Genomic DNA, 72,089 nt, shown 5'->3' with positions numbered 1-72,089 from the left:
AACTCAAACTCACTCCCAGTAAAATCCATATGCGAACCACGACTAATAACGCAGTCTCTCACAAGACTCCAGTAGTCATTGGAGTCACCACAAACACACCCACCCACACCCTATCTCACCACTCAGATACAATAATTGTATCTATTTCATCTCATCTTGGAGACACACCCCCAGTCGCCCTAAGGTTTCTAGGGCATCACACTAGCACCTTTTTGATCCTGAGCAGTTGAACTCAATATTACTTTGTGTCACACAAACACTACAAACACCTATTGCACCGCATGGCACTTCTTCATCCTAGCCAGAACTGAGCCGAGGCCAAACTTGACTTGAGGTCAAGGAGACAGAGGAAGCTCAGGAAATCCTATTCCGCCAACATTACTTACATGTGGTCTAGGCAAGGGGAGCATAATTGTGTAAGGAACCACGAACCCGAGGGACACCTTGGCGCGACAAGGATTTGACGGATACAATACTAATGATTCTTGGTCTCGATATCGTCCATGTACCAAGTCCGAACTCAAGAAATTTGACGTGTTTAAAAGAGAAGTACAAGCAAGGAAAGCTCAAGAAATCCAACAACAACAACAAAAGAGAAGGATATTCATACTGTAGAAAAATGCTCAATTCAACAATGCCAAAACAGTCCATGATATCCTTTCAATTCAACAATTGGTATCAACCATGGAGGCAACATTTAAAAATGCTCAACGAATGGAGAATACTGTTGACACTTCCAAACCTCCCCTAATTGCATAAATTCATGACTCCAACGACGACGGCACCACAATCGAGATAAGCTCAGCCCCAATGTTCAGATTTGATGACATTGATCTAGAAGATGTTCAACAGCCTCCCCACTTAGAAGAATTTATGATGGTCTTTGAAGATGAAGATTCAAGTGGATCTCAACACTCCACTTCCAAACCAAAGCGAAGAAAAAGAAGAAGATTGCCCTATCAAGAAAGGAATTTCTCTGACTCCAGGCCAAAGTCGATCAGATCCTGGCCACAGTCACGACTAAAGAACCACATAATATCAAAGTTCCTACACCGCAATCTCTAATGGAAAGTGTGGAAACCCTCGAGATTGGGGAAAGGATGCTTACTCAAAGAGTTAGTCTCAAGATTGAAATGGGAATCCGAGATGTGGATAATCGTCGAACTGCTAATCACAAGGAGTTCTTCTCAACTGTGGAAAAGCTCATCAAGGAAATAATTGCACTGAAGGATGAGTTCAAATTATGTCTTCAAGAACAAGCCATTCACTCCAACAAGTTGGTCTAAGAAACTCATAATGCCTATGAATCCAGTATTACGGTCCTACAGACCACCATCAACGACTTACGGAGATCCTTAACTAAAAACTCAAGTATTGATCAGATCCTAAGGCTTACCATGAGAATCTATCAATTACTCTTCAACAAAGAAATTCCCAACATCAGCTTTGTGAATTGTTAGAACACTGAAAGTGACCCTCTTGAACTTTCCACAACCGCAGTCAACTTGCAACCGCAATGAAAGCATCTACCGCAGTCATCCGAAGTCAGAAGACAGCAAGCTTTTTGAACTTAGTCTTTTTTTTTCTTTTTTTATGCTTTCTATTTTCTAGTATGTCTTGCATGGCTACTTCTAGAAGTTATCTTTTGTAATACTTGAGTCTCTATAAATAGAGCTCACTTGTTCTGAATAATATACGCATCCTCAAGTATCTTTTCTACTTATCTCAGAAATCTTCTTCTCACCATCATATCTGATCATAATCTCTCTTCGGAGCAAGTCCTTGTGACTTCTTCACTAAGTTTGATCTCTCTTACTAACTTTGGTTTGAATGCATTCCAAGTTATGAATCAACTTACGTGTATTCTTGATATAACAATTGCTGTCATTTACATTACTTTACTTTCCGCATCTAACTCACTAACTTCTAACTATTAATATTATTGTTGAGCTAACAGATCCTTCGAGATTAACTATTTCGCTATATACTTGTTCTAACCATTTTTGTTCAAGTGTATCTCAAAGTTCTTCTCTCAACAATTGGTATCAGAGCCAGAGTGGTTGCTTTTTGAATATCGGAACTCTGATTTTTCAAAGAGCCCTCTATACCACTAAAGCTCATTTCTAAACAAAATTTCAAATGGCGCAATTGTTATCGCTGAATGTTTCCAACGGTGTTGGTGGTTCCAATCGAGCCCCTATACTGGTTGCAAACGAGTATCACCACTGGTCTCAAAGGATGGAGAGATATCTCAGACGACTTGGTAGAGACGTCTGGAGATCTATAGAAGAAGGATCCCATGTTCCAGACCTTACCCCTGTTTAAACTGATGGAGCCACAACAAGACTTGGAGGAGGTCAACCAGCCTTGAATCGTCCCACAAAAGATAATCTAGACAAAATGGAAAGTGATGTTATTGCCTTTTATGAAATCTCTTGTGGAGTTGCTCCTGATAACTTCGACATCATCATAAATTGAAAATCAACAAAGGAGATTTGGGAGGTTCTCAAAATTTTGTATGAAGGTTCAAAGCAGGCTCAAGACAAGAAGCTCACTACAACACTCAACGAATTCAATAATTTCAAAGCCTACTCCGGTGAAAGTTTGGAAGATTCATTTAAAAGGTTCAACTTGATTGTCACAAAATTCTCGAATGCGGGTACCATCCGCAGCAATCATGAAAAAAATCTGCAGTTTCTTAATGGCATAGGAAGACACTAGACAACAGCCAAAATGATTGTACAAGGTGACAGGAAGATTCATTCCTTATCTATCTATAAACTTTATGGAGAATTGCAAGCTCAAGAGTCCACTGTACTCAAGGACTGCTCAGACTTCGGAGGACCACTTGCATTAGTAGCCCAATCACCTCACACTCAAACCTATCCCACCTCATATGACTCTTCACTGCAGTCATATGAAGCTGACTCAGAATATGACGACGAAGAAGAGTTTCAGAATGCCATTGCTGTTATTAGTCAGAAATTCAATCGCTTACCACCTTCTGTAACAACAGCAAAATTCAGGTCAAAATTTGAACTTTTATAAAACCGTAATCGATTATACTAGGTGGTAAATATTGTAACAAGGTTTTCATACATATAAAGAACACAAAAATCCGAGTTATAACGAGGAAGTTATAACCATTCTAAAAATCCCGACAAAACCGACAACACCGATTAAACGAAAAACGCGAAGTTTCAATACAATAGTTTTTAGCCTTAAGTATCTAAATATAAGTTATAGATAACATCAAACCGTAAGCGTACACAAAAAGAACGTCCAAATCTGACTTCGTATGAGGAAGTTATGATTTCTCCAAAACCCGAATATAGCAGTAGACAGCTAAAAACTCGAATCGGAGATCGAGCGACTTTTGGCCGGAATGACCTAAACGAGAATCGAAGGTCTCGACAATGGTATTTCAGCGGTAAAAAGTCTGGCAAAAACCGACATCAGATAAAGAAGTTATGAATTTTCAAAGAAATTCCTTAAACACGATGAGTTATAAAATAAATAATAAAAATAATTTTGGAATTTGCCAGCGGAGTCTAAACGAAAGTTGTAGACCGTAGTCTCACCTACGCGGGGATATAAAGACCATCGAAAACGGAGTTCGTATGAAGAAGATATGAATTTTTGAAGTTTATTAAATAAATTATATATTTATTTAAATCAAAATTTCGGACCTTATCCGAAGAGGAGACAGCGTCCTCATCCGGGTACGCGCTGCGTACCCCTATACGCCCCGCGTACCCGAGAGACTTGGCCTCTGATCGTCCACGTCGCCCTATCCGAGCCATCCGACCCGTCCGAAGTATCCGACCCGTCCGACCCGCTGTCCCGTCCGACCCGCCGTCCTATCCGACCCGCGTACCCAGCAACCCGTCCCATCCGAAGCCGAGGCAGTCGAGGCTTCGGTCATGCATGACGTACGCGTACGCGCTGCGTACGGGCGTACGCCCCGCGTTCGGAGGCGGTTCAGCCTTCCTATAAATAGGATGCGAGGGCTTCCGAGAAAAATGCTCATTTCTCTCCTCTCTCTCACAATCTTGCCTCGTTTTCCGTGCTCGTTCCAACCCGAAGCTCTGGTCTTTTTGCTCAAGTCCCGAGGGTCGATTTTACTCCCGAGATTCCCGAGAATCCCGAGGAAAATCCGTTTCCCGAGACGAAACTTTGTCCGGTTTTCCATCTCGCTATCTTCAAACTATCAGGTGAGTTCATACCCCTGCAAGCACACTTTAAATGCGTTTTTAAATGCTTTTTATACTCTTTTAGGGGGGGGGAATACAAGTAAACACAAGACTAAAATCGTATGAAACATCGATCTTTTTATATACTTTTCATACGGTTGTTTTAACTGTCTTATGAAGTCATTATCATGCAAAACGCCTCACAACACAACTTTACCCTCTTGGGATACAATATGTTTATAAATAAAAATATGTTTTATTTATAAGTTTGCATACAAATACATCATATCAAGGGTAACAATCTTTACTAAATCATTTTATGCATTCAAAGAACTTATGATTTATGCTTTGTCAAACATTGTGAAAAAGGATAAACTTTGCATACAAACTACTACTTTAATACATACTTAGTTGAGAATCCATGAGACGTGTACATCTTCAAACACTGCCTTTTTGATAAAAAGGTATCGCTACAAGTCCTGTCTATAACCAGAGTCTCCCGTTCGGAGAACGTGTTAAATGTGTATAGATCTATACGGGAAGTCATGATCCCGCGCCCTGCCTGTTAGCTACAGTCCGTCTTTTGGGGTGACAGTTGTCATAACGCTACGACGCCTGAAAAACGTCGCTACAGGCATATTATGTTTAGTATGGTTATAAAACTCATCGGATATACAATTATTATGGTATTATGCTTTTATGAACGAGTAGCTATTAAAACTATTCTTCATCTATTAAGTGCGAATCTTTGTATAGCTTTACTATGTAAAACTATGACACAACATACGAGCACGCTGGTTGCTTGCGATTTTCGGTCTTAGAGACTGCCAGTTATGTCAGGAAAATAAGGGTTTTTCCTGTATACAAACCAAACAACTAATAGGAAAATAAGGGATTTTCTCGGTACAATTAGTTGCAACTTATATCACGAACATTCATATGCATTTCATACTTTTATAAGAAAATAAGGGTTTTTCTTGGAAAACACAACAAATCTTATCTCAACTATTAGGGAAAATATGGGATTTTCTGGATCTAATACATTCATTTTCAACACACGAATCATAACTCATTACAATTGAAATACTACATTTTCTGGAAAACATACAAACACTTTCGAATGGCATATATTTTCTCAAAACACCACTTATGAACTCACCAACTTAAATGTTGACACTTTTTCTTTGAAAAAACTTGTATTCTTAGGAAACCGCTAGACCAGGTAGCAACTACTTCTGAAGACTAACGCGCTGGCGTTAGTAACATATTTTGGATCACCATTTTGTATTTGATTTCTTTTGCAAACATGTAACATATACAATCATGTAAACTTTTCAAATATATTTATATTATGGTGGTGTGTACTTTCCTTTTTATGAACTGTTATGATACTGAATATGACGTCCTCCGCCCCTGAACGTTTCCGCCGTTCTAGTTTGGGGGTGTGACACCTTCTTTTCACAAAAACCAACAATTTAATAAACCACCTTTCAACAATCACTTTCGTTCCACCAGAAAACCTCTTCCTACACCGCAGTCTCAGCAGACACAGTCAAATGAAGTACCACCGCAGTCCTAATCAACTGACTCTGGTACCTCTATAGAAGACAAGAGTGATGTCGTTATATGTCACAAATGCAACAAGGAAAACCATTTTGCCAAAGACTGCAAGGAAAATGTAGTAAAAGATAGAGCCTTCTATCTTCGAATGGCTCAAGAACTGGAAGATAAAGAAAAGGGAAAGGCCTACGTTGCTCGAGTGAAAAGGAATCATCAAGTGTGGTCATCAGGAGATGAAGATGAAGAAATTCTTAGCAAAGGAAAAGGCAAGATCTGTATGGTAGCAACTTTTGATGAAGATGGCTCATCCAATCCAAAGAAGAACCATTGCTATATGGATAAAAATGGAACTCTCAGCATTGTGGAACAGGTAAAACTCATGATTCAAACTTTAAATTACAACATGCATGATTGTCAACCTTTCATAGACACACTCAATGACACTTGTGCTGCCGTCCTTACAGACTACAATAAAGCCCTAGATGAGAAGAACATCGCTTCGCAGGATATGTTCCATGTTAGAGGACTTTTGGACAGTAAGAGACTCAAAATGGAAATGTTAGAGAAGGATTTAATGTTAGAAAAGGATGTTAGAATGCTTAGTGAAACTCAATTAGAAATAGCTTTAAATCAAAGAGATCTAGCACAAAATGAAATTGTACGTTTAAATCTTTTAATTGAAATTTGTTTAATGAAACAGAGGCCATTGAGAATCCTGTCAATAATGGGAATGTTGATAACACTTTTAACTGGGGTTGGTCCAATGGTTACCCAACCGCAACGGACTCATCACCTCGATTCACACTGGAACGTCCCTATGTCCCACCAGACCGCAATTTCTTATTCCCAGTCAATAACAAAACATTTCCTGAGGATATCCAAGCCCACTTTGGAAAACTTCATGATTTGAGTAATAATTGTGTTATAGAAGAAATTCTCCCTGAATCTTCTACTCATGTCAACAACACAGATTCTCAGACATCATCCGTAGTTGATGAGGAAATTGTTATTGAAAGTCCTGAAGTCTCTTTAGACTTTCCAACCTTACAGTCCGACCGCAGTATCTCTGACTGCAGTCACATATCGTAATCTGTCCAATTACCTAATATCAATTGTCCCAAAGAAGTTTTCGCCAAGACTTACTCTGCGGTAGTCCAAAACACTACTCCACTGATTGAAGTCAAGACTTCTGTGATCATTAAACCAATTAATCATGAATTACCAATTGAAAATTTTGAGTTTGGTCAATGTTCTCAAAGTCCTAATTTCTCAAGTTTGGATGAATCGAGTTACTATTTTTCAAAAACCTCTAAATATTGTAGGAAACCGCAATTAAATATCACTGACTGCAGTTTTCCTAAGACCGAAGCAAAAAGAGTTTTTAAAGAAGAATTTCACTCTTGTGGCAAGCAACGAGAAATTTGCTCAAAATTTAAGAAATCAGTGAAACGTCCTGAATCAAAAGGTCCTGAGAAGTCTGTTTTATCAAATTATCATTTCAAGAAAACTATTTCCAAGAAAACAAAAAGAAAGGAGTTCACTGTTTCTGACAATACTCAAAAACAATCCAAACATGAGGATAAGTCTTTTCGTTCAAATGGATTTCAAATCTATTCTGTTAATGACCCAAAACGGAAGGGTATCTTACCTATTCCAACCATTTCAGTATCACAGTCCCAAAAATGGAAAGGAATTTTGCCAACTCCGGTAGCCAAAAAATCATTTCAAACGTCTAAGAAAACACATCACAAAAGGTCAGCACGTGTCTTCACACCTATTAGACCTGCACAAAACACCTTTTCAAAACACACAAACAAAAAGGTCAAATCTGATACTCCTCGGAATGGACAAAAACATACTTTATCTTCAAAACCTCCGACAAGATCAAAGGTCAGGAAAAATGACAAAAAGTTCTCTTGTCAGTGTCAATGTAAAAGAATTTAAAAAAATTTCAACACCCAGGATTTCAGGGTCAATTCTAATAATTACTTGCAATCTCACAAAACTCCAAAGATTTTCAAACACCCAGAACTAGGTTTGAAAGTCGACTTAAAACCTGTCCCTACAACCTCACATCATGCATCAATTAAAACATCGTATGTGACCTCGGGCTCCAAACTCACTTGGTTACCCAAATTAACCACTTAACTTTGTAGGCATTGTGCAAGGAGGATCAAGAAGAAGAATGGTTGATCGACAGTGCCTGCTCCTTGCACATGACCGGAAGGTTAGAATACCTTCGAGATTTCAGGCCTATATGCAATGGTGGAAATGTCACTTTTGGAAACAATGCAAATGGCATCATACGAGGCTACGGTGCTCTCACCACGGGGACCTTTTCCATTCAGAAGGTTGCTTATGTAGAAACTCTTAAACACAATCTCATCAGTGTTGGCCAACTATGTAAAGCAGGCCATCGAGTGGAATTTGATGATCAATTCTATTACATAATGACAGGTGACCGAAGCACTTGCTTAATCAAGTCTCGCTCCGAAGGCACAATGTACCCTCTAGATATTTCTCTCATCATTGGTAAACCGCAGCTGTGTTTCTTTCTAAAGCTATATCCGAAGTCAGCTGGTTATGGCACCGTAAGCTAGCTCATCTCAACTTCAGATACATCAACAATCTAGTCACTGGTGAACTAGTCCGCAGTCTTCCTATTCTCAAATTCAACAACGATACTCTCTGTCCAACTTGTGAATGTGGAAAACAAGTCAAAGCAAGTCACCCTCTGATAATGGATTCATCTATTTCAGAGCCTCTGGAACTTTTACACATTGATCTCTACGTTCCTTCAACTGTAGCCAGTCTTCACCACAAAAAATACATATTGGTTATTGTTGATGATTTCACTCGCTTTACATGGGTCTTCTTCCTCAGACTCAAATCAGAGACACCGTAGATCTTTATCAACTTCATCAAAGAAATAGAACTTCAGATCAAGCTTCCAGTCAGACGCATTCGCAGTGATAATGGAACTGAGTTCACTAATCATCTTCTCAATAGTTTCTTGGTGTCCAAGGGTATTTCTCACAACTTCTCAGCACCCTACACTCCGCAACAAAATGGTGTCGTCGAACGAAGAAACCGCACATTAGTAGAAGCAGCCAGATCCATGCTTAACTTCGCCCATCTTCCTCTCTACTTCTGGGCTGAAGCTGTAGCAACTGCATGCTTTGTCCAGAACCGAAGCATTGTGTGCAAACGTCTCAACAAAACACCATACGAAGGTCTTAACAACCGCAAGCCGAATGTTCGTTTCTTTCATATCTTTGGGTGTAGATGTTTCGTGGTCAACAACAGAGATCAGCTTAATAGATTTGCACTGAGGTTTGATGAGGGCATCTTCCTTGGTTATTCAACTAACAAGGTTGCTTATCGAGTGCTTTTCAGACGTACAAGGATGATCATTGAAAGCTTTGATGTGAAATTCAATGATTCTCACATCCGCAATGCCCCTTCATCCACTGAAACCACCGCAATCATGGAATGTGACATTCCTGCATCTTCTGGTCCCTTAAACCTAGTCGAAGTCAATTATGATGATCTCTTTGAACCGGTTGAAACGGAAAAACTATCAGAAGTTCTTACATCTCCCACCGCTCAACAACAACATGCTGACATCTCTGGACCATCTACCGTGGAAGAAGTTTCTCTCAATACTTCCACCTCTCCGGTTGAGGGGGAAAGCTCTACTCCAGATCGAGCCGCAACCATCGAAGTTCCAGTACGTGATGTTGTTCAAATTCCTGCCCACAGAGAAACATTACCATCAAATTTATCTTTCAGATTCGGATGATGAACTCATAGAGAATAATGATACTAGAACTGATCCAAGAATTGTCACTCTCCCATCCGCAGTCTAGGGGGAACCCTCTCAGGTTCCAGATAGACTCCCTTCATCAATCCAGGGGGAACATATCAAAGAAAATGTCACTCTCACTCCAACAAGTCAGGATGACTCAACAGGTTGTTCTTAAATCCAGGGGGAACTTCCTTCCTCACTTGAAGCAACCTCTGATATTGAAAACATTCCCTCTACCGCAGCTGCTGATCATCTGATGCCTCATCTACATGTATGGATGAAGGATCACCCACCAGGTCAAATTATTAGGAATCCATCCGCAGGTATACAAACTCGATCTACCAAAGATCTATCTGATCATTGTCACTATGCAGCATTTATGTTTGCAGTCGAGCATCGGTCTATCAAAGAAGCCTTATTGGAACCAGATTGGATTTCTACAATGCAAGAAGAACTGGAAGAATTTGAAAGAAAGAACGTATGGCAACTTGTTCACATCCCACAAGGTCATACTATTATTGGTACCAGATGGGTTTTCAAGAACAAGCTAGATGAATCTGGTACAGTCATAAGGAATAAGGCAAGGCTAGTTGCTAAAGGTTATAGCCAACTGGAAGGTGTTGACTATGATGAGACATACGCTCCGGTAGCTCGAATGGAAGCAATCAGAATATTCTTAGCCTATGCCTCTCACAAAAACATCAAAATGCACCAAATGGACATTAAGAGTGCTTTTACCAATGGGGAATTAAAAGAAGAGGTTTATCTTCAACAACCTCCCGTATTTGAAAGTATCGAGTTCCCTGATCATTGCTACAAGCTTCAGAAAGCTGTCTATGGTCTGAAAGAAGCCCCTAGAGCTTGGTATGAAACCCTTTCCGAATTCTTAGTCTCTTCAGGATACAAAAGAGGAGTGACTGATCCCACATTATTTAGAAAAGCAAACGGAACTCACCATATTCTTGTACAAATATATGTGGATGATATCATCTTCGGATCATCTGATCAAGGAATGGTGGATGAATTTGCTAAGCTCATGACAAACAAATATCAAATGAGCATGAATAGAGAGATTAACGTCTTTCTAGGTCTCCAAGTCAAACAAATTCAGCAAGGAATATTCATTCATCAAGAGAAATATACTACTGAACTTCTGAAGAAATATTCAATGGACAACTGTTCTTCTGCTAAGATCCCTATGGCCTTTGGTTATAAGATCTCTGCGGATCCCTCTGGTGAATCTGTGGATCACAAGACTTATAGAGGTATCATTGGTTCGCTGATGTACCTCACCGCAAGCAGACCTGACATTGTCTTCGCAACCGGTGTGTGTGCAAGATACCAGGTTGATCCAAAAGTGTCACACATGACCGCAGCCAAACAAATTCTTCGGTATCTAAAAGGAAGCAAATCTATGGGTCTTTGGTACCCCACAAGAAATGACTTCAGTCTTCAGGCATTTACTGATGCAAATCATGCCGGATGCAAACTTGATCGAAAAAGTACATCTGGTGGTTGCCAATTTTTAGGAGGAAGACTTGTCAGCTGGTCCTCGAGAAAACAAAGTTGTGTATCTTTATCTACCACAGAAGCAGAATACATGGCCGCAGCCAGCTGCTGTTCCCATGTCCTTTGGATGAAGGCACAATTACTAGACTACGGGTACAGAATGCTGCGGATACCAATCTACTGTGACTCAGAAAGTGTCATAGCAATCTCTCATAATCCCATTCAGCACTCCAAGACAAAACATATTGAGTTACGGTATCATTTCATCAAAGATCATATTCTGAAAGGTAATATTGAACTCATTTTTGTTCCTACTCATGAAGAGATTGTTGATGTCTTTACAAAAGCACTTGACTCTGCAAAACTGAATGTACTCCTACAAATGTTGGGAATGATGAACCCAGACCCACAATTCTTTTTGAATTGTTAGCTACCGCAGACCATCCTTGGTCTCTGTTGCGGTTCTAACTGAGAATTACATATGATGTATGGTTTTGGTACCGCAGTCTAGGTACCGCAACCATATGTCATACGTATCGCTCAGGGGTCCTAATGGTCTGTTATTACTAACTTTTGTTCAAAGTGTTTTTCCTCTCAGCTTCTCACTGCAGTCTTTCCTTTGTTCATCCGCGATGACATCTCCAACCAGTGAAGTCTTTTGTTCAAAATGTTTTTTTTCTCACAAATGCTGTTTTTCAACCTAAATAAATAAAAAAAAAACTTTGCATGCTATTTAATGATCATTCATTAAATAACATAAAATATAAAAAAAACATTCTCATTAAAATTTTCATTTTTAATAAAAAAAGAAAACTTTATCATACCTATTTTAGGGATGATGACAAAAAGAGCATATTTCCATCCAGCTCATTCTTAATTTGTCCTTTCCTCTCCCAAACACGTCCCATCTCCCAAACACATCACATCCGTTACCACTTTCTCTCCCATCACCCCCACGATTACCTGACATATAAACATGCGTCCGTCTTTACATTAAATGCAACTCTTTTTGGAAATCTCCCAAAATCTTTTTCAACCCGTTTTTGTGGCTGAGATTCAATCCATATTTCATCTTTTCCCCCTAATAAAACCCAATCGTCGTTTTATCCTCTTCTTACCCGTTACCTAGGGTAAAACATTTTTCACCCCTCTTTATAAACACATCTTCTTCTTCATCAACTCTTTACGCTTTCTGAATATCGATTGTCTCTCAACTCTCAAAAATCTCCATAACTCTCAAAGAACTTTGTTTCTTTTTCTCACAATGGTGAAATCCGGTGCATCCAAGAAGCAATCCAAGGCTTCAGGTTCTGCAAATCCAACAGGTTCAGACTCTCCATCAATCGCCTCCAACAATTTCAGAGCTGTATTTGAAGATCATCCTTCATACAATGCTCCCATCAAACTCATGATCAAGTTCCTCAAGAATCACCCTCTGTTTGGACCCTTTGATGCATTTACGGAAATCGTACCAATTTCCACGTTGTTCAAGTGTGCTTTTTCCGCATATTGACCACTCCAAAACCCTCAAGAAGTGCATCTCCATCTTGTGAATGACGCGCTGGTCATTCTGACCAAGGAGAAGTTCCTAAGATCCATCAATCTACTGGTTCATCCATCGATCAAGTTCTTCTCCCCATTAATGGCAGATATTACTGCTGCACTATACCAAATGGGATACCAGAAAAGAATCAAGGGTATCGGCGAATTCAAGAAAAATCAACTGCCCGCAGTGTGGCAATATGTGTGCCACTTCATCATCCGAAGCCTATCCGGCAGAATCGGAGGAACTGACAATATGGGTCTTAAGCTTCTTGAATTTGTTTGGAGCATATTCACAGGGCATGATGTGAATTATGGGAAAATTCTAAGGGATGACTTCCTTCAATATATCCCTAAGGAACACCGCAAGGAAAACCCAACAAAACTTACCTTTGCTAGGTTCTGGTCATTGTGCATCCTGGATCTTCATGCCGATGCAGCCATTCCCATGGGCAACGACATCAATCTTTTTGCTACAAAAGATCTCAAAAGGTACAATCCCTCATCCGATCAATCTCTTTTTGGACCAATCTGCAGGCTTCCCAATCATATTCTATCTACTCTTGGTCCTGAGACTGCTGATGTCTTAGACCATATTGAGGCTACGGAGGGTATTGCCCCATACCCTTCTACCCCGCCTCTACCATCCGCAACCATTATCCCTGAGGGTACTGCAGTCCCCTCTACCACTACTCTATCTAATCTTTCTCAAAGAAGAAAGACGTTGGCATCCAAAAGAAACAAAAAAACACCACAGAAAGATGCTCCCAAACCAACCACACCCACCAAGAAACGCAAAACCAAACCAATCACTGTATCACTAAGTGATTCAGAAGAGGATAGGAAACCAATTTCAATCCTCAAGAAAAGAATAACCATCAATACCACTAGCCAAATGCGTGACCGGACTGATACCTTAGCCTCTCCATAGGATAAGGTAGTCATTGGGATTGCCGCAGCTCCATTCAATACCACCATCGAATACCACTCAAGTTCATCATGTGGGCTTGTTTCATCATCATCATCATCTGAACGTGGAGACAGCCCCCCAGTTCTATCTCAAGTAGATAAATCCGGACATCCCCCTAAGGTCTCCATGGCTTCCCAGCTGCATGTTTTTTCTACCGAGGAGTTAGACTCCATCCTCTTGAACACATCCCAAACACTTCAAATACCAATCCATCCGCAAGGCATCTCTTTCGCTCATGCCAGAATGGAGCCGAGGCCAAACGTGACCACGGGTCACGGAGAACAAGGAAGCTCCGGAAATCCTACTCTGCTTCCATCATTTACAGGTGGTTTAGGCACGTTGATCACTCATGTGCAAGGATCCGTGAACCCAAGGGACACCTTGGTGCACAACCAAAGAATTGACGGAGATGATTCAAGTGATTCTTGGAGTCGGTATCAACCAACTACTGATTCCGAAATCAAGAAATATGCTGCCTTTCGAAGAGAATTCCAAGCCCGAAAGGATCAATAAGTCAAACATCAACAACAAAAGGAACAAGAACTTCAAGTGGTTGCTAAGTATTGGGCTGATGCAATCAACAACGCCTATAATGTAGTAGGAATCCTTCATATTCAAGACTGGATGTCTCAGAAGGCCGATTTACTTCTCAAAGCTCAAGCAGCATCCGCAGTCCAACATACCACCCAAATTCCTCCCACTACGGTTCTTGAAACGTCACAAGATGAAGGTCTTGACATAGCAATCAGCTCAGCTCCTACCTTCGGTCTTGATGATGATGACGTACAAGAAGTAAACAAACCTTCTCTTTCTTACGACAACCTCATGATATTCGATGAAGGTGAAGAATCTAGTGGTTCTCACCACTCCACCTCAAAGCCCAAAAAGAAGAAGAAAAACACAGTCACCAGAAAAGAGTTTCTATCTCTCCAGGAAAAACTCGATCAAATCCTGACTACAGTCAAGCCAACTCAACTGCAACCCGAGGATCTTCCTGGACCTCAGTCGCTGATTGAAAGGATAGAAAGACTAGAAGCAAGGGAACGACTGGCTGCTGAGCGCATCTCTTTAAAGGTCGAAATGGGAATCTAATCTCTTGACAACAATCGTAAAGCAGACCACAAAGACTTCATGGAAGCCACTGAACGCCTTATCTCCGAGGTCAATGCAATCAAAAATGATCTTCAAACTGCTATCAAAGATCAAGCTTCTCAATCTTAAAAAATAATAGATGAAACTCATACCGCTTATGAGTCTACCATTTCGGTTCTTCACTCCACCATCAACCGCCTTCAATGATCATTAACAACCAACTTCCATGACCTAGAAATCCTTCAACTCACTAAGGAGATTCATCGCCTGCTGCTCAAATCATCCTCTCCAACCAATCAACAACTCACAGATGCTATCAAAGCTCAATTTCAGGAGGCCTTCTCCAAAATTGATGGCCTTCGGACATGGCTTGAGGAAGCTTCGGCTTGGACTTCCTCAAGAGGGGGAAGTGAAAAAGAAGATCAAGCCCATCAATCAGATCATGATAATCAATCTCAGCAATCAACTTCACTACATCAATCTCCACCTATCATCACTGGCAGAATTCCATCACCGCAATCATCATCTCACAATGAACCTCACGTTCTGGAGAAACCTCAAACCCCCCCGCCCCACACACACTTCAAACATCTTGAGGAGTATATGTCATCGCCAAGCTCAATAGATTCTCCCACCACCGCCCAAAGGAAGAAAGACTGGAGGACAGCCAAACTTGGTGAAGAAATCTGGAGGCTATGCGGATTTGATACAGTCATGGATGAAACTCTGGTCAACTCTTGGGTTAATCCACACTGAAGACTGTTGGATGAAGACTACGTTCCTCATCTTACATATGCTGAGCCACCTACTGATGGTTACTGGGATATCCCCATCTCACCCAATGCCAAGTACTTCACTGTGTTTGAGCCATTTGATCAAAGCCTTCCAGATGCCAAACGATTGCCTATGGAATTTGAGAGACTTTCTCAATTATATGCAAAGCATGCTTCTCCTTTTGAGCACATTTGGTTAAATGATCGACCATCCGCAGTGGTAAACTACAGAGCCAGAAAGTTTATGAAGGCAAAGTTTTTCCAATACACTCAGACCCGAAGGGAACAAGATTATGTAAGGAATCAAGCTGATTTTCCTTGCATGAATCCGGAGGAGATTTTCCTCATTGCAAAAGTGTTCCAAGGCAAGGCAGAGAAATATCCGAAGATGCAAGTTGCACTTGATCGAGTCAACAGCTTTCTGATGGATACTGTATGCGATTTTGCTAAAATCGATGCAGATATCTATCCTATCATTGCGAAGAAACATGAGTTACCTCCACTTGATCTAGCACCTATGCCCTCTGAAGGCTTTGAAGAAAGACCCTTAGGTGCATCCAACTTCCCTAAACTCGGTGTCATCTTCAAAAGAAAAACCGATAATGTCAAATATTTCATCCTTACCTCTGCTATTCATCATCTAACAAAGAAGCAGCTTGACATCTATCGGACCGCAGTTGAAAAGTCTAAATACACCACTCCAGAAGTAATGTTTGAAATTCTAAGGAGTATCACTTGGTTAGAAAGTGTAAGGAAGTTTTGGAGGATTCTAATCAAGCATCTTCATCTTGATAAGTCATAGAAGTTAAAGAGGTCACTTAGGGGGAAATTGTTAGAACACTGAAAGTGACCCTCTTGAACTTTCCAGAACCGCAGTCAACTTGCTACCGCAATGAAAGCATCTACCGCAGTCATCCGAAGTCAGAAGAAAGCAAGCTTTTTGAACTTAGTCTTTTTTTGTCTTTTCTTTATGCTTTCTATTTTCCAGTATGCCTTGCATGGCTACTTCTAGAAGTTATCTTTTGTAATACTTGAGTCTCTATAAATAGAGCTCACTTGTTCTGAATAATATACGCATCCTCAAGTATCTTTTCTACTTATCTCAGAAATCTTCTTCTCACCATCATATCTGATCATAATCTCTCTTCGGAGCAAGTCCTTGTGACTTCTTCACTAAGTTTGATCTCTCTTACTAACTTTGGTTTGAATGCATTCGAAGTTATGAATCAACTTACGTGTATTCTTGATATAACAATTGTTGTCATTTACATTACTTTACTTTCTGCATCTAACTCACTAACTTCTAACTATTAATATTATTGTTGAGCTAACAGATCCTTCGAGATTAACTATTCCTCTATATACTTGTTCTAACCATTTTTGTTCAAGAGTATCTCAAAGTTCTTCTCTCAACATGAATAAATGAAGTCTCAATTTAATGAAACTTTTTCAAAAATTGATCTTCTTAAACAGTGGTTTAAGTAGCAATAGATTGTTACTTCCTCATAAGGGGGAAATTAGACTCATCCGCATTTCCATCATGAACAAGGCCCTTCACGTTCAAAGACTCCTTCAATTCATCAAACTCCTCCAAGAATCCAACCTTCTCCTTTCAAAGAACAAGACAAACCACCAACTTCACAACAAACTCCACCACAACAAGATCCTCATCAATCTCCACAACAGACTCCTCCGCAATTCAAAAATTTGGAGCCCACAATTTCTTCGGATCATTACTGGAGGGCCGCGAAGTTTGTTGAACAAATATGGAGGGCACATGGATTTGATACAACCATGGATGAGTGTTTAATCAATTCTTGGGTAAACCCTACCTGCAGGCTTCTGGATGAAGATTATAGGCTAATCCTAACTTACGTTGAAGTGAACCTGCATCTGACGGATATTGGGACATACCAATCTCTCCAAACTCCAAGTCTTTCCCAGTTTTTGAGCCATTTGATCTCAGTCTTCCGGATGATTAAAGACTCCCCCTTGAATACAAACACTTAAATGTGTTTCATGCCAAACATGGTACTGACTTTGAAAAAATATGTTCCAATGACAGACCAGAATGGGTTAAGAATTATAAAGTGAGGAAGTTCATGAAAACTAATTTTGTTCTGTATACCCTCACCATGAGAGAAGATGACTACATCAGAACGCAGGCTGATTTCCCCTGCATGAACTCGGAAGAGGTTTTTGTAATTGCAAGGGTTTTTCAAATCAAAGCTAAAAAACATCTAAAGATGAAGATTGCGTGTGAAAAAGCTTGTGAAATTCTCAAGGAATTTGTCACACCCCCAAACCGGAACGGCAGAAACGTTCGGGGGGCGGAGGACGTCATGTACAGTATCACAACAATGCTTAATAGTAATCAAAGTACAACAACCATAGTATTTAAAAATTTATATGTTTTACATCTGTGTTCAAAACATAGTATATATGACACTAAAAGTACAAGTTTAAAAGACATGAGACTATTGAGCTCTGTCTTCTCAAAAATTCGAGTGTACGTGTCTACTGATTTGTGACAACCTGATACTTTCTAGTCAACAAAAGTCAATTCCGTTAAATAAAATTTTGAATTTTGTTTATTTCGTTAAGCTCATGAGGGTTAGTCAATGATTTAAGTTATATAAATAAAAATTGTATAAGTATTCAGAACCACAAACACTCGAAAAACTAAGTTTTTCATCGAAAATCAGCAAAACTCGTTCAGCTAGGAGTTTTCGGCCAAAAACCCTCTGGCCGAAAACCCAAGCGTATATATTTGTTTCATCCGAAAACTGAGTCATTTTCCCACTTTTTCACCGGAAAACTCTGTCAAAAAGCTCCCAAGAACACTCATACATTCAAGTAGGAACCTTCAAATCTTCATATTTTCACCAAGAACAGCAAGAACAGCCTTCATATCTTCAAGGGACCGAAAACCCACCAGAGCCAAACACTTGATTCCGGCCGAAAACTAGTTCTTGGCCGAAAACAGTTTCCAACCAAAAACTACATTGAACCGATAACCTTGTTCTCCGGTTAAGCTTGACCAACAACCTTTCCTTTCACTTCAACCACTATCGATAACTATTCCTAATACAAAACAAGTGTTTTCTAACACTTTAAATTAATGGCATCGCTAATATTAAATACAATTATGTGTTTAATTATCATTAGGATTTCTTTAATCCCACGTACAGCAACTCGAGGGTCTTGTTTTCAGTTTGATAGCTAGCTACAAGCACACACTAACTATGAGTTTATACCCCTACATTTTCACTATTTTTAATGTTTTTTTGGGGGTGGGGGGAATACAAGTAAAACACAAGGACTTTTGTGTTTTCATACTAACGATTTCAAACAGATTAAAAACTTTTGCAATTGATACAAACTGAGAATTTACTACATTTTATAAAAATGTTCACATATTTTTATCCCTTATGTAACATGCTAAGCATAAGGGTAGTTTTCAACAAACAACCATAATTGCAAATTTTTCAGTACAATACATATCGTACATTCAAACTATGGTTGATTTAGTTTAGGAACACTACAGAACCTTTACATAATTCAATTCATGCAACGAGAACATACATACAAAACTACAATAGGTATAGTTTAGGATTCAATACACAGTTTTACTAACTCAAGAACCTTATACATTAACGAACATATAAGCTATGTTAGATATACTTTATGGTATACAACACTATTTTCCGAATACAAGAGTATCATACTAAATAATTATTTAAGTATAACTATTTTTACTCGACAAGTCGTACATACGATTTCAAGTACAAGAGAACAATACAACACTACACGTAAACTTTTAAATACATGGTTGTGAGGCACTACTTCAATTGTACCCTCCCGGGGTACGGAACTAAATCCTACTACAGTATAACCAGATTCTCCTAGAGGGAGAGCGTGAGATTTGTGTAAAGATCTATACAAGACTGGCAATCCCACACTTGAACTGCTAGCCACAGTTAGGCAGGCATGCCTGGGGTGACAAATGTCATAACTAACGACGCTTGAATAACATCGTAGAGGTCACTAGGTCACATCAAGCATGGTTATACCAAACACACAACAATATAACTAACCATTTGTTTACGGGATTTTAATTCTTTAATTAGTTTTATTTTAATTAATGGAACTATTATACACGACACTGGAGGATTCCAGGGATACAAACACATGGTTTTATTTTAAGTAATAAAACTATTATACATACTGGTGGTAGCCATGATTTTCATACAAGAACATACTATACATACTGGTGGTAGCCAGGGGTTTCATACGAGATCATACTATACATACTGGTGGTAACCAGTATTTTCATACACAACACACTATACATATTGGTGTTAGCCAACATTTTCATATAATACATTACTTTACATTACTAGTGGTATCCAGGGCTTTCATACAAAACAATACAATACAATACGACTGGTGGTAACCTGGCATACAAACTAACACTTTCATATATAACTACAGAATACAGTAATGAACATACACTTTGGTCTTAGGGTTTAAGACTGCTTTACATTAATAACAAATATATTGGATTTTCTTGAGAAACATACAAACATTTTCATAGATTCAAAGACATGTTTTCATTACAAAAATATACTTATGAACTCACCAACTTAAATGTTGATACACTTTCAAAACCACTTGTATTCTCAGGGAACCGGCAGACAGGTACACCCGCAGGTTTTGAGAAGACGGAGCTGTTAGGGTCGCGTCTTTTATACTTTTGTTATACATTTTTGTTGTTATAAAAATTATGTATTGAATAGAGGTAAATGCTTTACTTATTCAATATAATGGTTGTGTTTACTTTGATTACTATGATGCAATTATTGTGATACTGTACATGATGTCATCCGCCCCCGAACGTTTATGCGGTCTCGGTTTGGGGGTGTGACATGATTCCTTAAGAATACAAGTAGTTTTGAAAAGGTGTCATCAATTTAGTTGGTGAGTTCATAAGTATGTTTGTAACTGGAATCTATTTTCTTGTTCCTTGATAATGTAAACATGTTTTACCCATAAAATCCTATGTTTTCTGTTATGGTATATTGTAAGCAAAACGTATGAAAGTTACTGTACTCTGAAGTAGTAAAATGTAGTTTAGTTCACACAAAACCATGAAAAGTATGTTTTCTTTATACTGAAATAGTATTCTCTATTTATACTTGTAAAATATTGTATTATACTTTTATTATTAATAAAACTATGTAAAGTTGTTTACTTATTCACACACTAATCATTTTGTTTAATACCAAATTGTGAGTTATTAAAACCATGCTTGATGACCTAAGATGGCCTGAACATGATGTTCTTCAGGAGTCGCAATTGTTAGGACATTTGTCACCACAGGTCTACCAACCTAGCTGTTGCAAGCAGCTCTGGTGTGGGCTTGTCAGTCTCGTATAGATCTATACACAAATGTCGTGCTCTCCCTCCAGGAGACTCTGGTTATAATTTCAGGAGTTGGTGGGTACTTAGAAAAGTACGTGCAGGTTGTCTCACAAATGTTATATTGATGATTACGCGTAGAATAATGAAAAGTTACTTTGTAATAAATACACTGTAGGTATATTTCATAAACTATATTTAATATAGTTTATATGTTTCTTTTTCAGTAAGGGATTCTATTTGTTTTCTATAATGTACTCTGTTTTTATGTTGTTTTGTAATCTGAACCTTGTAACCAATGAATAAGTTCCCTAAACTATACTTATTATAGTTTATATGTTTGTTATACTATAATGAAAACCTTTGTTAATTTCTGTAAAAGTCTGTAATAGTGTTGTTTCTTGAAATCCACTATTTATATTCAAATAATACTAAAACAGTTTGAAAACCATTTTATATTTATATAAATATAATATTTATATAATTGTGATTAATTAGAAATTCGAATAAATAACTTTACCCCAAGCCCACAACCAAACAAGGAACATGAAATGGGTCAAATTACATATTCTAAATCTATTGAATCCTAATTATATAATTTATACATATATAAATATACGATTTTTGATAATGATAACAATTTAAAAACATTAAAAAAATTTAGATATTTACACAATCTTTATTGTGTTTCACTTGTATCCCCCCTAAAACAGTTAAAAATCAAGCAAATGTAGGGGTATGAACTCACCTCGTGTGTGAGTTCCTGATTGGTTTTGATGTGGTTGCGATGAATCCTGGAATAGAATACGTGTGATTAATCGTTTCCTAATTATATTTTACACATAATTACATGTATAATTAGATAACTAGTATTTTAACAAGGTAAATGATATTAGTTCATATGGATTACTTACAAATAGTGAATAGATTATGAATGCAGATACGAAGTATTCTTCAGAGTTTGAAGTTTAACTCGGTAGATACTTTGATACTGTGACAACCCGAAATTTATTCCGTTATTGTAACCCACTTCTGTTAATAAAATTTAATTTTTATTAAATTTCCCATCAAATTCTTGGGTTAAGTAAATCAACTAGGGTTATTGTCATAATTACATACGTGTCGGAAAATGAAAAATCGCGCGAAAAAACTCTCGATTTCCTCGAAAAACGAGGAGTTCACGGCCAAAGCGAGTTTACGGCCATAAACTCTGTTTGTGGTCAGTGCCTGGTGGACCCCCACACCTGGCCGTAAACTCACACTATATAAGGGATGAGTGGCCTCCATTTAATCCTTTTCACACTCTAAGAAGCTTTCTCTCTCTACTCTCTCTCTCTCTCTACAATTTCGAGTTTGATCAAGAACCCTCAAGAATGTAAGTGATTCTTCACCTTTCTTGTGTTTTAATCCCTTCTAAGTGATGAATCCATGTTTCATTCCATATAATTTCTTCTTTGCTAGATATTCTCTCTCACCAAGAACACCAAGAACACACACTAGTGTTTGGTGGCTAAAAATCTCATTCCAAGCCTCATTCAGTAAGTAACTACCCTATATGCTTGATATCCACTAGAAACCATTGATTATTAACCTGGAAATCGACTCAAATCAATAACTTGAAATGGTTTACCGGCCGTACTCCCTTCAATGGCCGTAAACTCCATTTTAGGTCGAATATTGGCCTTTAAACCCTACTTGGAGTTTTGCACAAGGCATAGAATAATTACAAGAGGCTAGAAAGGACCCTAAAACATCAAAAATCACACTTGTCGTCGAAGTGTTTACGGCCGCAAACCCATGGGCTGTAAACCTATGGACCGCAAACCCATGGGTTGTAAACCCATGGACCGCAAACCCAGTTCACGGCCGTAAACTCCCTTTATGGCCGTAAACAACTCTTTTGTGGGAAAAAGCCTGTTTCATCGATCCAACCAATTCCCGATAACATTCTTTAACCGAAACCAAGTGTTTATCTAACGAAATCACTAATTTAAATACACATATGTATTCATTTGATATTAGGATTTCGTTAAGTGCAACATACATCAACTCAAGGATCGTCCAGTTCAATTCTCTGCATCGAACCACCTGTGAGTTCATACCACTACACTTTTCCGAGTTTTTCATGTTTTCAAGGGGGGGAATACAAGCTAAACATAAAAGTTTTCATAACTTAAAAACCGATGCAATTACAACGGTTTTCCATCAAACATTTAGATACAATTATCCCTTTTGTAATATGCGGAGCATAAGGGACGTTTTCTAATCATAATTGCATAGTTTTCAAAACAGTACTTGAATGCAACAAACCATTCAAACTATAATGGGTATAGTTTGGGATTTCAATACCAGTCTTACAGATTCAAACTTCATGCAAAGTCAAACATATAAATTATGTCAGATTTAGTTTATCCATTACTACAAATACAAAACTAGAGTATTTTGCTAAATAATTATTTTGTGTATAATTATTTATACTCTACACCGTTACAAGCGATTTCAAACTCGAGAACAACCGAACAACACGTAAACTAGTTATTACAAGATTGTGAGACTTATCTTCGTTATGCCCCTCGGGGTACCAATAAATCCTCTCCGGTAGTATAACCAAAGTCTCCTGGAGGGAGAGCGTGAAATTTATGAATAGTTCTATTTGGGACCGACAACCCCACACCTGAACTGTTAGCTACAATTAGGCGGGCACGCTTCGGGTGACAAATTTTGTAATCGTACGACGCCTGAAGAAACGTCAAGGAGGTCACCGGTCATATTAGTATGGTTATACGACTCACAATATATATAAACTAACCTTTGTTTACGGGATTTCTTTCTTCTATAGTTTTATTTTAAGTAATAAAACTACCTATCTACTTACTGGAGGGTATTCCAGGGACACAAACTTTGGTTTTATTTTAAGTAATAAAACTACTATACGTACTGGTGATAGCCAGGGTTTTCAAACATATCTTACATATTGGTGGTAACCAGGGTTTTCAAACGGAACGACACTTTTCATACAGAATCGACAAACATGTTAGAAAATATTAGATATTCTTGAAAAAAAAACATGCATACATATTTCAGAACTTGGTAACAATGATTTTCTATACAAACAACATTTACTTATAATGGAAAGAAACCATTTATACAAATTCAGTGACTAGTTTTCAATACACAAAAACATGCTTATGAACTCACCAGTTTTATGCTGATACGTTTTCAAAACCGCTTGTATTCTTAGGGCAACGATAGACAGGTACCTTGCCAGCTTTTGGAGAAAACGAAGCATTTTGGAGTCTCGTCTTTATCTTTTGTTTATATCGATGTATACAAACTATGTATTCAAACAGATGTAAATATTCATATTGTAATGTAATGGTTGTGTTTACTTTGATTGCTATGATACAATTGTTGTGATACTACGCATGACGTCGCCGCCCCCGGACGTTTCCGCCGTTGTCTTCTGACGGTTCGGGGGTGTGACAGATACTTGAGATCAGATGAAGTGAGAAATGTATTTTCGTTACTGAATGTGTGTGAAATGAATTCAGTTGTTAATATGATATCTTAAGTATGAAGGATACTCCTAAGGCGGTGAATGTAATGTTTACGTTGTAATCACATTGGGAAAATCAACTTTAGATAAACCTATGAACTGTTTTAAATTGTTCACATTTACTATGATATCTTAAGTATGAAGGATACTCTAGATCCTCTTCATTTTAAATTGTTCACATTTACTAACTTGTGTTTGACTGCAAACCTTGTTACGAATCAGTTTGATGTTTACTTGATATAACTTGTTGCCATTTATATTTCCTTTACATTTCCGCAACTAACTATCTAACACTTCTAACTTATTATTGTTGAGCTAACTTGATCCTTGAGATTAACTTATTCCGCAACTACTACCTTGTACTAACGTTTGTTCAAGTGTTTCTTAAAAGTTTTTCTCTCAACATGCATCATCAAGATTCAAACTTTATACCTCTAGAAGAGAGATCAAGGTGGACAAAGTCCGAATCTACAAGCTCCAATGCAAACAACACTTCTCCAAAGAGTTCCTTCTTGTCCAAGGTGAACCATGCACACTCCAAAGCACTAAAAAACACCTTCTTTTGCTCAAAAGGCTCAAACTAGGGTTAGGGTTTTCATGGGAGGGTGTTGGCGAGGTGGAGGTTGAGAAGGGAATGGGTTTGGGGAAGTTAAGGAGCTTAAATATGGCTCAAACCACGAAAATAGGGTTTAGGCATTGATCGCATACGCGTACTCCATGTATGCCTAGTACGCCCAACATACTCAAGGTACACCCAACGTACTCCATGTATGCCTAGTACGCCTGGCATACTCTAGATACGCCCAACATACTAGACTAAGCCTCAAAACCTTCCAAAGTTCAAACGATCATAACTTTTTCCGTACCAACTTCGTTTTCGACGATCTTTATATCCATGGAAACGTATTTAAAAAACTCTACAACCCTATCTAATGACAATTGACTTAAAACATATCGAACTAAAATCCATAATTCATAAAAGAAGTCAGAAACACTACTTTTCCCATTTTACCCTTTGACTCCAAAACACGAACCGAACTCTTGGATCACGTAATCTACATTACCCACATCCGAATGGGTCTAAACCTTTATTTTCCATGGTGATCATCTGCTTGTTCTCCTCACTCCACGCCATCACTCGAAAAGGCCGGAAATCCCGCATGCCTACTGCAGTTGCCTCCTTGTCTACTCAACGATGAAAAAGTCAAGCTGCCCCTCATGTTTTTATCTTGAAAAGATAGTTCTCCCCACTTTGAAACAACTAACCACTACTGCCGTCATTGATCGATTAAAACGCCGAACCGGCTTAAAGAACCGTACTAACCTCACGGTATAAATAAAGAGCTAATTAATCAGTATCGAAAATCTTTGATGACAAGGGGTCGTTGGAAGTCTTCACAATAAATCGGCTCAACAAGATAACAAGTTTTATTTATAATTGGATGCTGGCCCCTTTTGAAATATGCAAGATTAGGTCATATTTTGGGCTTCCTGCACTCGTGTTTTTAAGAATATATGGGCTAGTAGAGCTACGTTGTTTTTGTAAAAAGTTGGAGTTTCTATCTTTATTTTAATTATTAATTGTTTCCTTTTTCATAAATGCTAACTTATAAATTTAGAATTGTTTTATGGTTTATTTTCCTTGTTATTTTGAGTTTTTAGGATGCAAGGACTTTCTATTTCCTAATGGATTTGAGTTTTTTAGTAAGTAATTTTCTTATTGTCTAGGATTACTATTTGTGTAAATATAACAACACTAGGGTAAAAAACTTAAGTTTTCAATAAATTTTTAGAGGAATTAGGGATTAATTATTAAAGAGCACAGAATATTCTTCATGAGTTTTAAGTATTCGATATCATTTCTGGCAATTTCCGTTCCAAGTTAATTATGCATGGAAGAAGCATGGTATCAAAATTGCTTCGCATGTTTATGTATTATGTTGTAATATGGATGCCGAAGACATTGAACATGATTTAATCAGTAATATATTTGCAGTTTTGGTTTAGAATTGGCACTTTATTGGTGTGGTTTATCTCTTCCGTACCCAAGTACTTCTCAAAATTCCATAGATTCATTTTGCAGAAATGGTAAATCCAGTGAAGAGAAAATAGTAATAGCAACACTAGTAAAAATTATATGCTTAAAATTAAAATGCATGTACTACACAAGAATTCAAAGTGTAATCGAGGATTAAACTCACATTGACATTACATCACGTAAAAAGAATACATTTACTATAAAGAAGAGTACCCCACATATCTATAAGCCAAAAGAGATGATAAATAAATTAATATAAGATAAGATAAAGATCGATAACTCTGATCATAAACTAATTCTAGCTATATACAAATACTAATGTCAAGGAAAAACTATTATATATATATATATATATATATATATATATATATATATATATATATATATATATATATATATATATATATATATATATAATAAAATAAATGACACATGCTTTAATCCACTTTTCTAATGAGAAACTTGACTTGAATCCGAATGAGTCGAACTTCACCAATTGAGTTCAAGAAGGATTGATACTTCGTTATAGAACTTCCAAATTGAAATTGTTTTATACAACATAGTTATTACATACGTTTTCAAATTATTCAAGATTTCGAATAACGCCAGAATCCTTCTTGAGCCGAATTCGATTATATACACATCAAGAAAGATGCTCTTAAATTTCATATTTAGCCAAATTTAATCTAATCAGACACAAGCTTTGACTCATTTGAACTGATACATGCATGTAGAGAACCAAATTTGAAAGATGTGTGGTCAAAATTAAAGAAAATAAAACTTATACATGATGTTGAGGTGTGAAGGCCCCGTCGGTTGGACCCAAATAAGTGGCTTCATGCGAAACCACCAAAAATTTCACAACACGTACGGAAAGATACGGAAATCTGTACTATTTACTCCTCAATTATATAAACTGAATGCAAGAGATTAAATTATCGACTCATCCAAAAGAAATTTATTATTGGTAGGTCAAGGAGTCGGAAGCTGCTAGTGACGGCAGTAGTAATAGCAGTACACGGAATGGGCAGCTAATTGCCAGCTGGAAGATATGGAAGTAAACGACATCGTATACATGGCATCACCTTCCTGAGAACAAGCTAATATATAACAGAAAAATGGTTTTGGTTTTTTAAGGTTTTGTGATTCGTCACATTTAACATCAATAATATTTTTTATTATGTCCGTTTACTCTTGGAAAATGGAATCAAGTGCTAGTTAAATATGTTGAATATTTTTAGTAAGAAGAATTAATATAAACAACTTGTAAGCACAATTCGAGTTACATATATTAGGTAATGGTATCTATAAACTAATAAACCAAATGAATTTTTTTAATTGTAGAAATACTAAAACTAAGATATGTGTTCCGGATATTTTATTCCGGACTACTGTTCTCATGAGATTTTTAACAAAATTAATCGTTTTTTTTAAGTATTCGTACATTCTCACGAGATTTTAACGAAAATAACCTTTTTTTTAGGGAAATGATTTGTACACAATAATTTTTCTCCGTACACAATAATGGGTGCTTTAAAATGTTATCTTGTACAACTCTATAATGCATACATTGTTGTGTATGACAAAAAACTGTTGTGTACGAATCACTTCCCTTTTTTTATATTTTTGAAAAAAATTAAATTCAAATGCTTCATTCTGGACTACTATTCATATATTTTTTTCAAAGAAATCTCTTTACGTATATCAGAAGTACCTATTTCGAAACGTCTAAATGAGTATTTACTCTTGAATGCTCCATTTTGGATTTGATTTTCAAATTTCATAAATACTTTTTGGTTTTTTTTTAGTTTGTTAAAATAAAATATCCGGATTTTAATTTTTTGTTAGATTTAGTTAAAAATGATTTTTTTTTCTCGAAATTTAGAAATTGTTCTTTTAATTTCGGATTTTTTCTTGAACTTCCAAAGTGTTATTTTTTTTTTCAAAATCTAAACTTCCAATCTGGAATTTGTCTAAAATTTGGAATATTGGTCCTGTACGCTGGGCATACCCACGCGCCTCCTACTTTCTATGCATGGCCCTTCTTTGCCAACTTTTCCATTGAGGGGCCAAAAATGACAACAACTTCAAAATTTTATAACCCTTTCATCCTAAGTCCGTTTCCGACGAACTTTATATCCACAAAAAGGTGGCGAGAAGCCCTACGCTTCTAGCAACACACCCCCGACCAGAAACCTTCTTGAATAAAACTCAAAGCCCATAAATGACCAGAAAGTCCCTAGCCTCGGCTTCTGAAATCCCTTAATGAATATTTTAGAACATGGCGTTACAACTCTCCCCCACTTAAACTAGACTTCGTCCTCGAAGTTCGCTACGGCCAACTATCATGCAATCTGCTCACAACCTTCTTGCCCGACGCACACTTCTCCTGTTTGGTCCAATCCTCGGAGGACCGCCTCTAATGGCCCTCTCCCCGGTCAATTAACTGCCCCATACCATACTTCTCTTATCACCACTGTCCCAGTCTTAAGATTCCGTTGTCCCTCATCCGCCTTCCGGATGAACCGAGACCACCCTGGTCCTAACTAATCTACTGATAACTGGGTTATCGGACTCCCACCGGTTACTACACCCCGGCACAATCTGTCAGTCGCTCCCACCGACCTCCGAAGAAACTTCGGCTATCTACAACTACTCTATCTACCCTGCCACTCTGGCCCTACAAGTCCTGGGATCCTCGATCCCTTATCCTAACCCTACGGTCTCTACCAGGTCTCACCTGTATCATTATAATCACATGGGCCCCGCCCACAGGTCTCACCCGAACCATTCTACTGAGCTACTCTGCTCCTAGGTCTCACTTTATACTATTACTAACATACGGGCCTTGCCCACGAGTCTCACCCAACTGTATCTTGGAGCGGCCTCTCCCAAGGTCTCACCTCTCTAGGGCTATGTCGGCCAACTCCATACTAAATCTCAACGAACTATCCTTTCTTGATCCTTACTTTGTTATCTAGGAGATACGGGCCTCGCCCAAACTCCACTAACTAGGAGATATGGGCTCACGCCCACAATCCTATGACTTAAAAGATACGGGCCCTCACCCACACTCCTCTAACTGGTTACTAATGAACGTTGAGGTTATCCCGCAGTCTTACCACACTCTCCATACTGACTATACCACTGACTACTAATCCGAAAGCATCCCAAATTGCACTTACTCCCGCTCTCGACTTTTAGAATAGTTCTCCCCCACTTCGATTCGACTAAACCCCTACATTCCCCAACATAAGAAGGATTCCCAATCCTTTTCTCTATCAAAAGAGGTCAATCTGCTGACATCCAACCCTTACCACTGCTTAGCAACAACCAACACCATTACTAAACTACTCTAGAAAACTAATAAGGAACTTCCCGAACCCCACTCACACCTGCTACTGCGACTGCATCTTAAAAACCGGCTAGAAAAGAGGGTACTACTATGAACTACCGACCGAAACCCATGGTATGCAGATGGCATATAATCCGAACACAACAAGAAAATCATTACATACATTCAATTAACATAATTATAGTACCATAACAATATATTCAAGAATAAAACTGACATGAAATCAAAAGATACTCACCTGCAACGCCCGGTGCTGCTCGCGCCTCCACTGTAGACAACTGGAAAGCCGTGCTCCCCACCGCAAGCACCTCTGCTCAGCCCTGACGGTCGTCCATGATCCTCAAGGTTGCAGGGGCAGGTGTCATCACCTGTCCTGGCGAAAGAAAACTCAAGCATTGGGCCTTCTTATAGCCCCTCTGACTGCAATGAAAACTTATCAAGTATGATCCCTGAGTGGTGGTAGCAGTACAATCCCTACTAAAATGACCAGTCCGGCCGCACTTGAAGCAGCCAGAATCACCCCTACTGCCACCCCTGCACGTGCCCTCGTGCGTCCTGCCAGACTTGCCACAACGACTGCAGCCCTGATAATCCCTCGATCTCACATCCGACCCTTTGGGTATCTTGCCTGAACCTATAGCTACCTACACCTCTTCCAGCTTCCTCTTCCTGATGTGCTCCAGATCGATCTCCCTTTCCCTGGCCTGAGCAATCATATCTTCCAGCGTCTTGCAGCTGGACTTTGCTCACAAACTCCCTGATGTCACTCCTCAGCATCTCGTGATATCGGGCCTTCTTCATTTCCTCGTCCGCGACATATTATGAAACAAGAAGAGCCCTCTCTCTGAACTTGGCGGCGATTTCCGCCACTGTCTCAGTAGTCTGCTGGAGGTCTTAAAACTCCTGTGCTAACTGTTGCACCTCAATAACTGGTGCAAACTCGGCCCTGAACCTAGCCGAGAAATCAGTCCATGACATTGCGTCCAACACTCATCTCCAATAGCATGACCAACCTCCTCTCACCAATCTTGTGCTCTGTCCTTCAGAAGACACGAGGCAAGTCGTACCTTGTCCCCCTCGGGACACCGGCTCGTACGGAAAGCGTTGGCAACATCAGCCAACCGCCTGCTACTAGCAATAGGGTCTCTAGCCCCATGGTAACCCGGAGCTCCACAAGCCCTGAACTCTCGAAATGTCAAGGTACGCGCCCCCACTAGAGCCATCATCTCAGCGTGAAAAGCCCCCAGTTTCTCATCCAGAAGCTCTAAAATACCCTCCTTGACCGAATCAAAGGTCACAGGAGTCTGGTCTAGAATACCGCGCGTAATCTCAGCTGATATAAACTCCCTCATCCGCTCCTCGAGCTGCTCGACTCCTGATCCTGAGCCTAATCCCTCTTTGGGACCTGATCCGCCCACTGGTCTCTCACGCAACGCCACCATGCTTAAACATATCATAACAACCATCAGAATATTCCTTATTGACGAGGGATCACACACTCACTATAAGTTTCCTGGCCTCATCTTGGCCCTTCTTGAGTTGAGTACGGATCCTCTACTTTCAGTAGTATGGGCCTATACTACCTTCCACATCTATCCGTACTTTCCTCAAGAATTGCCTCAACTCCACTAAGTCCCTTCTACTCACACTGCTCCCAACACTAATCTCATCCTAGGCTTGCCCTAGGGTAACCTCCAACCTGCAACCAGTCCTCAACTACTGAAGGTATCTTTATAATGCCAATTAGTCATTACCTGAATACCATCACATGTGACGAGGCTCAGATAATCCTTCGAGTAAAGCACTCGTCCCTACACAGTTAGACTCAGACAAGAGCTGCGCAATATGGCCAAAACCAGCACTCTGAGATTATTCAACCCTGATCACATGTGACTTGACCTATTCACCTAATGGCTAACTCCCATCAGTCAGAGTCCCACAAAGCACAAAGCAAGTAGCATTCAGACAAAAGGGAAATCTAACCAGGACATAATCAAGCAATTCTACCCGTATAACAAGAATATGTACTAGCATGCAATTCATAAAGCTCATACACATATAACAGGCACATAAGGCATCCTTCCTAGATCTTCAGTCCTAGTCTAGCATGCAGTTCTCATACTCATTTCATAACATAAACTTGTATGGGTAATTTTGGGTACTTACTTGAGCTCAATTGATTACATGCACCACACTCTTTCCTCTTTTCAAGGTTCTTCTTTTTATACTTTTCTAAAGTTGTTTTTCTTTTCTCAAAACCTTTTCACAAAATCGATTTTCCCTTTTTGAAAATGTCTATACGAATTCCTCAGTTTGATTCTAGACACACCCAAGGGTGTATCCGAATCCCTCAAACCAATGCTCTGATACTAACTTGTAACGACCCAAAAATCAATACCAAAATTTTCATTTTTAAACCACAAATTGTCAACCATTCATACAAAACATATCACGTCAGAGTATCATGACCAAAACATTATTTTATTTTATCAGAGTAAACATCCCAGGCTGAATAAACGATGGTGTGTGTCATGCGATCACCCCGAGCTCTTCCCTCCTGTAACATCCCGAATTCCCAGGTATTATTTATTATTGTATTTTTGGTGATTTGTGAGGAGACTCGGCGAGTTGGAGCCCAAACTCGCCGAGTATGATCGCGGTTATGGGTGCGGGTTCGCGTCTGGACTCGGCGAGTCCACGCTGTTTAATGAAACCCTAATTCCTCGGGTTTGGAGCCTATTTAAGGGCACTTATAGCCTCCCATTGCGGCTACCAGTCCCTTGAGAGAACCCTAAGAGAGCTGAATCACTTTGAGAGAGAAGAAGTCACTTTTGGATCTTTGTATCCTTTGTTTAGCAAGAAGAGGGTGACAAGAGCAAGGAGGAGGTGAGATTCAAGCAGATCCAGAGTCCAGAGGCTTCATTTTAAGGTAATAGTTCGAACCTCCTTCAGTTTTAGGGTTGATCTTTAGAGTTAGGGTTTCCTAACCCCTTTGGAGAGTGATTATGTGAAGCAAATGGTCCCTCTTCGAGTTTGTGCCTTGGATCTGGACTCAAAGAGGTCCAGAGACCTTAACCCTTGGAGCTTTTTGGGTTAGTATGGAGTTATTGGACTTAGGTTGTCATTTTTGGGACCAAATCCCCTTTTGATGCCTTGTTGTGGTTATACAAGCATCAAGTTTCGAACTTTATGTGACATTCATGCTTGGGAAGGCCAGATCTATGGTTTGGGGAAATAGATCTGACCTCAGGAGGTCATTAGAGTTTGTGCATGGCATGAACTCGCCGAGTTGTTCTTGAGACTTGGCGAGTAGGGTTTGGGTTTCACGTAAATTTTTCTGCGAGTAGACTCGCCGGGTTGGGGAATGACCCAGTGAGTCAGGGAGAGTCAAAAGGGGGATGAGTCAAGCCGGAACTCGCCGAGTTGTTCTTGAGACTCAGCGAGTTGAGTCGTGGTGGCCCCGCGATTCATACCAGGTGGAACTCGTCGAGTTAGGGAAGTATTCGACGTGTCAAGAGAGGATCCGAGGGAGTCAGTGAACACGTATAGACTCGCCGAGTCGCTCTAGCGCACTCGCCGAGTCCGGTCAAAGTTGACCGTTGACCATTGACCAGAGTTGACCAGTGTTGACTTGATACGGTTAGTCACCCTTAGTTGTGAAAGTGTTAATTAGAGATATATTGTGTTATAGGAGGACTATAGCTCGGGAGATCGAGCGCTAGTGATTTCAGGGATTTGCGAGTTATCGAGATACGCGAGGTGAGTCTTCTCACTATACTTTAACTTGAGTAGGTAATCAGAGTTATGTGACAGAGTATTTGTATGCTATATGTATGTTATGTGCTATACTGCATTACTTCTATGTGATTTATGTTGTGCATGCTTATAGAGTTGGAACCGGAAGGTTCACAGAGTTAGAACCAGAGGGTTCATAGAGTAGGGTCCACGGACCCACAAAGTTATAGCCTCGAGTGGCTAGTATGTGCTATGTGTGGTATTTTGGGGAACTCACTAAGCTTTGTGCTTACAGTGTTTGATGTTATTTGTTTTAGGTACTAGTGATAACCGTGGGAAGGCGCCGGCTTGATCAGTACATACACAAAATTTTTATGTTAGGAGATCTTGGGATTTTTATATGTCATGGATTGAGTCTCAAACATTGATGTTTTTATGAATATTAAATGAATTATGTTTTTATAAAATGCGAAAAATTGTTTTGAAATTTACGGTGTTACACCTCCGCTACCGGAAATACCTGAAACCAAAACTGAAAACCGTAAGCACGAAGCTTAGTGAGTTCCCCAACCTACCACATACCATGCATAAGCACATACTGCAAGCACTGGGCCTCGCCCGCTATTTCGGGCCCCACCTGGCTTCGAGCCCTGCTCGGTATACAGATCTGTTTTACTTTAGGCCCCGCCTGTCTCTGGGCCCCACCCGCTAAACGCACGTAAACATATAACCATAACACATAACACATATACTGAACATACCCTGCTGTATTACTGTCCTAAGGCCTCGCCTGTCTTGGGCCTTGCCCCTGTCCTGCTACTAGTGAGATATGGAACCCCGTCTACATTCCACTAATGGTGGGGTATGGGACCTCGCCCACACCCACCTCCATACCAGGCACATACAATTATCACACAAACAACAAGTATAAATTATCATGCAAACATTCCTCGGGTGTCCGCCCAACATCGGACCTTAATCCGGAATCACCTACTAGCATATAGTGCCTAGGGCCAACCCCCGGGTCTTCCTACTCATAAACTACATGGATCGGCATTGTGGCCATAGACCCATTCACATAATGAGGAGACTCACATCACATTGTTGAAACCTTGCTGGTACACTTCTGGCTGCTATCTAACAAACCCCGCACTGCTGCTCCTCTAGCTCCCCGAACTAACAATACCACAACAATACTTAGCCCAATACAATAATCCTTCATAGGGTAGAATGACCATTCTACCCCTCCTAGTCCAACTTGATACATATTCAAAGTCCAACACTAGGTAAGCTTCCCAACCCCACTAGTGACCCACTAATGGCCCAATTTGCTACATTGGGCCCAATACCTTAATGGGCCTTACCCTAAGCCCAATTATATATTCCTTGGCCCATATTAACTGACTCCTGATGGCTCACAATGGCCCAAAGAACCAAAATCCAAAACACAGCCCACACCGAGGCCCAATACACACAAAGCCCAACTGGTAAAGTACATGGGGCGTACTCCTAGGTACGCTAAGCTTACTGGCTGATGGCTTGTACGCCGTACGTACCTCCTTGTATGCCCAACATACAGCCCTGTTAAGCCACTTTTCCATTAAGTGCTTAATACTCTGATCTAAAGGCTACAAACTCAAATCCAAGTCCTCTTCCATGTCTTAATTCATAAAGTCACTAACTTGGTGACTTGCAATCCACCAAATAAGTTCAAACTCAAAATATGACAAAATACTTTCATTCCAAGGGCTAGATCTCAAGCATGAGCACAAATAAGTCCTAAAGGTTGGAACTTTACTGCTTATGGGACTCATATGACTCTAAGGGAGGCAACCCTGGTCTTAGAAACATGTTTGAGTCCCAAAGATCCATTCTTGGGACCAAAAGGGTCCATAAACTTGCACTAAAATAGATCTAAGAAATTAATCATCAAGTTCAAAACTTTATACCTTAAAAAGGTCCGAAATGAGGCAAATATCCCAGATCTATATCTCCTCCTTCAGTTCACCACCTTCCTTGATCTTCACTTGTTGAGAAAATGTCTTTACAACAATTGAATACTCTCCAAAGGCCTCCAAATCTCCAAAAATACTCAAAGGAGGGTTAGGGTTTCGTAGCAGCTCTCTAAGGTGGAATGGAGGCTGAAACTTGAGGGTATAACATTCCTTATATAGTGGCATGCCCTGAAATTAGGGTTCCTAGACACTGAGCGTACGCTGGGCGTACGCCAAAAAGCTCTCGTGTCCACCACCTCTCATACGCTGGGCGTACCCACGCGCCTCCTACTTTCCATGCATGGCCCTTCTTTGCCAACTTTTCCATTGAGGGGCCATAAATGACAACAACTTCAAAATGTTATAACCCCTTCATCCTAAGTCCGTTTCCGACGAACTTTATATCCACGAAAAGGTGGCGAGAAGCCCTACACTTCTAGCAACACACCCCAGCCCGAAACCTTGTCGAATAAAACTCAAAGCCCATAAATGACCAGAACGCCCCTCGCATTGGCTTCTGAAATCCCTTAATGAATATTTTAGAACAGGACGTTACAACTCGCCTAGCCAGGTAAAATCACCGATTCTTCTAAAAATCATACCTCTCTCATACAGGCTCTGTTTTTAAATTCTTTAAATCCACGTGTAGCTATCAACGAGTAATACAACTATCATTTAGACTTCATCGGTTGATTCTCGTCCAATCTTAAATAATGCTAATAACCGTGCAAATTTCATAACTGCTTTATACGAATTCCATTCTTGATTGCCTTTATATCGACCGACTCCTATTTACGAGATCGTCATCTCTCGTTTAGATTATTTTAGCTAACAATCAAGCGATTTGAATTTCGAATTTTGTGTCTGCATTGCTACGTTGATACTTCAAAAAATTATAACTTCCTCTCAGAAATTCATATTTGCAAGTTCTTTATATGCACGTTCTTAGGTTTACAAATACTATGACTTTTGTTTAAATTTCTTAGGCTAATAAACAACTTATCTAAAATTCACTTTTTTTTGATACGTTGAGTCATGTCAGTTAAATCGTAAAACTTCGAATAAGCATAATTTCTTCATACGAAATCGGATTTATGCGTTCTATATATATATTGAAAAACTAGTATTGACGTTTTCTACATGTTTATGATGATTATTTCGGCTCAAAAGTAATATATTTCTATTTCATATTTTATAATTATTACTTAATATTACTATCTACAGCTATAGTAAAAATGTAGTGTTACACCTGAGTCGTTACTCCTATTTGGATGTGTGTTTTTGAGGTCGTTGCAAATGTCGTTGAATTCAATTATTTTTAACCTCATATCCTGTCATTTTGATGAAATCTCGTTGAGATGTCGATACATATTTTTGAATTTCATTGTGGAAATGGTTTTGAATAGATTCCAATAAGTATTTCTTCATTTGAAAGGTCTAGAGACACGGAAATCCAAGCATGAATATATTGTCATGGTTGTTGAATAGATTCCAAAAAGTTATTTCTTCGTTTTCCTCTTAAGGTTGTTGGGTTCGGAGATTTGGTTGTTGTGGAAATTGTTCCATAGGAGAGAGTAAGAAATTATTTATGAATGTATTGTCATGTGAATACTAGAGGAAGAAATAAATGATGTGAAAAAAGTTGTTGTTACATGGTTAATATTTACAGGAAAAATAGAATGGCTTAATAGTTAATTTAAATTTCTAGCTGTTTTTTCTTGCAAATCGCCTCCTTCAATGTGATTCTTCCGTTGCCTTTCATCATAGATTTTATTATTATTATTATTTTTTTGAACCAGCAAAATTTTATTACCACTACCTAGCAAGATGCATGGACATGAAGAAAAAACAAAAAAGCCAAGAAAGTTACAAACACAAGAAGAGATTACAACTCCATATAGCCCAATTACATTTTTCTATTTTACCCTTATGTGTAACCCATCCACACCAAAGAAATGACATTGTTAGCTAGTAAACTTTGAATCAATTATTCTCCTTAAACAATCGACATAAAATACACCATCGGGGAAGTGATTAGACTTTAACTTATCAGACGTAAGGGGAAAAAGTCGGGTGTTTTATCATAGATACCACAAGAGACCACGAATATAACACTTCGGATGGTGTGCATGACCATGGCTACAAGCCACGTGGCCATTAAAGCCTCGCATGACAAACAAACCTCACGGCCTAAGGGCCAACATTAGTGTGACTACATCAACATGAATGTCACCAAATTTTAGAAGAAATAATAGTATTACAATAAATGTCAACTTTTTTTTGTGACAGGTCATCGACAAAAGTCAAAAGTTATGATAAAGATACAGAGAAATTTTTGAGAGAACAAGATACATAAATTTTCTTTGATTATTAAAAGCAGCAGAATTTGTCAAAATTAATTTAAATTAAACAGTGATCTTCAAGAAATTAATAGGAAGATCACCCAAAGAATAAAGAATTAATAATATTTAATAATTTGTTTCCACATGAAGCAGCAGCACCAAAAATTCAGCAGAAGCTCCAAAGAGGAATATCACCAACATCTTCATAAACATCTTCGATCAACAACGAACACATAGGATCCAACATTGACTCATCGAACATTACGTCATTATATATCGGTGCATCCAAGTTGCACCAAGACCATGGTTCATACACAGTCGTCTCAAAAAAATCACTTTCCAACATGATTTCATTACCAACGGGAGTCGTTGGTAAATGCAAAGACGATGAAGATGGAGAAGAGGGTAACGACGGCAATGATGAACTCGTGGTGGTGGGCTCAGCGGTCGCCGCTGCTACTGCTGCCACTTTTTGGATTGATTTGGGAGACATGGCGGTGGTTGAATGGTGGAGGTGGTGGTAGTTATGGGGAGGGAAGTTGAGATTAGCCGATGGTCCTTTGAGACACAAAAGAGCAGCGTCGTAGGCTCTGGCTGCAGCCTCCGGTGTTGAATGTGAGCCTAACCATATTCTTGTTTTCTGATTAGGTGCTCGGATTTCAGAAACCCATGAACCCCAGCTTCTCATCCTCACTCCTCTGTACTTCTTTTTGCTCAACGTGTCCAAATGGGTATCTTGGTCTTTTCTCTTCATCGGGTACTTGAAACTTTTATGTTCGTTTTTAAGTTAGATTCGAACCTTGAAATAAGTGAAGGTGAAGAAGGTCGTATTGTGAATTTATAGTGTTTTGAGTGAGGAGAAGACAAGTGAAATGGATGACAGAAGATGTCTTTCTATTCAAATGTGGAAATGACTATTTTCTCCTTCCCTTCTAATGAGTGAAACTTTTTAAATGTAAACACCTTCAACTATTACTTATTTGTCATTTAAATCCATAAACTTGAGAATAACATGAAACCCATTTAAGCAATGCTACATTCTTCTTGAAAGTGGTCCGTATTGGATTTCAGAATTATATAATTAACTTAAGTAAATTAAAATTTTATTTAGTGTATTGAAAAACTAATAATATACTTAAATATAGGAGTATGCATCAAACAACATAAACTGTATAAACCGTTCCGCACGCACCATACTAAACTGCATCACATTATGCGGTTTATATTTTTGTAGTGCAGTTTGTGATTTGTAATTTTATTAAACCATAATATGTAGTTTGGTTTGCGATTTTAAATACAAAATCATAGTTCAAACTGCACAACACCGTATGAAATCATAATACAAAATCATATATATATATATATATATATATATATATATATATATATATATATATATATATATATATATATATATACTTTTAGTAATTCGTATGACCAGTAACCATGGAATTTATTGTGTATGAATATGAATATGTAAGTTAGAAGTTTTGTTGCATGATTTACACGTCATTATTGCATGCCATTCATTAATATTCAAATGGATCTTGTTCATCATAATTTTGTTACAAGTAAAAAAGGCATAGCAACCGTATGTTTTAAATGCATGGTATATAAGAACTTTGTATGAGAAAATTTTGTTGCATGAATTAAAGGTTATTAAGAAATTAAAAAGATAAAACATTTTTCCTATGAAATTTTGTGGTATGATTTGCGGTTTTGACTACAAATTGCACAAAACCGCATAAGGAACACCCTACATATGTGTATAAAAGTAGTGATATATTTCAGACCAAGAAATTAAAAAAAAAACATTTAAAAATTAAAACATTAAGTATTTGTTAATTTTTAACATAATCACTATACCATCTTTATGTTCTTCATAATATAGCTAATATTCTATTTCCCTCCAATGGCAAATATACAATTTACTTGATGATGTATTAAAACTCTAATTTTGTAGAGAAAAGAACCTGAAAAAAATTTCATAACATAGTAAAAATGATAGTTTGGCCATGTGGGTATTCTACTATACTTAACTCATAATATTTCTTAAAATACACATTATTCTTCGGAATATGCATGAGCATATATTGTGTGTTATGTAGGTCTGTTCGTGTTTTTATACAATACAAGCAAGAAATGGACTACTTAGAAGAAAAAAGAAGTTTAGGAAATTAATTGAACTAAAATGTTAGTTTAAAACATGAAGGTTACATATGTAATTACATTAAAGAAAGGGGTTGAAAGGTACGTAGTTATTCACAAAACAAAGAAGAAGGATTTCGGGAATCTTTGCAAAGAAAAAATGAAGCCATAGAGGATTTAGATATAACTCAGAAGTTTCCTAAGCCAGATAAGAGGGTAACCTGAATAAATAACTATTCTTATAGGAGTGTGCTTCTAGTACAGGTGAATCAAGGGCAAATCAGTAATTAACCATATTGACACATTGTTTGATTTTTATTTTTAATAATAGAGATACAATAAATAAGATGATCGTTTAACATATTATGGATTTTAGTCCAAAAAAGAAAAAAAGAATCGTGTGCTGTTGATGAATGTTGAATCTTTTTCGAAGAGATGAAATCTAATCTAAATGAGTCTGAAGGCATTATATGAATGTTTAATATTGCATCACCCTAACTGTTTGAATATAAGTCAAACCAAATGTCAAAATGTATGTATTCATACATTGTAACATTGGGCTTCGAGCTATTAAAAAAAGTATACTACAGTTAGATAATTAATTAGATATTAAAAAATAATGCAGGATCATTTTCGTACATAGTTTTTTTTTATCTTAATAAATAGATAATGATCTTGATAAAGAAAAACATATATATATATATATATATATATATATATATATATATATATATATATATATATATATTTTCATCTATCTCAAGTTTTAGGTTTACTGCAATCTTTTAAATAACTAGTTGTATTTATAAACATTTTATATATATATATATATATATATATATATATATATATATATATATATATATATATATATATATATATATATATATATATATATATATATATATGACCAGTAATTGTTGTGTGGTTTTAGGGATGTCAAACACTATCGTGGGACCCTGTTTCCATACGAGGGCTATTTTTTACAATGTTTCCGGGTTCAGGGCAGTAGCAGGGGAGGGTTTTACCCCGTTTAACTTTCGGGGGCAGGAGCGAGGGTAAGGAGTTTCGTCCCGAATACCCTACAGGTTCTTTGAAATAATTAGCCTATATTTAACTATTTTATTTATAATAATAAATATTGAACTTAAAGTAGTCATTACGTAATGTATGTTTTGTATTTGAATAACTAGTGTAATATGTAAGGTTAAACAAAATAAACAAGTGAAAAAAATAAGGTAAATAAAGTTACACGGAGGATTTCGGGCCAAATGAGATTAACGGGGGATTCTAGGTAAACGAGGGCGGTCTTGAAATTTTGGGACGAAATTGGAAGCAAGGAAAGGAAGGAATTCAGGGTTGGGAAAAAACAAACAAAATCATGGGTGGGAGTAGGGGACGCTATTTCCATCCATATTTAGTATCGTCGACATCCCTATGTGATTATAGGAACCGATGAGAACTCAGGATAATTCAATTATTAATTTACTAAATAAGGGTAGATTTGAAATTTTGCATATGATTAGTTTTGTAAATAAATTAAAATCTGATATGTTATAAACATCGTTTAAATCAAGCATCATTTACAAGGATCTCCCATTCATCAACACAACACAACTTTAACCTATGTTGTCACCATCTCCATTACCATCTACCTTCTACCATGTCAAACTCATCATTATCCTCACGTCACAACTTACATCACCATTATCATAATCTCAAAACCTCAACCTGTGAACCGAGTTTAAATAAAGAAGCAATTCATGTTCGAGACGTCGAAAGAAAAAAAAAAAAAAGCAACGATAGATCATCATCATCTCCACACCATCGTCCATGTCATTCGATTTTTGTTGAATACACCGACAATTCGAGTTAAAGTAAAGCAATTATATCCTTTAAGTTGTTTTTACACAAACATATTCTTCATTGTTTAAACCTACGTGAAAGAAAGAAGCATCTCCTCAGAACCATTCAATTCAAAATAAAGGAAAGCAACCATAAACCAAATTATTTGTTATTAGTTTTATACTTCATTCTCATATACTGTACTTTGTAATTTATGTTTTTTTAGTTTTAGTATAAAAACAAAAACATTCTTAAAGGAATAACATTCTCATTTCTACTTCATTTTACATGATTTTCAAGAGAATATGTCAATATTGTAACAAAAATTAGTATTAAGTTGATAAAAATTGTTATTCATGATAATATGCAATAATATTCTTTAAAAATGAAATCCATTTTCATATAAATTCTTGATTCTTCAAGAATTAGATCACTTTATGTAACATTGTTTAAAAGAAATATAATTCAAGAAGAATTGGGGATTAATAAATGAAATTAAAATGTCTTAATTGTTTTATTTTAATTAATTTAATAAATTGCCTAAATTAATGGTTTCAATTATGTATTTTCCTAAAATACGACCATGCCTTAAATAAATCATATGCAATTTGACTCTTATACCTTTGCAAAGAGGTTAATGTGATTATATAGTATATGTTATTCCATTAATATACACCTTAATGTTATAGTTAATTCATTCTTTTTTCATCCAATTGTCCATATTAATTCATACGGTCAAATAAAATGTTAGGAACCATGAGAACCGATCATTTATACTATTAAACTATGAATATTGTATGGGCTAGGAATGTGATATTAAATACCATACAAATGGTTTAGACAATTTGATGTGGCCAACTAAGTAGGAAAAGATAAGGTATTCAAATGATGATCATATGGTTTTCAGACACTCCAAAATAAACATGTGTGTAGATCGAATCTCACATTGTTCAGCATTGAGATTACCCATTATTCAAAAAAATATAATAATAAGGAAAAGAAATGGATTTTAGTATTTTACATTCTTTTTGTTATGTTTATGGAATTTGGTGTTTATATAAACCCCAGTGGCAACTACTTTCAGAGACTTCATATATGCTTTAAGGTGTTCAAAATTGTTGGAATATATGATATACATGGATCATTCACAATTTGAAGGCAATTCAACCGATAGCTTTCCGATGATGTATCACACATCTCCAAATTCCTTATGGATCAAAAGTTACACTCGTTTTAAGTTAAGATTCTTTTGGTGTTGTTTTTCTTTCTTCCTTATTTTCCTAGACGCAGCCTATAAATTTGTAACACCCGGAATTTAGAAGGTTAATTATGGAAATAAAACCTTATTTCTAAAGGTCAACTCGTCGAGTTTAAGACATAAACTCGACGTGTTGGAAAGTTGAGACGCACGTTTTGGAAGACCACGTCAACAAGTTGGGGATGATCAACGCGACGAGTTGGACGGGGTTTGGGAAACCCTAAAATCGGGACTTTGCACCCTATTTAAAAACACCTTAAGCTTTAAGGTTTGGCCTCATTTCTATCCTCCATTGTCCTAACCCTAAATCTCGAAACCCTAAGCCATTTTTAGTGATTGTGAGCTAATCTTGTACATTCTTGGTGAGTTTGAAGAAGAAGGAGCTTGAAGGAGGAGCAAGAATGTGTAGGAGGATTGTAGATCCAGAATGCTTACCTCATCCACGACACTTTTCTGGTATAAAGCTTAAACCTTGTCTAGTAGTCATCTAGATCTCCATTTTAGGGTTCTTTGTTTGTTTTGGCCAAATGAGATGGTTATTGATGGGTTGGACATCCCTTATGGAAACCACTTCATACCTAGGATCTTGAGAGGCTCTCATGGTATAAAGGTGCCAACTTTATGGCCCTAAAAGCCCCATGCAACCTCTAAGCCCTTGTTTTGGCCTTTCAAGCCCCAAATGGTCATGCATGTGGACAAAATTTAGGGCTTTACGTGATATTTTGGTTCTTATGTTCTAGATTTATGACCTTATAGTCTACCCTGTAGTTTTGGTGGTTTTGGATTAAGACTTTGGCCCTTTTTGGGTTAGGGCTTAAGCTTATTCTCTTTAGGAAGGGATTAATGGGTAAATTTGGAAACTTTACCCTTCTAAAAGGTATTTCTAGTCTAGATCTAGAGTATTGGGTTCAGATCTGAAGAATAAAGGCTTATTGCATTAAGAAGGGGATTCGGACTTAAGAACTCTACGAGTTTATGGAGGAGCTTGACGAGTTAATTTGAAGTGTCCCGATTCTGTTGAAGTGGAAGAACTCGACGAGTTTGGGGAAAACTCAACGAGTTGATGCGAGATATCACGATTTTGTGGTTCGCGGAAACTTAACGAGTTGAAGAATAACTCAGCGAGTTGAGTCAACTCGGAGAGTTGACTTTGACTTGGATGTTGACTTTAACCTTGACTTGGCTTTAACTAAGGTTGACCCTGGAGGGTTATGAAGTACAAAATGGGTTCTAAAGGGTAATTCCATGTAAGGGTTTGGGCCTAAATCAAAATATTGGGCCATTAATGGGCTTTCATGAATTTTATAGTCTTGGCCTTGATGGGTCAAAGGTGAAATGGTCATTTCACCCCAAGTGAGGATTATGGATCATGGTTGAGACCTAATTGCTAATGGGGTGATATTTTGGTATTGATAACTCAGGAAGTTGTCAGGGCAGTAGCTAAGGATTTTTGTAGTGAACTTCAGCATTTGAGGTGAGACTCCTCACTAATTGTATGGGTCAAAGGAACCAATGCCGACCCATCTGGTTTATGTATTGTAGGAAGACCCCAGGGGTTAACCCTAGGCATTATGTATGAAAGACTAGGAGGTGGCTCCTGGCACACTGTATGCTAATTAGCTAAGTAGAATAGTATGTATGCTAGTTATCTTTGTGATGCTTGCATGGAAGACGAAGAGGTGGCTCTTGGCACTTGTCTGTAAGACCTAGGGAGTGGCCCCCAACTTAGTAAGAAAGACCATGAGGCAGCCCGTAGCATAATGGCAAGACTATGTATGGCACATAACACATTTATTGATTATGATATATGATATGTATGGCTCACGATTATGTATGACAGTATGTGAGTTATGTGCTTAATGCTAGGATACCATGTGGTAATGGTAGGGGTGGAATAGACCTCATATCCGGTTGAAAGAGACCGAAGGGGTAGGCCAACACCTAGATATGCTAGGCAGTATCCGGTTGAAAGATACCGAAGAGGTAGGCCAACACCCGGATATGCTAGGCAGTATGGTTATTGTATGGTATGTGGTATTTGGGGAACTCACTAAGCTTCGTGCTTACGATTTTCAGTTTTGGTTTCAAGTATCTCCAGTTTTCAAATAAAGGAGCTTGAAATTCCTTTATTTTAAATTCCAATCGAAAGTCTAAAAAGAAAAGGCCAAAGACTAAACTGTTTTACATAGGACTCGAGGACTCAACTTCTTGACCTCTAGTCTTCTCCAAAAATCATGATGTCATTTCATTTATATCTCATCATATAATCACCAATTTCATTTATAAATCAATAAATTCATATATCAATCGGACGAAAGTTTGTAATTGTTATTCTCTATCAATGCAATCGAATGTCAAAAATCAATTGGAAGTAACTACAATAATGATTTTAAATCCAATCGAAACTCTTCGAGTGCATAATGTGTTTTCTAAATCAAAATTTGTTTTATTTAACAAATGTGATTTTATGATTTAAGTAAAACGAGTTTGATTATTCAAAAAACATACGAGTTTGGATATCTGTTGATTCGGTGGATAAAGATATGAGTTTGATTATTCAAAACTCTACGGGTTACGGAGCGGGTTTGGATTGGGTTTTGGAATTTGTTAAAAGGATTTGGATTAAGGTCAATTCGCTCCAAACCCGCCCCATTGCTAGGTCTACGATTCAATATCTGATAACAAATTTAAGTCCGATTTTTAAGTAAAAACTTAATTGACGTAAAAAACTTTTTTTTATTTGGTAATTGAATCCATCAAGTGATCGTACACCTTATGTCATATATCCATACATATTTATTTTAGAATAATATATCTAAAATAAAAAATTTCTCAAAATATTTAATTTTACATATAATTTATTCGTAAACATATAACTAAAAATATAAAGTTAAATAAGACTTTATAGTGGGTATTTAAAGTGACGCGGTATAGAACAGTAGCTCCATGCTCTGATAAATAACATCCAGGCCAGCTGTTGCTCTTCTGGCTTTCAGGTGTATGGACCAAGTCATCGGTCTTTACCTATCGTTTTCATATCCTGACGCCATGGCTAAAATGTCACTTTATAGGAAACCATCTTTATTTCTATTTTCAACCTCACTCTTTCAGATAATTTACTTTCACCTCTTAACATTTTGTCTCTCGTAAAAACTAATCTCCCTTGTTAACAGGAGGATGTAGATGAGTTCGATATGAAATTATGATATATATGTGCTTTTTGTTGATGAATTGAAACGCATTTCAATGGTATCGAGGCAATACAAGTCGGTTTAATGTCATACAGTGCCTCGGTCTTTATCGTCTTCGAATCAAGTAAGCTTTTTTCTATTCTTAAGATTTGGTTTCGATATTGAGGTTTTGTTATCTTCGAAATCCAACTGCGTCGTCTGTAATTCCGATTGCTTCTCTTCAAATATTCGTATTAATTAGTATTTGGTTGTGTTGCTTTTCGGTTCTTCAAACTCGTTCGATTGATCTGCTATTGTGGAATTCATCTGTAATTAATGCATAAATTTGACATTTGGATATTGCTAAGGATCTGTAGAATCCAACTTTTCTCAGATTTTGTAAGATTCGAGTGTAGATTTCTTAACTAATTCAATTCATATCTAACTGCTTCTCTTCGTGCTTTCAATATTTTTTTTCAAGATTTTGTTGTTTTTCAGGTCTTCAACTTGTTGGGGTGATCTCATTTTGTAGGATTCATGTCGATCTGATATTGATGCGAATATGACTTTTGAATCATGTTAAGGATCTGTGTAGAAATCTGTTGTCTTTTTTTCTTTTTTTCTTCGATTTTGTTGGATTCATGTGTAGATTTGTCAATTGCTTCAAATCAAATTCCAACTTGCTTTACTTCGGACATCTGGTTTTTTAAAGATTTTGTTGATTTCCAGTTCTTCAATGGTTCGAGTTATCGAGTGATCTGTTATTTGTATGATTCAAGTGTAGATCGATGCAAACTTGACATTAGAATTACGCTAAGGATATGTGATAAAACTTGACATCTGTTTTTTTAAAGATTTTGTCAGACTTCATTGTTCTTTCTCTAATTTACACAAAACTAGTACTTAAAAAATGAAAGATCTAGCATAGCATATGAGCAGGGTATGTACAAAAAATGATGCAACTTTTGTAATGTAATGTAAAAAAAAATAATAATAAATAAATAAAATTGTTATTATAAAACGTCCTTTAAAAAAACTATGGGCTGCATATCATAGGTTGGCCATTGAGTTCACGGACTTTATGCAACTTATAGCTTATGGGCTGGAGCCTGGAAGAAAGCTTATTGGGTGTAGTACTGTAGTCTCCTCTAGAGGTGGACATTTACTGGTTTAAACCAAAACGGTTTTTATCTTAAAGAGATTTGGGTTTTAATCGGTTTTTGTTAAAATATGAATAACATTTTAAAAATCATGACTAAAAATTTCATTTTTAAATAATTAAATAAATCATAGTTACCAAAAATCATTTATCAAAATAGGAACCATATTATCTCGAAACATCAAAATCAGTATTTCAATATCAAAACACATGTCATATATATATATATATATATATATATATATATATATATATATATATATATATATATATATATATATCAGAGTAACATCCCATGTTAACATCATGGTGTGTGAAATGCAGTCATCCCGAGCTCTTCCCCTTGCTACCGGAAATACCTGAAACCAAAACTGAAAATTGTAAGCATGAAAGTTAGTGAGTCTCCCCAAACTACCACATACCATACACATAATCATATAATCTCATATAAACATATAGTGGGCTCCGCCCCCTTCATCGGGTCTTGCCTGGCATCGGACACTGTCCGGCATTGGACGTAGTCCATCATCGGGCCCCACCCGACATTGAGCAAAGCTCAGTATACATATAACATATCAACAAATACACATAACATATCAACAAATACACATAAATAATCACATAACATAAACATATAAACAATCCTCGGGCCCCGCCCGACGTCAGACCGAAATCCGAAAACATAAAAACATTCCTCAGGCATTGCCCGACATCAGACCGTAATTTGGAAACATACAATAATATAGGCACATGCAAGAATCACAAAGACATCAAACATACAAACATTCCTCGGGCATCGCCCGACATCGAATCGAAATCTGGAAACGTATAAACCTACATCGGGCACTTCCCGACATCAGACCTTAGTCTGGAACATATTAACATACATATACAGCCCGACATTGGTGCCTTCGTCCCGTTCATACAGGAGGAAACTCACCTCAAATGTCGGATGCTAGCCGAAACATCTCTACTCCGGAATCAGTTCTACTCACTCCTTGAATCAAAAAAACCCCTTAGATACCATTTCATACCTATAACCCCTTAGGGTCAACTATGGTCAAAGTCAAGTCCAGGTCAAAGTCAAAGTCAACCCCCCCCAGTTGACTCAACTCGTTGAGTTTGCCCTTCAACTCTCTTGTTGAGCGCGAGAGATACAAAGGATCGGCCAGCCCTCGAATCAAACAAAACTAGAGCAGAGATACCGTTTACATGGAACGACCCGAAAAGCAAACGCAAAATATAAATAGGGAAATTAACATAAATAAAAAGATAAGGAGAAGATACATACCCATCACTACATCTGGTGTTGCACAAGCCTCCTCAGCTGTCAGGTGGAAGGCCCTGTTCCTCATCATAAGCGCATCCTCCTTGACTTGTCGGCCATCTGTAATCTGCAAAGTCATCGGAGCGGGTGCTACAACTGGTCCCCCTGCTGCTAAACTTGGGCAACTGACCTTCTTATGGCCCCTCTGATTATAATAGAAGCAAATTAGAAAAGATACCTAGGTGGTGGTGGTGGCAGTGCAATCTTTGCTGAAGTGACCCATCCTATTGCACTTGAAGCAGCCAGAACCACCCACCCTACACGCCCCATCATGCGTCTTTCTGCACTTGTTGCAATGACCCCCCCACCCTACTTGCCCCTCGACCTCGAGTCAAAAACCTTGGGCCTCTTTCCAGAACCCTCTAAACTCTAAACCTGATCCGACTTCCTCTTCCTCTCCATCTCCAAGTCATTCTCTGTCTATCTATCTATCTGTCTATCTCTCTCTCTCTCTCTCTCTCTCTCTCGCGTTATCATATTAACCAGTGTCTTGTAACTGGATCTACTCACAAACTATTTGATATTGCTCCTCAACTTCTCATGATATCTCGCATTCTTCATCTCCTCGTCCACCAAACACTACAGAACCAGTAATGCCCTCTCTCGGAACATAGTAGTGATCTCTATCACTGTCTCAGTAGTCTGGTGAAGGTCCTGAAACTCTATCGCCAACTGTTGGCTTCAATCATCGGTGCAAACTCAGCCCGAAACCTCGTCACGAAATCCTCCCAAGTCATCGACTCAACCGCCTCGCCTCCCAAGGCGTGTCCAACCTCCTCCCACTAGTCGCGAGCTCTGTCTTTCAAAATACAGGATGCAAGTCGGACCTTTATGTCCTCGGGACAGAGGCTAGATCAGAAGGCATTCCCAATGTCTGCCAACCAATGCCTACTCGTAATTAGGTACTTATTCCCGAAAAATTGCAGGGCTCCACATGCCCGGAACTTACGGAAGGTCAAAGTGCAAGCTCCCATCATCGCCACCATCTCATAACGAAAAGCGCCCTAGCGCTCATCCAGAATCTCCATGATACCCTCCTTGACCATACCAAAGATCACAAGAGTCTGCTCAAGAATATTGCGGGTAATCTCTGATGAAATGAACTTCCATATCTAATCATCCATATGTCTGGCCCCAGAGCCCGAACATGAACTATCACCGACACCAACATCGGCACCCCTATCTGCATTACAACCTCCTCGAGTGACCACCATACTGAAAATAAACCATAGAAACCATCAGAACATACTCGAAGAATCCCACATTATATAAGCTTCCTAGTATCATCGTGACTCTCCTGGACTCGAGTATGGATCCTCTGCTTCTAGTAGTACGGGCCCATACTACCTTCCACATCTATCCACACTTTCCTCAAGGATCGCCCCGAGTCCTCCAAGTCACTCCCCTATCAATCCAAACAATCCTAAATAAGACCAGGTTCTCAGCATCGCATAACCTCTTTGGTTTCCCTAGGGCAACCACCACATCACTCTACGCCATCAGATGCAGAAGTAAATCCCTCATACTTTGACATCTACAAAACGGGAGAAAATTCAAGTTAGTTGATTAATTGAGTCCCTAATAAACACCCAAATGAGATATTAAGGCTAGGATCCAACACAATATTCTACAACTTGGAAGAGGGATGCCGTAATCCAAATTGCAGAACATTTGAAGGTAAGTGAATGACGATTCACCAATTTTCCACCATGAAAAACAAAAAAGAGATTAAGTTTTAAATGTATTGAAAACTCCTAGATCCTTTGAGATTCATTGAACTTTTCAATGGCATGTTTAAATCTCGATATGCCCCTCGATTTGTGACTGGGATGCCGATGATCACAAAACAGGGTGTGAATAACCATGCAAACTTACATGGTGCCCCCAATGTTACATTCACCTATTCGATGTGCCGGTTAACCACACACGCTCCACCGAACTATGAAAAACATCAAGTCACCCTTCACCACCTTTGCTTAGAAACCAATTAGTGTGCCGGTTAACCACACACGCTCTACTAACGTCTTAGCAAGGGTACAAAGTGTAAGTTTATGGAATTGCATCAGTTCACTTTTTCCTAAAGTAATTAAGATTAGTAATTTTGTAAAAACATTTAGTTACGTTATAATTCATTATACTTTTAATGGAAAAGGTTTGCCCTCTCCTACCCGTTCGGCTAACGACCCTCCATTAGTCAAGAGTGCGGTAAGTAAGAGTGGATACCCAATGACGGTCATTTTACAGGCCGCTTCCTTAAACACCCCTTATAGACTAGCTCCGCAAATGAGGCCTACTAACGGTAAGACTGCCATTTAAGTTATACATATATAATATTAGACTTTTAATTTTATATATAGTATAAGGGTGTATTTTACACTTTTAAAATACTATGTGGTCTAATTTAACAAATTACACTTTTAATTTAATTAAATGTAAACCATATCATTATGGATTTATTAACTCTCTCTATATGTTCTAAACCCTAATTTAGCCCCTTAGCCATTGTTTTGGAGCTTTTGAGCTCTTGTAAATAATTTTGGTGTGTTCTTGTGCATTTTGAAGTGGTAGGAGTTCGAAGACTCATTCCTTGGAGTGAAGCTTAGAGATCCAAAGTTAGCATTATCATTTCGAGCCATTTGAGGTATAAAGTTATTAACTTGACAACTCCTTGTGTATCTAGTTTGAGTTTGTTTATGGCTTATTTTGGTCCCTTTTTCTTGGTCCTTGTGATTAAAGGTTGTTTCAGAAGCTTAGCCCTTAGATTTGGACGTTTTAGGGATCATTTATGCATAAAAATGCAAACTTTATTGGTGTATCTTGACCCATGCATGTATTAAGACCTTTGTTAAGCTCTTTTTGAGCTCTTGAGCCCCATTAAGCCATGTGTGCTTGTAAAGTTGCTAACTTTATGTGGTAAGTCACCTTTAGGGACCAGATCTGAGAGCTAGGATAAACAGATTAATTGGTTAAGTGATTAATGGAGTAAGTTGGCACACTGGGGAGTACATAGGTGTACCCAGCTGGTATGTTGTGCGTACTAGCCCCAGGTGGAGTACGCTAAGCGTACAAGCTGAGTACGCCCCACGTACTCAGTATATGAGCCTTTAGGCTTAACGTCGTCGGTATTGGGCCATTGTGTGTATTTGGAAGTTTGGGCCTTATTGGTCCATTAGATCTCTGTTTTAAGATTTAGCCTAGCATGTTGGGCTTCCTTGGATTTTAGGCCCATGATGGGTTTGGGCCTAATTTTGAAGATTAGGCCATATATTGGGCTTTAGGATTTGGGACTTGGTTTTGAGCCAAGTTAGATAAAGGGTAAATTGGTCTTTTACCCTTGTTATAGGCCAAATAGCTTAGAATTTTGGTTATGAGTCGGAATCCAACTAATAATTGGAAGTTATTGATTTTGATAGCACGAGGATTTTCCGGGCCAACAGTCGGAGACTTATTCGGCTGATTCAGCTGCTTGAAGTGAGTTTCATCACTCTGTTTAGCGGCTCGAAGGCACCAATGCCGACCTATGGTTTATTATGTTAGTATGCTAGATGTCTGTGTGACTCTTGCATGTGTTATGTGTTGGTATGCTTATCAGGCATGGCCCAATGCCGAGCGGGGCCCGATGATTGTATTGTATGCTATTATCTTCGTGATTATCGCATGTGTTTGTATGATTATATGTTTATATGTATATATGTATATAGGGCGGGGCCCAATGCCAGGTGGGGCCTAATGATAGACAAATTTGTATACCAAGTGGGACTTGATGTCGGGCGGGGCCAGTGTTCTAAAAGGCGCACCATGGCGCGCGCCAAGGCGTGCCATGGCGTGAGGCGTGGCTCCGCCGTTACGAAAAGTCTCATAACGTTGCTATTAGGTGTGGCGTGTGGCAAGGCGTGATATGGCGCGCCATGGCGTGTTATGGCGCGTGTTTTTTCGTTTGAGACACATTTTTATGCTCTTTTTTATGTCTTTTCTAATCGGAGATACAAGTATTGTGGTTTTTGTTAAAATTTTGTTATTAGTTATATTTAATATAAATTTATATTTATGTGGTAATATAATTTTAAATTAATACAAACTCGCCGCCTTACATCACGCCTTGAAAAACGCCATGGCTCGCCATGGCTCGTTAAGCTTGAGGCTTGACCTTGCCGCCACGCCACGCCTCACGCCATTTAGAACCTTGGGCGGGGCCCAATATGTGTTTATTATGTATGGTATGTTGTATTTTGCGGAAATCACTAAGCTTTGTGCTTATGGTTTTTAGTTTATGTTTTAGGTACTTGTAGTTCAATAGGGAAGAACTCGGGATGATTGTAGAGCACACACCATCTTATTCCGCATTTTGTAATTTACTCTGATGTTTTATGATGTAGTGATACACTTTGTTCCACTTTGGTTTCGTGATACACTTTTTTTTTCTTTTTTTTTTTCCGTTTCCAAAAAAAGAAATACCCTAATTAATAATTAGTTCATAATCCATAATCGGGGTCCCAACTCATCATCCTCAACCTCTAAGGTAAAGACTATTTTACCTTTTTCCTTACTGGGCCCAACTAGCTTGGCCTACTACTTTATAGTGCCCCAAGGCCTAAAAATGGCCCAACCCATAAACCTAAGCTCCAGCTGTGGCCCAACAGATATAAAGCCCAAAATCCAACTAAGGCCCAAATCCCAAAAGATATTCATATCCAAAAGGGCCCAAACACAAATAAAGGCCCTGCTTAGCGTACCCCATTTGTACGCCCTGTGTTTGACGTAGAAGCGGGCTGCTAACCCAATATGCGTAGCGTACTAAGGAGTACGTCCGACGTACTAGCCAAATTCCTAAAAGCCAACCTTGGGTCGTAATCCCTTAAGACCTTTACGTCCAGACTTAAGATCTACTACAAAATAAGGTCTTAACACGTAAAGTTGGCAACTTTACAATTTTTCCTGGCTTAATGGGACTCAATACTTGTTTTTTTAACATTAAGACCCACAATAAGAGCCCTAACTCAGGCTTGGTCCAATATAACACATCAAGATAGCATTTTTATGCACAAGGAACATCAGAGAGGCTAAGATCTAGTATTCCTAGCTCCTGGAGTGGCTCAAACCCACAAAGAGAACTCATTGGACAAATGTACAAAATCATGCCCTAGACTAGATCTATCATAAAGAGCATCAAGTTAAAGCTTTATACCTCCAAAAGCTTTCCAAGTTGGTGATGGTTCTGGATCCACAAGATTCAATTACACCAATGCAACTTCCAAGAGTTCTTCTTCCTTAAGATCACCAAAAACACCCTCAAAGTTCACTTCCAAGGTCAAAAAACTCGAATGGGAATTAGGGTTTTGTTCTCAGGTTTTAGAGAGGTGGAGGCTGGTCATAAGAAGGTCCAAGAGCAAATTATGGTGTTTAAATAAAGCTCAAACCCTAAAAATTAGGGTTTGTCCTAGGTGGCCGTACGCCCAGCGCACTCCACGTACGCCCAACGTACGTGGGTCGAGAATAAAATAGCGCCCCCATTCTATCCCCAATACATTCAATTTCTGAGTTTTTTCAAACAACCGCTACCGAATATCATGGAATCGGCCCACGATTACAAGAAAATACATATGCCTTATTCCTCTATGTTGTTCGTAACTTGGAAGGCACAACTTCACTTTTCTTTGTAGCAGCTTCTTGGTCGATTTTGACATCACCAATCCACTTCCAAGTGAAGGTATGACTTCATGTTTCTTTCTTATTCTCCTTGTTGGTCGATTATGTGCTAATTTTCTATGAATTTTGTTTTTAATATCCAATTCAAGAATATGTTAAGCTTGCTATGAATTGCTTTTTTTTTTGCATGTTTGAATCTTCCTATGTTGAAATCGATCTTGGTGGTTGAATCATGTAGATAAGTGTTCAATGATGATCAATTGCTATTTGTTCATTGTTTATGCTTGAGTTGAATGAACAAAAGCAATTTTTTTTTTTTTACAATTTCAGATTTTTTTTCTCCAATTTGAACAATCATAAAAGCTTCATACAAGCTCGAAACAATGCAATTTTTTTCTCAAACTGTACTCCTCTTTCTTGTCTACGTTTTAGCATCAAAAACAGCTTAATTGATTAAGTTTTGGTTGAGTTATAGAGCCACAAACAGGAGCTATTATAATTGCTGCATAATATTTCAACACTTTTTATAAATTTTGTCCAACTTTGAACCATCATAAAAGCTTCATACAAGCTCGGAATGATGCGATTTTTTTTTCTAAATGTACTGCTCTGTCTTGTCTACGTTCTAGAATAAAAAAACATCTTAATTGGTTAAGTTTTGGTTGAGTTATAAAGCCACAAACAGGAGCTGTTATGATTGTTGTATGGTATTTCAAGCATCTATTATGTAAATATTTTTGTAGACACGGCAGGGCGAAACAAACACACATGGACTACTGAAGAGGATTCAAAGTTAACTGAGGCATTGTTGGAGTTACGTGTATCCGGAATGTATGGTGGTGCCAGCAACAGATTCAAACCTAGTTATTTGAAGGCAATGGAACAATTACTAGATGTAAGTCTTCCTAACTCGGGTTTGATAGCATAGCCTCACATTAAATCGAGGATGAAGACATGGAAAAACCATTTCAACATCGTGCATGGCATGGTATATGGAACAAATACGAGTGGATTTGGCTGGGATACAGATAAATGTTGTGTTACTATCGATGCTGAAGTTTGGGATGAGTACATAAAGGTACTATAATGATTATTTTTGTAGTATTTTTAGCATCATTAAAACATATTGTAAATCTTCGGGAAGGATAGAGCTACTGGTCACAGAGCTACTTATCTTGGTGAAGATATGACTGAAGAGATACAAAGAAACTCACCTGTTGATGTGGAAGGGTTGGAAGAGATTGTTGAAGAGACGCAACAAAATGTTCGTGTCAATAGTAAACGCAAAAGGCCTCCAACGGATGACACTGGAAGATATTATAAGGAAGCAACGAAAGAAATGAAAGACTTTCAAGGAGGTTGGTGAAAAACATAATGAAACAATATAGAATATAGGAAGGCAAGAAAATAAGGAAGCATGTGATATGATAAATAAATTATCGAAGATATACAACGCATGCCAAATATCAATGTCAAACAACGAATTAAGGCGATTAACATGTTTAGCAAAGGTCACTTTCGTGCCCGGGTAGTTTTTAGGATGACAAAAGAAGAAAAGATTTGATACATGGAAATGATTGGGGCTGGCTCAATATCATGATTAGCTTATTTTAAGTTATGGTTTTTTTTTTAGTTTTTACGAATATTGAAGTTGACTCTTTGTATATTCTGTATTAGACATAGTTGTGTTTTTTAGTTGTTAGGAATATTGAATTATACTTTTTGCATATATCCTCCATTGGACATAGTTCTTGAATAGTATGATTTGCATATTTCTTTTAAATCTATTTGTAAGTTATTTTTTTATATTAGAAACATTTTTTCAAATACAATATGTATAAATAATGATATTAATTGATTAAAAAATAAATTATTTAGTAACAATTAATATTAAAATAAAAAAAATATAAACTTAAAAGATACATATTTTGACTAATTAAGATGTACATTGTAATGCATTTTTATAAAAAATGTTGTTTGAAAATGAGTAAACAAGGTAAAAAAAAAACTCATTTCCATTTCATTGATTAATACAACCAAACAAGAGAAATGATTCTCAAAAACATTTCTCTAGTGGATTCTCAATTCTACCAAACAGGGGAGTCAATTCTCTTTCTCCAACTTAATTCTCTTTCTCTACATTTCCATTCTCTGTAGCAATTCCGTTTCTCTGTACCAAACGCACCCTTAGAGGTAATCCTAGAGGGATTAAGAAAAATGAATCTATGAGGGATTCAAGAGAAGAAGAAAGAATAGGGATCCATGATGGTCATAGGATAGAGAGTAAGACTGGATGAGAATCGTTGTTCTCTTAGAAGATAGATAAGATTAGAGTATGAGATGTGACCATTCGGTCTAAATAAGAACAAAATTGATGTGGCATTAGAGATAAAAATAGAGAGGAGAAAGAGTAAAGTAAAGAAAGAGTAGAGTAGAGAAAGAGAAGAGTAGAGACAAAGTGAAGAATAGACAAAGTTAGAGATGGAGATAGAGTATGTACAGAGTATGAGAAGAGATGGAAAGAGAAGAGATGAGAAAGAGTAGAAAAATATTAGAGAAGAATAGAACAGGTAGGTGCAAGAACAAAGAATAGAAATGTATGTTATTAGAGTAAGAGTTAGGTTATAGTGTCTGAGAGAGGGAGAAGGAAAAAAGATAAGAAAATATAGAAGAATAACTCACCATATACATTGTGTCTGATAGTGTACAAATTTATGTTTTGCAGGTTCAGGTAGTAGTAGTTGTGGTACCCAAAAAAAGACAGGAGTACAAGGACAAGTCTTAGATAGTAGGACACTATTTATTGTAATTCCTTGTTGTTCATTTTTATGTAAGATTTTCTAATATCCCAAAAACGATGATAAAATATTTTCATTTTAAAAATCATTAATTCCATACGTCAGATGTCTCAAATTCAACCACGATTTAAAATATCAAGTCATCAGAGTAAAATAATCATAAGCGCGGAATCATGAGGGGGATGTTGTGATATCACGTCGGGCCCTCCCCTTTGGTACCGGAAGTACCTGAAACCATAAACATAAACTTGAAAGCACAAAGCTTAGTGAGTTCCCCAAAGTACCATATGTCATACTAATCAGTGGGCCCAACCTGGGGTATATTCCAACTCAACATACAATCATAGGCCCAACCCTGGGGTATGTTTCAACCCGAACATGCAATAGTGGTGTCACACCCCAAAACCGGAACGGCGGAAACGTTCTGGGGTGGATGACGTCATGTCAAGTATCACAACATATGCAGTATAGTAATCAAAGTACAACAATCACTGCGTTAATAGTAATAGTTTTACATCGGTTTACATTTTATAGAATCATCAAAGTAATACAGAAACTAGTATAGATGCAACTTGGCACAAACCGTCTTCAACAGAAGCTCCTGGAATGTACTTGTCTATTGCTGACCTGAGAATACAAGTTATTTGAAAAGCGAGTATCAACATTTTTACAAATGCTGGTGAGTTCATAAGTATTTAGTGTCATTTTATTCAAATAACTAATTTAAAAGTAGTAGTTGGGAATCAACAGTGTATTAGAGTCTTTTCCAGAAAATTCCTATATTTTCTTAAATAAAAGTAGTCTTCTACCAAGACCCGATAGAGTTATGTTATAAAAAAAAGTAATTTTCCCTTAAACACTATCATTACCAAAATATGGTGTTTGATTTTAAAGGAAGTAGGAGAATATCAGGGAAAATAACATATGCCTCAGCAGTGAAGACTGCTGACTAAGGCAGAAAGAAATCATAGACTCCAGGAGAGTATTGAATGAACGGTACGCCTGGCTCAGTCTAACAAAAGGAGACACAGACCCTAGACGGTATCAAATGAAAGATACGTCTAGTAAGGTCCAAAAACAGTGAACACAGACCCCAGACAGTATCAACTGAATGATACGTCTAGCAAGATCTAAAAACGGAGAACACAGACCCCAGACGGTATCAACTGAATGATACGTCTAGCAAGGTATAAAAACAGTGAATACAGTGAACACAGGGAATACAATGAATACAGTGTATACAGTGAATACAGTGAACACAGGGAATACCGTGTATACAGTGAATACAGTGTTAAAACCTGTACCTTAAGGCCATGAATTATAAGTTAACCCCGAGATACTCGTAACCATACTGATAGACACTAGAGAACTAGACGCCCTGCAAGCGTCTGTGTAAGTGTCACATTTGTCACTGTTAGGTCCAGATAGTGTTGCGTCTTGGGCTCGATATTTAGTCCATTTAATCTCCGGTATGGGCCTGTCCATCTGTGAGTTATTTTGTAGGGTTTTATATTTATAGATGCTTGCATGCATCCTAGAACGTAAGATTTGATAGAGAATTTAATAGCGTTCATTGTTCTTGTCTTTTGTAACCCTAATATCCTCTACAGCGGAAGTTCTTCATCGAGCTCTGCTGAGGATTGAATCAATTGAATCATTCGACACATTTAGATTCATTCTTGTGCTTTATCTTACTGTTTTTCGCTTTCTTGATTTACCTGTTATAAGATCTAATCGATCAAAGAGTTTTATAAACTCATCAATTGGTATCAGAGCAGGAGGCTGTGTAATTCATACACATCTCTTCTGTGAAAGAAGTGATTAGGGTTTATTCCGCATTAACTGATATTTATTGAGCCGTCACTCCATAATTGACGTATCTCATTATCTATTCGTTTTGCCCTAATATTACATATTACAAGTCTGATCTTACAACAGGTTAAACGATCAAGCATGGATGATTCTCAATCTAATCCTATCAACATCTCAAACAGTATTGGATCTACAACAAAGATTCCAATTCTTTACACTAAAGATTATGAGGTTTGGGCGCATCATTTCGAATACTACATCATCGGATCTGAAGATAATGGGTATCTAATATGGGAAGCCATTGTGTCTGGACCATTTGCTCATTCAGGAACATCCAGAATTATCAAAACTCAGAAAGAGTATAATGATCTGTTAAAAGATGTGAAAGACGTCGCTCAGGACGAAAAGGAGAAGTTTCAGTGCAACATCAAAGCATTGAGATTGATTCGATTCGCTCTTCAATCTGACACGTTTAGGTTGGTGGGTTCCTGCAGTACGGCTAAAGAAATCTGGGATCGGCTGCGAGAGCTGTATTCCACAGATGAAGATTTGGAGCACTCAATTCAGACCTTGCTTTTGTCTGAGTTTGGAGAGTTCAAGCAAAATCCCGATGAGTCCGTTACACAAATGTTTGATCGCTTCAATCATCTTCTCAGCAAGATGATTAAACATGATATCGAAAGGAAGCTTATTGAACAGAAGGTTACTTTTTTGAATGGCTTAAGACCCGAATGGAGAACTGTTGTGTCTACAATTAAAGCTCATGAGCAGTTCAAATCATATTCGCTGGCGAAACTGGTGGGAATTCTGAAATCCCAGGAAAAGATAGTGATGCAAGAGAAGAGTGTGGTCTCAAACTTGGGGTCCTTGGCCCTCCTGTCTAAAAGTAAGAATGCAGTAGAAGACGAAGATCTGAACCTGGAGGACTACGATCTAAATTCAGAAGATTATGCTATGATGGTGTCCAATCCTAAAAGGTTCATCAAAAAGAAGTTTCCTACCAATAAGAACCGAAATTGGCAGGGAAGCTACAGTTCTGAAAAGGTAAGGGAGGAGCCGAAGACTGAAGAACCAAAGAAAGAGGTGAAGGTTGAAGTAGATTCTGGTGTCAGCTGTTATTACTGTGGAGGAAAGAATCATTACGCTAAAGATTGTGTTTTGAAGAAAATGACAGAGAAAGATGAGGAGAAAGATGAAGAGGCAATCCTGATGAAGAAGCTAGAAGAGATTAAAAGGAAGAAAGCTGCTACTAATCCTTCTATGAATGCTCTTATTATACAGGGCTCAGCAGAGGATGACGAGTTCGGTGGCGTATAGGTATGGTCGACCGACTCAGAAGATGATGAGGTGAGAAAGCTTTCTCATGGAGAGGCTTATGTCGCAAGAGGTGGTGAAAGCAGTGGAAAGTGTCTGATGGTGACTGACGTATCTCACATGAGGGGATATAATACTGATGGTGGAAATGAAGACCCCAAGGAGCGAGAGGACTTGTGCTTCACAGCAAAACCTCTTAGTGTGCAGATCAGTGAACTTGATGAACTGATTAAGAAGGTACAATCTCTTTTTATTTCGTTCAAAATTCCACAAAAATCATATGAAAAGGAATTAAATAACTTGAATTCAAGAATCTCGAATATGGATAGTTGTTTAACTCAAACATGGGTCACAAATTCTAACCTGACTGACCAAATAAGCAGGGTGTCATCCAAGAGTGAGGAGCGAAGGATGTGGATTGAGCAGAAGGAGTTGGAGATTATTAAGACTAGAGATGAAAACATTTACTTGCAAAGAGACAATTTGAAATTGTTAAAACAAAGGAATGTTTTTTGTTTGATTGCTAAAAGACTTTATGCTAACATTACTCAACTGCATCTAAATTGTGAAATAGGGCAGAAGATACATCGCATGATTCTACCCTTCCTTGAGTTTATGGAGGATGAAATCGATGCTGAAGCATACAACTGTGAAAGTGTTGTATCTTCCGATGATGTGAATCCTACTTATATGTATGGTCTGGACAAAATAGAATCTTTTATAAAGTCCACAGACCATAAGGATATGCTTAAAAATCTTTTGGATGAAAACGATAAACTGAAACTCAGGACCGAAATCATACAAAAATTCGACTCATTGAGTGCCAATTTATGTTCAGAAAATAAAATTGATGTTGAAAACGCATCTGAACTTAATGAGGACGATGATATGAGTGAAATTTCTGTAGAGGTTGAAGTCGACTGTTCTGAGTTTGTCAAGAGAGAACCCAAAAACCACAAAAATCTGATTTCTGAAAATTCTGTGGAATTCGCTCGTTTGTCCAAAACTAAGTCCCCAGCTCTTAAAGATAAGGCCGTTGTGTTTCAGAAGGTTAGAACCACTCCCAATCAAGTATATAAGGTTACAGGAGTAACCGAACATCAAACAGCCGAACTCACTGCCATGGTGAACGAAGACAATGCAGATGACTATGATGAGTTTTTCTGGTCAGCTCCTATAGATAATGCAGATGAAACAGTTGGTCTGTCAGAGCGAACATCCTGGAAAACCAATGGAAGATATGTACCAGAGCCGCTGAATAAGCCTGACAACTTTGACGTGCCAAGTACAAGTGGCACAAAAGAAATACCTGTAGAAGAAGTCACCTCCACAAGCGAAACATCATCTATGAAAAGTGAACCAGCTGTCAAGAAGCCGAAACAAAAAGCCAATATCCACAGACAACCGAAACAGGTGAAAAATCAAAAGCAGCAGAGAAATCTTAGATACAAGAAGAATCTCTCAAAGCGAAAGCAGTTTTGGCGTTCTCAAAATCCTCATTACTCTTACCATGATAAATATTCTAAGTCAGAGAAAAAGACTTTCGGGCCTCATGAAGCACAGAACCAAAAGGATAGGTTCGGTCCCGAAAGCAACAGCAACCGAAAAGCGAGTTTCGGTCCGCCAAGTAATAACATGCAAAGACCTAATTTCAGTCCTTCGAGCTTTTATAATAAAAGATCAAGTTTTAGACCACCAGCCAACAACAACCAAAAATCCAACTTCAGCTCATCATCGAGCAGCCACCGAAGGTCCAGGTTCGGTACCTCTAATTATCATAAACAAAAGAGTCATTTCGAACCTCAAGTCAGGAAAAAATCTCATTCTAAATTCTCTTTTTCTAATTCTTCTCATTCTAAACCCTCTTCCAAACCCAATTCTGTTCCTGCACAAAATTCAAAATCATCAACGAACTTAAAATGAAAGTTGAATGGAAAAACGAAGATTTCCTCAGTCAAGGAGAACCAAAAGCAGTCTAGTGCTCAAACACCAGAATCTGAATCCAAAACACCTGTAGCTAATTCTAACAAAATCAAAGTGTTTACTATTAAAAGAAAAGATGAAACAACCTTAGTTAAACGCACATATCTTGTTGATGTTTCTCTTACTATTCCTGTTCCTATGAAAAGCTCATGTGGACCCAAGAAACTTTGGGTTCCTAAATCTGCTTAATTTTTGCAGGTTATAAGTGACGAGCAGTTCGACGAAGAACGGTACATTGACAGTGGCTGCTCACGTCACATGACAGGAAGGAAGGAAGAGCTGAGGGAGTTTCGATCTCTTCAAAATGGTGGCAATGTCAAGTTCGGTAACAACTCCTATGGAACGATAAAGGGTTATCGGATGATAACCAATGGAGACTTCACAATAAGAAAAGTGGCGTACGTTGAAGGATTGCAGCATAATCTCATCAGTGTATCTCAACTGGTGGGTGGTACCGGTCTCAAAGTTTCATTTGACGATGAAGGTTCAAAAATTATAGAGAAGACATCCAACAAGGTTATCCTCAAATTAGACCGAAAAGGCGAAATGTTTCCTCTAAATCTCAAACCAATCAAAGGAAATCCAGCTATATGTCTTTTGTCCAAAGCTCATTCTGACGAAAGCTGGTTGTGGCACTGAAGGCTCTCACATCTCAACTTCAAAGACATCAACAAGCTTGTCACCGGAGGTCATGTTCGGGGTCTTCCCTTGCTCAAGTTTGATCGAGAACACTTATGCGCTGCATGTGAAATGGGGAAACAAAGTCGTCAAAGTCACCCATCAATTATAAACACAAAAGTTGTTGAACCACTTGAGTTGCTTCACATCGACTTGTGTGGTCCATCATCAATCGAAAGCATTGGCGGTAGCAAGTATATTCTTGTTATTGTTGATGATTTCTCACGTTTTACATGGGTGTTCTTTCTGAAGCACAAATCTGAGGCCACTCCTAAGCTAAAGATGTTTATCAAGCAGGTTGAAGTGCAACTGAGAAAAGTCGTTCGCAACATTAGGAGCGACAATGGACTGGAGTTCAAGAACAAAGAATTTGAAGACTTTTTGGCAGAAAAAGGAACCAGTCACAACTTCTCTACCCCCTACACGCCTCAACATAACGGAATTGTCGAAAGGCGAAACCGATCCTTGTGTGAGGCGGCCCGAACTATGCTAAGTTTCGCTTATTTTCCCTTATATTTCTGGGCTGATGCTATTGCTGCAGCATGTTTTATGCAGAATAGGTCTTATCTCAACAAGCACTTCTCTCTTACTCCTTATGAGATCATCAACAACAGGAAGCCAAACATAAAAATTCTTCCATGTGTTCGGCTCACGATGTTTCATCTTCAACTCCAAAGAACATCGTAACAAGTTTGATGTTATAGCTGATGAAGGAATTTTTCTGGGATATTCTCTTACTTCAAAAGCATACCGGGTTTTAAATAAGTGTTCTAGAAAGATTGAAGAAACATATTATGTGACTTTCGATGATAGCTACGTCAAGAAGCTAAAGACTACCGAAGAAGCAATTGGAGAGATTTTCTCTCAAACAGGTCAAGTCACAGCCACAATTGCTAATTTGTTCGATCAGTTTGTGGACTTATTTGATGAACCTGAGAAAGCTACTCTCTTGGAAGCCAAGGCAGCAGACAACAAAATTGATCATCTGAAGCAAATTGTCGAAGATGCAGCCAAACAAATGGGTGAAGGAGGACATGTTCCAAACGAACCTCCTCAGCACGGTACTTCAGTTGAGGGGGAGAATCTATTTTCTTCTAATCAACCAAACTCACACTTTCAGGGGGAGAATTCTATTCCTGTAGCACCCGAAAGCTCTGCTACACCGGAAAGTCCTGTAGCACCCGAAAGCTCTGCTACACCCGAAAGTCCTGTAGCACCAGAAAGTCCAGCTACACCTGAGAGTTCTGTTGCACCCGAAGGTACGAACCAACCTGAAAATCAAAGAGATTCATCAGTCGAGGGGGAGAATTCCGATATGTTCTACGATGACGATAGTCAATCTGAATTGGAAGAAATGGTCAACGCCGAATTGGATCCATCTTATGATCCAAATTATCCTCCTCTTATCAAATGGACCAGAGATCATCCTGTATCTCAGATAGTGGGTAATGTCTCTGAAAAGGTCCTGACCCGATCCCAACTGAAGGCCAAGCAATCATCTCTATTCTCCAAAGTAGAGTTCTACATGTATAATTCTTTCGTATCCAAAGTTGAGCCGAAGACAGTAAACATGGCTCTTGATCATTCCGATTGGGTTCAAGCTATGCAAGATGAACTCAATGAGTTTGAAAGAAACAAGGTATGACGCCTCATTCCAACACCTAAAGATGCCTCAGTCGTTGGTCTCAAATGGGTATTCAGAAACAAAATGGACAAGGAAGGTAATGTGATTCGAAACAAAGCTCGTCTCGTGGTGAAAGGATACTGCCAGGAAGAAGGCATTGATTACGAAGAAACTTTTGCTCCGGTGGCGAGGCTGGAATCTGTTCGAATATTTCTGGCCTACGCTGCACACAAGAACTTCGAGGTCTACCAAATGGATGTAAAATGCGCCTTTCTGAATGGAGAACTTGAAGAAACGGTTTACGTGGAGCAACCTCCTGGTTTTGTGAATGAAAAGCATCCAAATCACTGTTATATTCTGGACAAGGCAGTTTACGGTCTGAAACAAGCGCCTAGGGCATGGTATGAAACGCTAACTAAGTTCTTAAAGATGTCAAAATTCAAACAAGGTTCGGTTGACCCAATCTTCTTTCGTAAGAAGGAAGGTAACCACCTTATGATAGTTCAAATCTACGTCGATGATATCATCTTTGGCTCAACGAATCCTAGCTTAACAGCTGAATTTAGAAAGCTGATGGAGACTAAATTTGAAATGAGCTCAATGGGTCCGATTAACTTTTTCCTTGGTTTAAACATTAGACAGGGACCCGAAGGCATCTTTATCAACCAGGAAGCATACACCAAGACTCTTCTTGCTAAATTCGGCATGATGGGAGACTCAAAGGTCAAAGTTCCAATGGCGTTCGGCACCAAGCTCACACCATCCTTGGAAAAACCGGCAGTCGAGATAACGTTATACCGCCAGATGATTGGTTCCTTGATGTACCTAACCGCTAGCAGGCCTGATATAATGTTTTCTGTGTGTTATTGTGCTAGGTTTCAGGCGAATCCTCGTGAACCACATATGCTAGCAGTGAAAAACATACTTCGGTATCTGAAACGAACCACCTCCCTCGGTCTTTGGTATCCATCAAACTCAGGCTTCTTTGTTCAAGCTTACTCAGATGCAGACCTTGGAGGATGTGGTTTAGACAGGAAAAGCACCATAGGAGGCTGCCAATTCCTAGATGGGAAGTTGGTTAGCTGGCAGTCAAAGAAACAGACATGTGTTTCTCTGTCTATAGCCGAAGCAGAGTACATTGCAGCTGCCTCCTGTACGTCTCAAGTGATTTGGATCCAAAGCCAGCTACGTGATTATGGACTCAATATGAAAAAGATCCCACTATATTGCGATTCAGAAAGTGAAATTAGGATCTGTCATAACCCAGTGCAACACTCCAAGACCAAGCATATAGCACTGAGGTATCACTTTATTAAGGATCATGTGGAAGATGGAAACGTTGAAATTCACTTTGTTCGAACCACTGATCAACTGGCTGATATCTTCATCAAAGCTCTTCCTGAAGCAAGTTTCAATAAAATTCTACAAGGGCTAGGAATGATGGAATCAGAGTCAGTACCAAAAACGACTTCTCAAAACTAAAAGTTATAAGCGAAATGAACCGAACGTTCGGGTTCGGTTCACGTGTGTGCCGAAATGAACTGAACGCTCGGGTTCAGTCCTATTCTCTTATCTTCGCTTATCACTCGAAGGTAGTTTCTTTGGTTGTAAACCTTTTGTATCTTTTTCTCAATTTCATCTCTCTTATTTTCAAAGTCCTTTTCTTTTTCAAATTCATTTTTTTTCCAACCGAAATAGACCGAACGCTCGGGTTCGGTTCCACATTTTTTTGTGTCTGTTTTTTTATTTTTCTTTCTTTAAATCAAAAATTCCAAATTTTTTTTCAAAACTCCAAAAACAATTTTTTTTGTGTTCGTTAATATTTTTTTTGTGTGGATATTTGTGGGGAAATTCTTTTATTAGTTAAGTGTCCCTAGAAGAATGTTGCTGTATGTGTCTAAAGCCTCACCTGATTCTGAATAATAGCGTTACTGACTTGGTATAAACAAACCTTGTCTTCCCAATTAGGCTTTTATATTTATTCTAATCATGAGCTACCTTACTCTCTTCTCACATGAGATAAGAGATTTCTGCTTGGTCCTTATTTCAATATCAGAGGTACTTTGGTTTCTTTACACCATCTCAACTATTTTTCTCCATCATATTTCGATCTCATACACGTAACCCTTGAGACTCTCAGAAATTACCACTGTGGTTTATGGTTACACAATTTATGTGTTCATGATCTTAGCTTCGAGCCACTACGTGCTAAGTGAAACCCTCAATTCACTACCTTCTATGCATTGACGGTGAACAATTAACTTTGCTCTAGTTTTCACTAAAGAATTGACGAATTCAGCCTTAAGGCTGTACCTTGAAATATCTGAATTTTATCTTTGTGTGATTCCTATGAAATTGTTAAATCCCATAACACTTCTTCCCATGGAATCCAGTTTTAATTTTTTTTTTATGAGATTTCACCTACAAATATTTTCACCATGCCACCTAAATTCTTTTCAACCCTACGTGTTCAATAGACTACATTGGTCTCACAAGTACTTCAGTCAATTTCTGTCTTATGTCAAGATCAGGAATTCTGAACTGAAGCGAAAGCCACCCAAATTAGCCTGATTAAAAGATGCCTTTCAACACTTTTCAATAAGTGTCTGATCGTAATTCAACGGGAAACCAAACAAACACTTTAAGGTCTCTCTTCACTTTGAAGGAAGAGATTCGTGCCCGGGATCCATTGTTTCGTGTCTTTATTGACATCACAATTTCCCACATATGTGTTTCCAATTCTCAAAAGTAAATTGAATCTCTTCGATCTGAACGAGAGGTTATTTCATCATGTGTTTCGGATGTCCACGCCGCCCTTTCCAACATCATTGAAGCCCATGATCCGATTCTGAACTACTCGGTGAGGCGTACTCTCGCAGAAAAGCTTGCTCCTGCCCTTTCTCTCCTGAGCAAAATTGAAGGGCTCCTTGAGTTCGTGTCCATTCTGAAACAAGGGGGAGAGGATGTATCTCAACCGCCTCCCACTTCTACAACAACAAAAACAGCCGAACCTCCATCAATAGGTCAAGCCTCAGGTTCGGGTGTCAAAGAGAAAGGGAAGAAAATTGCTGAAGAAAGTGATGACGATAAAGAGACGATTGCAGATCTCTTTAAGAAGCAAGGTAGTGATAAGGATGCTGATATGAGCGCTCGCGTTGCCAGAGAGGCTGAGGCAACTGAAAGAAAAATGAAAGAGGCTCATGACCTTCTTGAGAGTAGGAAAACCCTTTTTCCTCCGTGGATTCTTAAGAAGCTTTTGAAGGAAGCGATTGAAACTCCCAACATTTTGTGGCTTGAACCGGTGATTTCATTGGATCGTCTCAACTCTGTCGATTCACAGTTTGATATGCCACTGACCCGAAAGACCTTCATCTTCCATACCTTTGATAACGTTGCTAATATCCCTCATCTTCATCCAAAGGTTGATAGGGATCTCGTCGAATTCTACCTGAAGGCTGCCCAAATACAGTATCAAACTTGGAACGCTCAGAAGATAATCAACGTTCGGGTCCTCAAGCCGTTTCGAGAAGGGAACTTCACGAACGTTCGATTCAAGGTGCTGAGGGTTTCTGCTAAGACCGAACATGCCATATCGCTAGCTGATCTTCCCAATTTGAATCCGCATGATTGGTTAATTTTGCACAACATCCTCCTCACAAATGAAGTAGAGTATGGTCCGATTATTGATCACTTCAAGAGGATGCTTGTATGCTACATCATGGAAGTTGCCAAGATGGACCAGGAAATCGCTAGCATCTTCAAGAAAAAGCCCACTATCTCACTTGTTGGCTCTGCCAGTGATCTGAACATGATGCAGATGGGAAAGATTGACCCGAAACGAAATTCTGTCATGTTTACAAGGAACGAAGGCCAAAAATGCCTGTTCGCTTTGGCAGACAAACATCTCTACACCAGTGCATGCCTGGAACATGTTTCGGGAATCATTCATCGTTGCAAGCAGAATTCAGCAGATGACAAGAAGTACTTCGATGACATGATCCAGTGGTACATTCGCTTCAGACAGACAATCCTCGCTCTCATCCCTCGTGTGTTTGAAACCACTAAGAAGGTTCCTGCAGCTGGACCCAGCAAGAAGAAGTGATAGTCTCGCTCTAATTGACGCACAGGGGGAGATTGTTAGGTCCAGATAGTGTTGTGTCTTGGGCTCGATATTTAGTCCATTTAATCTCCGGTATGGGCCTGTCCATCCGTGAGTTATTTTGTAGGGTTTTATATTTATAGATGCTTGCATGCATCCTAGAACGTAAGATTTGATAGAGAATTTAATAGCGTTCATTGTTCTTGTCTTTTGTAACCCTAATATCCTCTACAGCGGAAGTTCTTCATCGAGCTCTGCTGAGGATTGAATCAATTGAATCATTCGGCACATTCAGATTCATTCTTGTGCTTTATCTTACTGTTTTTTGCTTTCTTGATTTACCTGTTATAAGATCTAATCGATCAAAGACTTTTATAAACTCATCAGTCACCCCTTGGCTTGGTAGGCCGTGGACTGTAGCTAGCAGTCAGGGTGCGGGGGTGTCAATCCCGTATAGATCTATACACACAATGTCCGCTCTCCCTACAAGAGACTCTGGTTACCAACTTGACAACGGAGAAGGCCATGTACTGAAGATGTATCTCGTATAGTGAGATCTGATGTAAAGTACTGGATTGATGATAGAGACTCACAACTGAACTGACTAATGTAAACCTATATGTCTATGTTTGTATATATAATATATAACTAATGATCGAACGACCTTCGGACGGATATCCGATCCCACCAGACCAGATCTCAATGAAGAAAAGGAAATACCGTGAACTAGCCTTCCTAAGTCATTTAAACATTACTTATATATATCTATACAAGCACAGGCATACATTTAACTAAGTAGAAGCATTTAACGAAGTTTAAGTGTTTAACGAAGTAGAAGTGTTTCCCAAAGTAGAAGTGTTAACAAGTAGGAGCTTATCGTGAAGTAGAAGCGTATCGTGAAGTATAAGCGTATCGTGAAGTATAAGCGTATCGTGAAGTATAAGCGTATCGTGAAGTATAAGTGTATTGTGAAGTAGGAGCATTAACAAGTATAAGTGAAGTAGAAGCGTTAACAAGTATAAGTGAAGTAGAAGCGTTAACAAGTATAAGCGTATCACGAAGTGAAAGCGTTATCAAGTAGGAGTTTAAACTAAGTAGAAGTGTAGCAGTAGTATCTTAACCAAGTAGGAGTATAAAAACATGGGAGAAAACTTTGATGAAAAACTTGGGAAAACCTTTATATTTGAGAAAATCACCTCTTGGTATTCTTTTGTAAATTAAGTTTTAAATGAAACTTTGATAAAACATTATACGTACAGAAAACCTTTGTTTATATTGCTGTTGTAACGGAATTTGAAATAAAACATGTAGCGCGAGAAACAATTTGAGAAGAACTTTGAACAAGTGAAAACATTTTAGGAAAACCATTTACAGTATCATTCTTGGTAAAAACAGTTGACAGTGTAACAAATCCTTGTGCATGCGGGTTATCAATCACATGTGATTGATATGATAACTAGCATGTTAAACTTGTATCCCCCTCATAAAACATGTAAAAACATTTAAAAAGGTTAATTTGGGGGTATGAACTCACCTGATGTAAGTGGATCCGACGAAGGTGCCGGTTGGTTGCTCGGTGTCAAGTAAAAGACTTGAACACACTTTGTGACCTATTAACATATGATAACATATGTTTACATACAATTAGTACATATAATACTAATTAAACAAGTATACGCATCCTAAAGTGCGGTAATCACTTTGGTTGAGCGCTTGGAGTGTCCCGGGTAACATTTATGGACATGTATGGCTTGGGTAAGGAGTTTACTCTTCAAGAGTAAACTCTTAAGAGAGATTTCGGCCCTAAACACCTCATACCCATAAGTTTACGGCCATAAACTCATGGATGAGGTTCTTGAGTGCTAAATGGCCTTGAAACACTTGGGGATTAAATCTAGGTTTGAGTCTAATATATTGGAAAGGGTTTTAACTCACAAATGGACCATTTATTGGAGTTTACGGCAGTAAACTAGGAGTTTACGGTCTTAAGTGGTAGGAAATAAAGTTCTATGCATTTTCTAAGTCAAATGAAGGAGTTTAGGCATTATTTGAGCACTTAATGGGAGTTTACGACCCATGGACCAATTCTATGGGAGTTCACGGCCGTAAACTCCTATTCCCTTGGTTTCTATAATGTTTAAAGCATTTTACTTCAATGGGTTTGCTTCTAGACATTTTTCCAAGGCCATAGGAAGTGTTTGTGGGCATTTCTAACACATAAAATTGAGTTTACTCCCCATGAAGAGGAGTTTACGGTCCAAGCATGTTCTTGGGCAGTAAACTCATGTTTACTCTCCAAAAACTCGTTTCAAGGTGTTCTAAGTCCGAATGTGTAAGCCTACAAGTCATATCTAAGCCTTAGGGGTAGTCTAGAGGGGTTTTGGGGCTTAAAAACCCCATTTAATGGTGTTCACGGTCCAAGAGTATTCTTGGGCCGTAAACACATGAATCTACCTGTATTTGATGTTTAAACACGAATTTGCATGTTAGGTAAGCTATAGAACAAGTTATGGTAGATTGCTTACTTGTTTGGGGCTCGAAACAGACGATTTTTGGCTCGAAGATAAGTTGTATAGAGAGAGAGTGTAGAGAGAGTAAAAAGGGTGGAATGAAGTTTACTCTCCCTTATATAGGGGTTGAGCTTGGGGCTCAGTAGAAATCTACCCGATACTACCGTTAAACGGGGCTTTTTGGTTGCACCCGATTAAACGGTTAAATTTTGACTTGGTTGTAACTAAAAATTTTCAAGGGAAAATTGTAGTGTTTCTAATTTATTTCAACCTTTACCAAGTCATTATAACGGTCCCAAATTAATTAACCTCTTCCAAAAGGTTAATGGAAAAATAAATAAAGTGAGGCTTATTAACGGAAGGAGGTTAAAACGACAAAATAAATTTCGGGTTGTCACAAGTGGGCCCAACCCTGTGTTTATTTCAACCCAAACATAGAACTATGGGCCTAGGCTTGGGGTTTATTTCAACCCAAATATTCAAACATGAAAGAGTCACAAAGACAGCTACAAACTTACATAACATAGTTGAGTGGGCCATGATTGCTGCCTTCGACCCGCATGTATAGTGAGAAGACTCACGTTAATCGATATCTGAATAAAACTCACACTCGGTCAGCTGCTACAAAAGCTCCTCGCACGAAACATATCCAAAATAATCCTAATTAGAAATTAAGGTGAAGTTCCATAATAAAGGGTCATTTTCATATTTTCTCACACTTTCTAGTGGTCAACCAGTGAATATGTGACTGAGTTGATGATGAAGAGGTGATGATGAAGATCCTTTGCAACTCCACCACTAGAACACTTGTGTTCCTTTCTTCTTTTCTT

The 72,089-nt window shown here is 38.3% G+C and overlaps 1 protein-coding gene and 1 long non-coding RNA gene across 2 annotated transcripts; one reads left to right on the top strand and one right to left on the bottom strand.

Moving 5' to 3' along the window:
* Positions 1-37,895: 37,895 nt before the first annotated feature.
* Positions 37,896-38,705, bottom strand: LOC145058617 (ethylene-responsive transcription factor ERF014-like). Its single transcript, XM_079006499.1, has one exon. The coding sequence runs from the start codon at positions 38,640-38,642 to the stop codon at positions 38,055-38,057; it is 588 nt and encodes a 195-aa protein (XP_078862625.1). The 5' UTR covers positions 38,643-38,705; the 3' UTR covers positions 37,896-38,054.
* Positions 38,706-46,058: 7,353 nt separating this feature from the next.
* Positions 46,059-47,162, top strand: LOC145056927 (uncharacterized). Its single transcript, XR_013685942.1, has 2 exons — positions 46,059-46,454; positions 46,808-47,162. It is a non-coding gene; the product is annotated as an uncharacterized LOC145056927 (long non-coding RNA).
* The last annotated feature ends 24,927 nt before the right edge of the window (positions 47,163-72,089 follow it).

The sequence above is a fragment of the Lactuca serriola genome, chromosome 6 (genome assembly GCF_051521515.1).
Source record: "Lactuca serriola cultivar US96UC23 chromosome 6, Lser_US96UC23_V15, whole genome shotgun sequence".
NCBI lineage: Eukaryota > Viridiplantae > Streptophyta > Magnoliopsida > Asterales > Asteraceae > Lactuca > Lactuca serriola.
The sequence above is the reverse complement of the archived record's forward strand: the minus strand, read 5'-3'. Positions and strand labels throughout refer to the sequence as shown.

What these genes read in the sequence shown, in the direction of transcription:
- LOC145058617 (XM_079006499.1), bottom strand. Translation starts at nt 38,642, where the DNA reads ATGAAGAGAAAAGACCAAGATACCCATTTGGACACGTTGAGCAAAAAG.